Genomic DNA, 69,236 nt, shown 5'->3' on the forward strand with positions numbered 1-69,236 from the left:
AGTGTGCCAATAGTATCATTCTTTTTTAATAATCAAGGAGGAATGAGATTTTCATTATCGTAACTTTGTTTTTTTAACCAGTTTAATTTTTGATAAATTCTCAATACATCATATGGTTCCTATGTTAAAATAGTAATGGAGAAAACAGTTTGTTAAAGGGTAAATTTAGTCTTCTTACATATAAATTCATTGTCCAAGATCTCTATAAACTAAGAGTAACTAGTTAATTTATTAAAATGTCACATTTATTTTTAACAGTATTATTTTTAATGAAATAAGTTATTAAAATTTTAAAAATTTTCTAATAAGTGTTTTTGCACTTTATTAAAGTATGGAAACGACTTTTACAACATTGTGAATAGGTTTTATAACGTTGTAAAATCGTTAATAATGTTGTAAAACTCATTTACAATATTGTAAGAATTGTACCCTACATTTGAATCAGGCTCTGTTTGGTACAACTTATTAAATAGAGCTTATAACAGTAGAGCTTATAGCAGTAGAGCTTATACCAATAGAGTTTTTGGACAAAAAATCATTGGGTGTTTGGTTGTCAATAAAAAAAATATTTTTGAACAATTAAAATGTGATATTTTTTATATTATATATTTTTTAGAAAAGCTCTCTAACCTTTACTCCCAAAAGCTCAAATTTTGGGCTTTTGCTAGTAGAGGTAAATTAGCTTATTTAAGCTAAAAAACTCTACTAAAAAAATAACCAAACACCATAAAATTTTTTAAAAAGTACTTATACAATTAAATAAGCACTTATGGTTCTTAAATAAGCCATACCAAACAGGCACTAAGTCAGGAACTATCATTAAAAAAACACCCATCAAAATTTTATCAATAAACCTACGTGGTAAAAATAATGTCTCGGAGAGAAATCCAAAGTGCATTCTTCCTTTTTTAACTATTAAATTGAAGTCATTAACGTTAGGATTAGCTGTTCCTGGGTAGGTTTCAACTACAAGCCCTCTTGAGTCTTGAAAGAAAAATATTTTAGTTGCTAAAGACTTTGACTTCAATTAGAAAAATTTTAAACAGCCGATGGTGGCCGTTCTCTTTTCTATTTGTTGGGACGTGAGCCCGCTAACTATGGAATATGCTATCAAGTGTGAACAGTTTTATTTTTATTTTGCATTTCATTTTTGTTTGACGACTAATTTCGGACTTACTTCTATTTATACAATTGAAAGATACACTCATTAAATAAATCACTGTCCAAATAGGTTTTTATTTATACAATTGAAAGATACACTCATTAAATAAATCACTGTCCAAATAGGTTTCTATTTATACAATTGAAAGATACACTCATTAAATAAATCACTGTCCAAATAGGTTTTTATTATTTTACATGCCAAATTGTGTATTTAAAAATACTCAAGTCAGTTGTCCAAGAATCAATCAATAAGAGATAAGTTCCTCATACTTTTCAACTAATTTGTCCGTATTCACTCATCAACCTTGTTCTTTTTCTTTGATTTTTGACATGGTAATTTTTTTTTTTTTGGTAAATGTAAGACAGAGATGAAATCAATTTTTTAATCTCTACCTTTTTCAGCATTCGAACTAGGATAACTAACCAAATAAAACTGCTAGAAAATGACTCAGTAAAAGATCCTGAGACATTTTTAACATAGTGCTTACCAAGTAATTAGTTAACCTAACTTCTAAGTTAAAGTAAATAAGGTTTATTTTATTATTTTAATAAAAAAGGAATGTGACTTTCATATATCTTCCTTAATTTCTTTTACCACTTTAATTGCTGATAATTGTTTAATCATCATGCTGTTCCTATGATAAAATATTAGTAGAGAAAGCACTCTATTAAAGGATTAATGCAGTCTTTTTACATAAAAATTAGTTGTGCGATATCTCTATAAATTAAAATTAATTTATTTATTTATTAAAATGTCACATTTACTTTCAACTGTATTTATGAAGAAAAAATTATCATAAACCTAAATGGTAAAAAATAATTTGTCAGAAAGCAATCCACAGTGCATTCTTCCTTTAATTAACTGAAAAGTAGATGAAAAATTTCCACTTGGAAATTATTTAATTTTATTTTTTTAACTATGCACCCCACCCCTTATCCATTACAGATTAAATTTATATTTTTAAGCTTGAACTCCTGATTGCCCTCACGACAAAAGCCCCGTATTAAATTAATCAGTCAAGGTTTACTGAATATTAAACTGCAAATTACCATAATCAAAAGAAAATATGAGTTGACTAGAACTTTATTGTTCATAGGTTCATCCATTTACACCTGAACAGAAGTCTTTCTCGAACAGAAGATATATGTATGAATATACACTTGCGCATTTAATCAACTAAATTTTCCGGATCAAAGACAGAAATGGCCGCCGATCCAATCCCTAAGAAGTGGAAAGACGTATGGGATGACTGGAATATTAGGGGCATAATCTTGCTCAGTCTCTCACTTCAGACGTTTTTAATTCTGTTCGCTCCGTCCAGAAAGGGTTCGGGGAACAAATTGCTGGTGATGCTGATTTGGTCAGCTTACTTGCTTGCCGACTGGGCTGCTAATTACGCCGTTGGACTCATCTCCGACAGCCAAGGCGACAATCCTGGCCCTTCAGATCCAAAACACAACAATCAACTGTTAGCATTTTGGCCCACGTTTCTTTTGCTACATCTCGGTGGTCCGGACACCATAACTGCTCTGGCCCTGGAAGATAATGAGCTCTGGCTCAGGCACAGCCTTGGCCTTATAACCCAGGCTGCTTCCGCTGTGTATGTCTTCCTCCTATCGCTCCCCAAAAACAAGGTACTTGTCCCATCGATTCTCATGTTTGTAGCCGGTGTCATCAAGTATTTTGAGCGGAGTCGTGCTCTGTATCTTGGAAGCGTGGACAGATTCAGAGAGTCCATGCTTTCGGATGCCGACCCCGGCCCAAATTATGCGAAGCTCATGGAAGAATATGAGTCAAAGATAAAGGCCCAACTTCCTGCCAGAATAATTACGATCCCAGAGGCTGAGAAAAAGCTCAAGGTTGAACTAAAGAAGAGGGCGCTGACCAATCTAGATGTGGTACACTATGCTCATCATTACTTCAGTATTTTCAAAGGGCTACTCGTGGATATCATCTACAGCTTCCGGGAGCGTGATGACAGCCGAAATTTCTTCCGAACTTTACATGCCGAAGATTCCTTGAAAATAATTGAGGTGGAACTCAACTTCATTTATGAAGTCTTCTATACCAAAGTTAATGTCACGCATAGTTGGTGGGGAGTTATTTTCCGGTTAACAGCTTCTGGTTCGGTTGCCGCAGCTCTTTGTTATTTCTATTTCAGAGTGAAGAAGCACGAATATGAAGGTTTTGATGTGGGAATTACATACACTTTGTTCTGGGGTGCCATAGCCCTGGACGTCGTAGCTTTCTTCATGTTCATTTTCTCTGATTGGACGTTGGCTGCTCTCACCCGCGATCGGGATAGTAATTCAGGATTCAGAATCATAAAGATGGTCAAATCGTTCTTTGCGAAAATTCTCCAGCTTTTTCTCTACTTCAAGAGTCCATGGTGGCAGGACTATCATTGGGAAGAAAAGGTAACCGACAAAAGCAATGTCAAGCTCAAGCACCAGCTGTTGGCCACACCTACGCTCTTTCGCCGCTGGTCTGGATACGTCTCAGGACACAACTTGATAAGATTTTGCCTCAGGAGACGTCCAGAAAAGAGACACAGAGTCAAGAATTGGTTTCTATTTGCCTCTGAGAGAGTTCTAGATTGTTTAGGCATTGGTCCATTCCTTGAAAAAATGGCCTCTTCCATAAAGATATTTGTTCGATCCGGCATTGAGAAAACAATTCAGTGTTTAGCCTTTCCGTTCAAATGGCTCACTCAATTTAAATGCATAAGAAAATTCATTAAAGTTTCAGTATACATCTGGGACATAGTCATTTACTATCTCTGGATTAAATTCATTCTTGCTGTAGGCTGCTGGATACTTGATTTTGTTGGCATAAAGGAGCTTTTGGATGGGATAATTTATGTTTCACATGAGCCGTTCACTAAGGAGCTGTGGCAGTTCATATTCAGGGAAATTGAAACAAAAGCTCAGTATGCAGATGATCCTGAGGCTGCCGAGAGTATATCGTCGGCTAAGGGGGAATGGATAATGCAGGATTGGGATCCTGATGGGGTGCGTATCAAGGAATTATTGAGTTACGTTACTGATGTTGCATATGACGAAAGCATTCTATTATGGCACATTGCAACGGAACTCCTTTATTTCGAAGACAAAAAGGACGAGCATAGAACGTCAGGTACTACTTCTGACGATAATACCATTGATGAATCCACCAAGGAGGCTCTCCAGAAAGAGTATAACGATCTTGAATTCAGCAAGCTACTCTCGGATTACATGATGTATCTTTTGATCATGCAGCCCACCATGATGTCCGCTGTGGCGGGCATTGGCAAAATAAGGTTTCGAGATACCCTTGCCGAGGCCAAGAGGTTCTTTAAAAGAAAGGTACCGTCTGATGAAAAGGAAGCCTGTGAAAAAATTCTGAATGTGAAAACTTATGTAAAACCTTCTGCGGTGAAGGGAGATAGAAGCAAGTCTGTGTTGTTTGACGGAAGTATTCTGGCCAAAGAGCTGAAAAAGTTGGAGAAGAGGGACAGATGGGAGTTGATGAGCAAAGTGTGGTTAGAACTGTTGTCGTATGCAGCAACTCATTGCGATCCTAGGGCACATGCCCAGCTAGTTAGTTCAGGTGGAGAGCTTATTACTTTTGTTTGGCTGTTAATGGCTCACTTTGGTCTTGGAGAGCAGTTCAAGATTAACAAGGGCCAAGGAAGATCAAAACTGATTGTGGGCAAATAGCTTGGCCATCCATCACCCATCATGCATGTTTATTTAATTTCCCGTACTCCACCGGAGAGATCAATTTACATTTTTGTCAGCGTTTCATATTGCAAAATTGTTGTTGTGCCACTTTTACTAGTTTCTAAACTCTGTTCGACCAAACAATTATGTTGATGGGAGTTGGGACTACTTTCATTGACTAAATAATATTTTGCAATTGAAGTTCAAATTTGACCATCCATCATTAATTTGTGTCCTACTTAAGAGTTAAAACCTATGTACGAGTAAAACTATTAGTGATATAAAATTCTATGGATGTGCATGTTATTGTGTACAAACTATTGTGATATTATAAATTCTTTTGATCATCGATCTTTGTATCCCACCAACAATCAATAAGTTCCTCTCTTTTCCATTAGAAAGATCTCACGTTTATTTATTTCTTTTCCTTCTTTTCTAGTATCAAACAATGTTATAAAGAGAATGGTAGTTTGGGCATTTATGTTATAGAGAGAACGGTCGTTGGGGCATTTATTTTATAAAGAGAACGGTATTTGGGCATTTATGCAGGTAGGTATGAGTAAAATTTCAAAATAAAATTTTAATCATGGGTTTATTAAATAAATTGATTTAAATAAAATAATATCCTTTTAACGTAACTAATTGAGTTGATAAAATATCTTCCCTTACAAAATAGGAAATCACATCTAAACACCTTTACATCTTACATATGATTCCTATTCTTTCTTTTGTTAACTGTTATTATTATTATTTTTTTCATCTTATTTCCTCTTTATTTGACCCACTTGAACATTTCTTGTTGTGCCACAGATTATCAAGAACCGATGGACAAATGACTGTGGCCGATGGCAAAGGTGCCAAACTTCTATAAACAACGAGTTAGATTCGAAAACCAAGACAACGATTATTAAATTTGATGATTATTAAAAATTCCGGATAGGTAATTAACTATTAATCTAGCTAGGCAGCTTCCAAATTGCAACCTTAATATATTATTATTATCGTTGCCTAATACTAACTTAATTTTTTCCAGACCTTTTGTTTCCTCTCCGAAAAGTTAAACAACTGGACTAACTGGCATCCACTGCTGCCTTGCTAAGTTATTTTCTTTAGAATTATGGTAAATAAATTAATGAAAGTTAAAACACATAATTACCTTCTTAAATTTGTTTGTTAATAATGACTTAAGCATTAATTAAAAAAAAACATATTTAAACACTTTAAAACGACATCACATGATCCAGCCAATAAATTAGTATGGCCAGTTAATAAATTAATATCTCCAGCTGTACGTGAATGACACTTTTTATTATTATTTTAATTCTTTTTCGAGAAATTTTAGAATACATCAGAGATATTATGTCAGTCATGCAATAAGTAAATGATATTATTACATATGTGTATTTATTTTAAAAAATTATCATGCAAGTAGTATTTATATTAAATTTAACTATACATATCATGCATGTATTAATTGATTGTAATATATCTATACTTCTCTTAGATCTTGGGAAAGAACTTATTGAACCTATCTAGTATCTAAACACTAGTCTATAACTCTACATGTGTGTGTATATAAATGAGTGCATAGATCAAATGTAACTTTCCTGATTTAAATATATTTAAAAAATGGTCGTTTTTTAAAGCAACTAGCCGGTGGGCCTCATCATCGAGAAAGTAATTTTACATTCATATATGGAGTGGTGACTTAATAAAAAAAATTAAAAAAGAAAATCAATGGGGTTTAGCGGCATTCCGCATAACGCTGTGCCCCATTATCAAGTTGATTAATTTTTTCATAGCGAGTTTCAAAGCTTAGATTTTTTATTTCCGCTTGAATCAGCAAGTTCAACGCAGCGTAATAAATAAATTGAGATAAATAAATAAGTTGGCACAGCGCATTGGTTTTTAAATAATTTTCTTTCACTAATTAATCGAGTTTAAATCTCAAATGAGAGATTTAAATATTAAATTTAGACTCTATCCAAGCGCCTATCTTTTTAAAATAAATAAATAAATTTGGACAAGTATTTTTGACTTTGCTGTATTAGTTCCAGTGAATGTAAACCCACCAATTCTGCTTACATGAGAACAATCAAACATAATAATTCCAATCATGAGACAATATCTTATTTTACAAAGTTTTTATCTTGAATGATAAGACATTTAGCATGTCATTTATTTATTTATTGATGCTATAAAATTATGTCATCAGTAATAATATAATAAGTCGACAATTACCTAATGCAGAGAAGTCATTATTGATTAATAACACATCATTTGAATTGCATGTATATTTATATAATCTTTGAATAATGCTAAGGATTCCAATATTTAAGTCTCAACTTAAATTCCAATCGATGTGGCATTCATTTATTAGATGGTAAAATACAATAACAAATAATGTTATATTCATCATCCAATAGACAATTAGACCTCAAATAATGAGATCCCCAACATTTCATTAAAATCTATCTATAGTAATACTCTACATAGGAACAACTTCTATATAATCATAAAAAATTTGGTCATGATTTGGGCCTGTTATTAACAAGAATAAACTCCACATTGTAATTTTTTTTTCCTAAATCGCGTCTTAAGGAACTTCCATTCACATAGTAATAATTATTTGTGTATTCTAAAATAATACATACTATGTTACATTAAATGCTTAAGATAGAAAAAAAAAAATTTAAAGTTGTTTGGAACAGTAAGTTATAAAATATACAATATTTATGGAACTTGTATTGAGAGAAAAACATTAAAGACAATGCAAACTTTTAGACTTTTAAGATCACTTTGTATATTTCCAACACTACTTAGGTACATATACTACCTTTTTGAACTACGTATATCTCTTTTATCAACATCTATATGTTGGATTTGACATGCTTCTTTGATCAGTTATTAGTATAGCGCATACTTTACCTCTATATCACTTGCACTAAAGATAACTAAGTTAAAACACTAATTTTTATAATTACACTTCTATTAGGTTATAACATCCTCATAGCAATAAAATTAATTAATCCCAGTGACACGATTATTGATAGATTTTATTTATAATCTTTTCATTAATATCATGCACAAACAAGGAAGTTGTTAATGACTTCATAAAGAATTAAAAAAACAATGAATTCTATTGTAGACATTTTAAAACGACTTCAGATCAGGTCAATCCAATTATTTGCTAGCTGTATTTGAATTAATGGGCACAACATGTTTCTTTCTTTATCTTTATCTTTTTTTGATTTTTTTTCCTAAATTACGATTGTGATGGGGAGCTGAGGTAAGGAAGATGACAGAGCCTCCTATTAATTTATAGTTTGTTTCCAAGTTGTGTATAAATTTAGAGTAAATATACGTTAATCTATTGCAACAATAAAATATGTAATTTATTTATTTATTTATTTATTATGAATGAATGAAGTTTGTCGTATAATATAAAAGCTGGTAGAACTCTTAAAACGTCTTGTATCTCCAAAACGCTATTCTTCTATCTTTCTACTGTCTTTCAGTTTGCAGTATCTCTCTCCCTAAGGGTAATATATGAAACTCTTGCTTCATGTAAATTTACACAGATCGCAAAATGCTTTTTTTTCAAATAAAAAATTTTATACTGTTTAACGAATTCTTTCTCTCTGCAGTTTACGGCTCTCGTTTGCTTGATTGAGAAACCCAATTGTGATCTTGCTGGATTTATTGTATTCTATAGGTACTTATCTTCCCTTTCTTTCTTTCCTTTTTTAAAAAAAAATAATAATGGGGAAATTTATGGAAAACTATGTGATTAATACATTTGCTGCTGCTTTCTTTGACTTGATGGGGAAAAAAATGAAATTTATTACGATTGGTAGAGAAATATAAATATGACATATGTATATTATTCAAGGCTCTCGTTGCTTTGTTCTCATAAAATTTTGCTACAATTTTCTGTCTTTCAGAAGCTCTACTCTCTTTTTATTTATTTATTTCCGGATTACAGATCCATTCAATCGGAGCTCTCAATCGACTGAGGCTGTTTATTTTAGAAGACCTCTCACAGCAGACATCCCAGCTTTCCACCAATAAGGTATTTCATTTTTTAATTTCCTGTTGATATATTAGTCATATTTTGTTTAGATCGACAGCTAATCCTCTAAGGTCTATTTTTCTGTTATGATTTCCCTCAATTCGTTGTTTTCTATTATTGATTTATGGCCCCTTTGAACAAAAATGGTGATTCAGCCACTATCCGGATGAAATTTAAGATAAAAAATTTGGGATGTCTATCATTACTCATTCTAAATATTTCATTTTTTAATTATAATTATCTTTTTTCATGTGTACACCACAAAATTTTGACATGTACTTGCACTATATTTGTTTCTAAACTTGTATCAATCAACTACTTTGATATTGAAAATAATTATTTTATCCTTAAATGAATTAAAAGACTATTTTATTCTACAAAATTTTGAAAAATATAAAAATCATAATTATAAGAATAGCCCTAAATTCAATAAAACAAATAAAAAAAACCTGAAATCAACAATCATACAAGTTGTCATAATGACCTTACAAGGAATTAACAGGGTTACATTATTTCAACTTCAAATTTGAACATAAATTTTAATTCATTGATTTTATATTATCTAATGGTAGATATTGAAAGTCAAAGCAGCATTTAATAATGTTAATTTATTCACCATTTGATATGATCTTGAGTCGTTTTAAAATTTTAAAATGTTTAAAGTAGAATCTAGTACTTTAATTCAGGATAACTTATTTCAACTTAAATTTTTTCTTCAAATTTTAAGATAATTTTTAAGTCATTGATTTAATTAAACGGTGAATACATTAACATCATTATATGATGTTTTGATTTTCAATATCTACCATTAGATTATATGAATCAATGACTTAAAATTTATATTTAAATCTGAAGTAAAAAATTTAAGTTGAAATAAGTTGTCCTGAAGTAAAATTTAAATTCTACTTTAAACATTTTAACCTTTTAAAACGATTCGAGATCGTATCTGTGCAATTATTCGTAAGCTGTAAACGAATTAATGGGTAAAATTACTATTTTTCCAAACTACAATTACAACGACGCAAGGACAATAGAAATACGGGTGTTCAAAATATATTTTAAAATGCTGATAATAAAGTGACATTTCAATGTAGAATGTTTTACAATATTGTAGAAGGGAGAAGAGAATAGTGGGTAAGGGAAAGGATCAAATTGAACTACTTGCGATTATTATCTATCAGAATTAATACGTGGGAGCATGCTTTATTTTTCTACTTTTTGTTTCCGCAGTAGCAATGCCTTCGGAGATAACAGAACAACATGACTTGGGGACAGACACAATAGATGATCGGGAAAAACGTATATTAGACCTGCTGAAAAAAGATGACGCCTCAGCAGTTGATCCTGGAACTCGCAAAAACGTCTCAACAACTGCTCTTGATGGGGATCCTGGAAATGGCAAGAATGTGCCAACAACTGCTCTTGATGGAGATCCTGGAACTGCCAAAAATGTCTCAAAAATAGTTGCTCTTGTTGGGGCTTCTGGAACTGGGAAAACCTGGATGGCAAGGCATATATGTCAAATTGCAATCAGGGATGGCTTGTGCTATGAGACACTCTGGGTATCCGTGAGTGAACTGTACAAAACAGAAATCGTGCCGGAAGCCAAAAGCAAGCCGAAAGACAACAAAAACGGAGCCAACTCTTCAACCACGTCTGTACATGGAGAGTCCAAAACCAGCACCGCTGACGGGGGATCCGGGGCTGAAGTGTACAAAACCAAAACCGGCTTGCTAGAAGATGCCATTGATCATCAGATATTATGTCGGAGTTCAACTGCTGAAGAATGGGAAGCAGAGAACAATGTGAAGAAGGAGGAGGACAAGAAGACCTATGACGAGATGGTTCAAGGCAAACTTAAAGAAAAAAAGCAAGCTAATGAAAATGAAAAGCAAGCTAATAAAAAAGAACATGCTCAAAAAGATCCTCAAAGCAAAAATAAACAAGCAGCATCGCCTCGTAAGAATGGGGAAAAGGTAGAGAAATACGATCTTCTGCTAGTTCTGGATGAAAGCGGGATTCAGAAGAATGAAAATGAACTGTGGGAGAAAGTATGGTTCAATGTTAGAGCTTTGCTTCCTTCCATCAAGGATGATCAACTAGTGACCATAATCACAAGAAGAAAGTTGGATACGCGCCCTGCTACGGAGAAGATCCCCGGGCCTAGAATGGAGACTGCAGTTACACCTCTGATTCTTAAGGAGATCGAGCTTGGACTCTTATCTTTGGATGAGACGATTAAATTTTTTAAACCAGGTTCAAAATATCAACCATATCAAGACTTCTTGGAAAAAATAGCCAGAAAGAGCAGAGGTTTGCCTGCTGTCATCTCTATGATAGCAGAAGCCATTGCTCGACATGCTTCGGTAGGCTTGACGCTAGAAAGTGCTTTGGAAAAGGCAGCTCATTACGAGATTGCAGCCGAACGCGTGAATCCTCTAATTCACTGCGCCTATACAATGTTGCCAACCGATGTTCTTAAATTTTGCTTTTGCCATAGCAATCAATTCTGCAGCAAATATGGGGGCATTCATTACATTGAATTGATCACCCTGTGGATATTGGAAGGCTATTTTGATTCTTTTGAACATATTAAGCAAAAATATCAGGAGGGGCATGCTGTTCTAATGGAGCTTATAGATCGACGCATGTTGAAGATACAAGAGGACAACAATGTCGTTGCTGAAGGAGCGGCATTGGAAATGATGGATTCCCTTCCAGGATTTCTTGGGACATCCCGTTTGGGACTGGCTGGTGTTGAAGATCAGAGGATAACTCTTGGCAGAATCACACAGATTGACGGTATGATCAAAACAATTTGTGATCCTAAAAAATGGGATGGAGTCTCCACACTGCTGATTGATGGTAACCGTCTTCGCCTAGAAGTAGATGAAGGATTCTTAGCTCGCATGAAGCAACTCCATGCACTTGCTATTTTCAATTCCGGGTTGAAGTCACTAGACCTCTGTTCTAAAACGGAGAAGAAGTCTGAAGCGGAGAAGTTACCGATGAAGCTTCTTGTACTTAGGAACTGTGATTTGTTGAATGGCATCGCTGACATCGAGCTGCTTAAAACATTAACTGTTCTTGAGATTTCTGGTGCCAACTCCGTACAAAAGATTCCAGACAAACTGTTAGATGAAATGACTAAACTCCAAAGCCTTAACCTCTCCGGATGCCAGATGAAATTCCTGCAGTCACTTTCAAAACTAGTTAATCTCCGTTTCCTTATCCTGAGAGATTGTTCTTCCTTGCAGAAACTACCTAGAATAAATGATCTTGCGCGCCTTGAGATAATTGATCTTTCTGGGGCAACCTCTTTGACTTTTTTCCCAGAGCAAGATTTATCCAAGCATCAGCATCTTCAAATGATTGACCTTTCCCGTACCCAAATTAAACGGCTACCTAAATTTGGCTATCTTAAAAAGCTATCACGGATCTCAATAGAAGGCTGCAAAAGGGTATGCATATTTCCTAGTTTGCAGAACCTAGATGGCCTCAAAATTCTTTATCTCTCCGAAATTGAGTTCCATAACTTTCATGAAATAAAACCAAGAGATTCAAACACCAAACCAATGCCTCTTTTCCCTGTCTCTCTCTCTGAACTTCACTTGAGAGATTGTCCTACACTCAAACGCCTGCCCCCCATTGCTGGACTCAAAAACCTTGAAGTACTTGATGTTTCTGGTGCTTCTGACTCTGAGTTTGCTATTTCAGATGAATCTTTTCATGATCTAGGTTACCTTCGCGAACTCAACCTCTCAAACACCAAGCTTAAAAAGTTGCCTTCCCTTTCCAATCTTCATAGACTTCGCAAGCTCTTTCTAAAGAACTGTGAGTTGTTGAAAAAGCTACCTGAAATGAATGGACTTGAAAATCTAGAGGTGCTTGACTTATCAGGTTGCTCTAAATTGGTTGAGCTTCCGAAATTGAAGGACTTTCCAAAACTTGAGCTTCTTGATATATCAAATACTGGAATCAAAGTGGTTCCAAGTGAGATCTCAGTGACAAGCTCCAATTTTGTACTAGTTGAGAAGCATCGAGAAGCATCTGGTGTGTTCAATCTTGTTGGAAGTCTAGCAAAAGGAAGAAAGCCTTTAATACTGGCAAATGATGGCCAGATTTTCCAGTCAGATACTGGAATCAAAGCGGATCCCAGTGAGATCGCAGCGACAAGCTCAAATGTTGTACCAGATAAGAAACATCGACGAGTACATGGTGAGTTCAATCCTGCTGAAAGTAAAGCAAAAGGGAAAAAGCCTTCGGTGTTGGTGAACGATGGCGGGAATTCACAGTCAAATGCTGGAATGGAAGCGGATCCCAGCAAGATCTCAGCACCGAAAAGTGCCAATGAAGTGACAGATAAGAGACGTGGACAAGCCAATGGTGTGTTCACTCCAGTAGAAAGTCAAGCAAAAGGAAAGCCTTCAATACTGACGAATGATGGAGAGATTGTCCAGTCACTAGAGAAGAATCCTGAACTGAAGGAGGTACTCAAATTGAAAATATCAATCCCTTTATCTCCTTCAAATGAACAAGCAACAGAGGGGGTTATGTTCAGCGATCTCTACCGCTGGGCTGAACGTAAGGCTGCGGCTAAATTCTTAGAAATCCGTGGACTCAAAAGCATTTGTGATGGTCTCAAGGAAATCCTCAACAATACAGAATATATTTCTTGGGTGGAGCCTAAACCCATGAAATCCTTGTCTGATTTAGATGCTGGCAGTTTAGTGAAAATGGAAGGACTTTGGATAGCGAGGTGCATTGAAATGGAGAGCATTTTCGGTGAGGAAAAAGACATTGAATTGGCTCGAAATCTGGAGATTTTGTGGGTCTCAAACCTTCCTAAAGTAGAGAGTTTATTCAATCACAAACTTCAATCTGTTAAGAACTTGGAGAATCTCAAGCATTTGCATCTAGATTGTTGCCCCAGGCTCAAGTGTGTCTTCGCTTCACCTGATCAGATTCCAAAAAGGCTTGAAGTCCTCGAAATCAAGTTCTGTGATAGTCTGGAGACCGTGTACAAACACAGCGGTGGTGAACAAGACGAATGCGCTTTGTCGACTCTGAAAAAATTGTTTCTGTTTAAATTGCCAGCGTTGACAAGACTTGGTTTCAAAAATCCTGGCGCTCAAATAATTAAGGGATGTCCAAAGCTGCCCGGATCGAGTTCGAGCACTTGAAATTCTGGTTTGTTGGATTTTAACTTACATAACGTTCAGTTAAGAAATTTCTTATCTCTATCTTGTCTGATGCTATAGTACTTCTGAACAGTTCTGACAAACTTATTGACATATTTTCTTTTTCCATCTTATTTATTTTCTAAAATCTTGCTTAAAACTATAACGTACGTTAGATTCTGCTTATGTTTCTTGTTTATGATTAAGCTCCTCAATTTATTTGTACTATTTATTTTGGAGTTTATGTGTTTACTTATATTAATGTTGATGTAGGACGTGGCGTCCGAAGGGTATCTGGAGTAGTGCATAACCTGGGCTACTGGTTCGGATCAAGACATATGAGACACTGTTTCAAAGCTTTTGACGAGGCGGTCATTTGATTTATTTTGATTTCTAGTATTTTACTACCGAATAAATTTCAGAATACATGTCTGTGACGAATTCTGGAGTATTTTAAGAATTATGTCCCATTAGATTTTCTATTAATATGCAAGAGATGTAAGGCCTTACGGCTTCTCGATTTTTATCAATAACGTATTATTAATTTTCCAAAACTTTATTCACTTAATTATCGCTGGTCTTAAAAGAAATTCAAAAAGAAAAAAAAGTAAGGAAATATGCCTGATACAACTCTGCAACTCAGAGTTTATATCACAGAGCTACACTTTTTGGAGTAAGTGCTGACTCCCGCAAAAAGAAGCAAAAAGAATGAAAATTAATGGAGAAACAGAGATTGCAGGAGAAGACGGAGAGAAAAGAAGAAATATTTTCCATTTCCTGTCTTTTTTATGACGTGTTCCCCTCTACATATATCTTTTACCCCTCAACATTACACGTGTAACTAACCAGCAAATGAACGATTCAAAGTAAAAAACAGTCACAACAAAATAACAAAATCACAGCTGCCATCTTTTCCACTCTCTTTGTGCCTTCTCGAATATTCTTTAGGTGATGTAATCTTTGAGGTATGTTGGTGCCTTGCGCATACGAGCTGGACCTTTTGTGTGCTCCTTAACCAGCTGGGCTTCTTCCTCTGTAATCTCAGGCAAGGTTGTATCATTCCCCATCCCTTGAAAATTTACCTTGTTCTCAAGGTGAAGCTCGGGATATAACTTGTAAAACTCATCATAAGCCTCCCAAGTAGAATTTTCGGGGGCACAATCAGACCATTGCACCAAAACTTGACGAAGCTCCTTCCCTTGTTTAAGTATCGAGCGCTCAGCACAAATAGCTATAGGAGAAGACAGGGGCTTGTTGTTCACACTTATAGGAGGCAGTGAATGAATATTAACATGAGAATCCCCAACATAAGGTTTGAGTAAGGATATATGGAAAACAGGGTGAATTTTACTGCCAACGGGCAATTCTAATTTATACGCAACAGAACCAATCCGCTCCAATACCCGAAAAGGCCCATAGTAGCGCTTTGCCAACTTGTGAGAAGTGCGGTTGGCAATAGATGATTGCCTATAAGGTTGTAGGCGTACCAACACTTTGTCACCCACCTGCAGTTGCAATTCCCTTCGATGCTTGTTAGCTTTTTGTGCCATTCGGTGCTGAGCTTGATGTAAGTTTGCTCTCAGACAGCGCAATAATTCATCTCTTTCTAACAGCAGGTCTTCTAATGCTTGGATTGAAGTAGAGCCCTTGGAATAGCCAGGAATAGTAGGAGGTAATCGTCCATAGAGAGCCTGGAAAGGTGTCATTCGCAAGCTACTATGATAACTGGTGTTATAACAAAACTCGGCCCATCTCAAAAAGGTTGACCAAGACTGAGGTTTGTCTTGGCTGAAAGCTCGGAGATATTGCTCGAGGCCACGGTTTACCACCTCGGATTGCCCGTCGGTCTGTGGATGATAAGCGGTACTGTGGCGTAAGGTGGTGCCACTCAATTCAAATAATTTTTGCCAAAAATGGCTCATGAAAACCGGATCTCGGTCTGAAATGATTGAACTGGGAAAATCATGTAATTTGACTACTGATTCAGTGAATAACATAGCTGTCTTGTGGGCTGTGAATTGATATAGCAATGCTCCGAAATGGGCTGATTTCGTCAAACGATCGACCACAACCAAAATAACTTCAAAACCTTTAGAATTGGGTAGCCCCGTAATAAAATCCATAGTCAATTCATCCCAAACAAGTGAAGGAATGGGAAGAGACTGGAGTAATCCTGCAGGAGCTTGGGTGATATATTTAATTTGTTGACAAGTAAGACAAGCAGCAATATACTGTTCCACATCAGCTCACATTTTGGGCCAATAAAAATTAGAAGACAATCGAATCAAAGTTCTTTTAATGCCCGTGTGACCCGCCATTGGAGTGTCATGGAATTCTTTGAGCAATACTGGTTTCAAAGATGAATGTGGGCTGATGTAATAATGGTGGCGGAATAATAAGAACCCATTGTGAACTGAGAAATCTGGGGAAAGTGTTCCAGCCGCCAACTTCTTATGGAGAAGTAACATGTCATCGAAGGTTGCATTTTCCTTTAGCAAGGTTTGTAATAAATCAGTAGAGGGTTGACTAACCATTGCTAAACATAGTGCTGGAACCATTTGTGAGTCCGGAGGTGTATCTTCATGTACACGGGACAGTGCATCCGCAGCTTGATTCAAACTTCCAGCCTTATAGTCAATTCTGAAATGGAATCCTAATAACTTTTGGATGTAAGCCTGCTGATCAGGAGTTTGGATTACTTGTTGAAATAATTCTTTAATGCTTTTGTGATCTGTACGAATGATGAAAAATCTGCCGATGAGATATTGTCGCCATTTTAGCACGGCAGCAGTAAGGGCATATAGTTCTTTGATGTATGTCAACGATGCCCGCAACCGCGGTCCCAATTTTTTGCTGAAATATGCTATGGGGTGACCCGCTTGCATTAATACTGCTCCAATGCCCACATTTGATGCATCGGTTCAATGACAAATTCAGATTCAAAGTTAGGTAGAAGCAATACAGGGGCTTTTACCATGGCATCTTTCAATTGATGAAAAGCTTCAGTGGCTGCCGTATTCCAACGGAAGGCATCCTTGCATAATAATTCTGTAAGTGGAGCTGCAATAGTTGCATACCCCTGTATAAACCGACGATAATACCCAGTAAGCCCCAAAAATCCCCTCAGTTGCTTCACTGTTTTGGGCAAAGGCCAATCCACCATAGCTGTAATCTTTTGAGGGTCGGCTTGAACACCATGAGCAGAGACTATATGTCCCAAGTAAGCAATGGTCTGTTGACAAAATAAACATTTGGAGAGTTTGACAGAAAATTGATGTGATTGTAAATGCATCAAAACCTGCTCCAAGTGATACACATGATCAGCCAACGAAGAACTATATACCAAAATATCATCAAAAAAGACTATAACAAATTTGCGCAAAAAAGAAGCAAATAATTGGTTCATTGTCGCTTGAAAGGTGGATGGGGCGTTGGTCAATCCAAAGGGCATGACCAGAAATTCGTAATGCCCTTCGTGCGTCCGAAACGCTGTCTTGTATGTGTCACGTTTATGGACTCTGATTTGATGATATCCCGCTCTCAAATCCAGTTTGCTAAATACCCTTGCACCACCAAGTTCATCAAATAATTCATCAATGCTAGGGATTGGAAACTTGTCCTTTACTGTTACTGCATTCAAAGCACGGTAGTCAACACAGAAACGATATGTGCCATCTTTCTTCCTGACTAACAACACTGGTGAGGAGAAAGGGCTATGACTTGGTTTGATAATTCCCTGCTCCAGCATTTCATGAACTAATTTCTTCATCTCATTTTTTTGAAACTGAGGGTAACGGTATGGCCTGACATTGACGGGTTTGCAATTAGGAGTGAGGTGAATTTTGTGGTCTATATTTCGTTGGGGAGGGAGGCCAGTCGGTGGAGTAAAGATTGCCTTATATTTATGGAGGAGAAGATAAATAGATTCTGGCAAAGAAGAGGGTAAGTCGACTTCAAAGGTTGAGGATGTGGAGTTGGGACTATGGGACTGGGATGTGTTACTGGAGAGGGAATGTAGCTCGAATAAACTGTCAACTTCCTCGCTATGTATCAACGCGTGGAATTGATGAAACGAAATCATATTAAGGAGTCAAATAGGATCACCTCGTAATACGACTTGCTTACCCTCCCAAAAAAATTCCATAGTCATCTCTGAATAATCTGTGGAGACACGCCCAAGGCGTTGAAGCCACTGGATGCCCAAACTGCCTCCGGTCCCTCAATTGGTAAAACAAAGAAATCCAAGTGAAACTCATGGCCTTGAATAATAAGTGGCACTTCCGGGCAGTGAAAACTACAAACCAGGAAATCTCCGTTGCCGATATAAACTCTAAAAGTTGAGGTGGATTGAATCGAAAGACCAAGCTGTTCTGCTAGCTGCGGCTTGATGAAATTGTGAGTACTGCCGCTGTCTATGAGAACATGGAATTGATGTCCATTAATTTCACCCAAGACACGCAAAGATCGTAGATTGGACTGTCCAGCCAACGCATTCAAGCTTGAAATGTCAGCGGTAACCACTTCCTCTGTTTGCTCAATGGCATTCATATTCTCCCCCAGGTCACACTCCTCATCATCAGTACCCATCAACAACAAGAATTTGCTGCGGCAGCGATGGTTTGCACTATATTTCTGATCACAATTATAACATAACCCTTTTTCTCTTTTATCCCGTAACTCAGCTAGAGTAAGTCAACGGATTGGTAAATTTGGGGTTGGTAATAATGGAGGTTGAGATGGTGGTTTTGGTGTAGTAATAACAGAGGCAGCAAGAGTATTGGTATTTTTAAAAGTGGAAGAGTTTGATAAACCAGGGGAAAAATTTTGTGGAGCTTGCGGTGTAGTAGGAGACCACTAGCCTCATAAGCTCTAGCAAGAGCAAAGGCTTCCATGAGCGAAGTAGGTCGAGTAAACAACAACTCACGACGGATATCAGGTTTTAAACCCGTGATAAAGAAACTAATTAACAAAGGCTCAGATATACCAGTAACTTTGTTCATTAAGTCTTCAAAAGCATACTGAAATTCCGCAACTGTGGTGGTCTGTGTTAACTTTGAAAGATTTCCTTGATGGTCTTCATACATGGAAGCTCCAAAGCGACTCTTAAGACTGACCAAAAAACTTCGCCATGTGGTTAAGAGATTGTTAGCTTTCATCCATTGATACCAAGCAGCGGCTCTCCCTTCCATGTGAAACGATGCAATGCGAAGACGCAAATTATCTGGGGTCCCATGGAGGTCAAAAAACTCGTTGATGTGAAAATCCCACCCGGTCGGATCAGAGCCGTCAAACTTGGGGATGTCCATTTTCATGGAACGTAAAAGCGGGGAAAAATCTGTGCCCCCAGCAGAACCCTCTGTAAACGTTGACACCCGCTCCGATGGTCGTGAAGGGCCACTCAAAACGCCGACAGACCCACGGATTTGAGATTGTAAGTCCTCAAAACGGGAATCTATAGTGGACATGTATTGTTGTAAGGTCTGATGCATAGAGAGTGTTTGCTTCTCAAGGAGCTCCTTCATGGCGGAAAGAACTTCAGAATCAGTCGTCTTTGTTGTCTCGGTCATGGTGGATTTTTATTTTTTTTTAGAAGGAGAAGAAGGCAATGAAAGCACCAATTGATACAACTCTGCAACTCAGAGTTTATATCACAGAGCTACACTTTTTGGAGTAAGTGCTGACTCCCGCAAAAAGAAGCAAAAAGAATGAAAATTAATGGAGAAACAGAGATTGCAGGAGAAGACGGAGAGATAAGAAGAAATATTTTCTATTTCCTGTCTTTTTTATGACGTGTTCCCCTCTACATATATCTTTTACCCCTCAACATTACACGTGTAACTAACCAGCAAATGAACGATTCAAAGTAAAAAACAGTCACAACAAAATAACAAAATCACAGCTGCCATCTTTTCCACTCTCTTTGTGCCTTCTCGAATATTCTTTAGGTGATGTAATCTTTGAGGTATGTTGGTGCCCTGCGCATACGAGCTGGACCTTTTGTGTGCTCCTTAACCAGCTGGGCTTCTTCCTCTGTAATCTCAGGCAAGGTTGTATCAATGCCACCACAAATGACAAACCCCAATTTTCACTTTTCGTTCCACGGCTTCAAGTTCTAGAGTAAACGCATCCATCTTAGCTTTGATACTTGCAATCCTTTCATCTAATTCCGCAAGACTACAATGTTCTACATCACTTTCCTGCTCTTGATGATCACACTTTTACCACTAAACTATATCCGCTACAATCTGGTTTTGGTATAAAAAGGGCCCTTGTACATCGAACAAGAGAATCAGATGTAATGAAGATAAGACGGAAATTTAAAATAATAATCATGGATTGAAAATTCAAAATTAGAACGTTGACGTCTTTCCTTTGTATCAGCCTCTGCGTTCTCACTTTTGAAGATCATATCATTTTGCTGCTCTGTTCTTTTCCTCAGGTTTGGGATCCACGGATGACTTTATCTCCGGTAAAGTGTCACAGCCAATATGTATCACGTTGATTTTTACCGGAACAATAACTCAAAATTTTGCTATGTGTTGCTATTAATTAATAGTTCTCCGGTTAAGATGTTTGCACCCAATAAAATCGGGATCTAATGAAAGGTTCATATCACATCATCACTTGTTGAAACGGATTTTTGAAATTTTTATATGGGATGTAACACATTGAGATTGTCGGAACCAATTCGCTTTTGTTGTTTCTAAATGACTGCATAGCGAAAGAGCTCCATATCAACTATTTACTTTAGTATGTAATTCATCCTGAAATATTGTATGTCCATATGGATAACATGTACTTTTAACACTGAACGCGTAGGCCTACTTAGATTATTTAGAGTGCATTTGAAATTGAGGTTGGGCAGTTGTAACTTAAAAATTACAGCACTAAAGCGTTTGGTAAACACTAATTGCTGCACCTTAAAAGTTATGTTAATATGATTTTTTATTTGTATGATAAAAAATCTATTATATTTTTAATAATTTTGTCAAAATTATTATTTAAATTTTGTATTTACTATATATTATTAACTTTTATTTCATAATTACAGTTTTTTTTCTACAGCAGATGTAGTTTAAAATCTACAGTATCTCAATTTCAAACTGGATATTAAAATTCTATTTCAAAATTGATCTTGAAGTTCCTCATGGACGGTTCATTCTTTGTGGAATAACATAGGTATATGTAACCCATGGAGAAATTAACAAATAACAATTAAATGTTTAAAACAATTCACCAGCGCTCACGCTCGGTTACAATTTTTGTAACTTACGTCCCAACCTAATTAGGAGGTGGCTTCCATCCCGTGACTTATGTCAATTTCTGTGATGTTGTGATTGTGATGATGGGCCACGATGGGCTATGTAGGAGATGCGGGCCATGGCAGCATTGGTTGTTTTAGATTTAATTAGTTTGTTTTAAAAGGGGTTTTTAATTAAAGATGCCTTCTTAAAAATAGAGTATTTAGTTAAATATACCCCATATTTAAAAATTATTAAGATATACATTTTCATGTGGTACATTGTCTAAAATATCCCTAAAGAAAAATATAAAACATTCACAACTCACCTCCAACACTCTTTACTTCTCACTCTTTTTAACTCCACAAAATAAAAACTCACTCCACACTCAAAATCACTCATGAACATCCAATGCACTGAGATTTTAGTTTGCAGCTGGGTGCATTATTCATCTCATGAATAAGGTATTTGAAACTTTATTTTTATTTTGTGTTATTTATTCATTTTGTTGACATTATATTATTTTTAGGGTTTTGTTTGGTTTGTGATAAATAATAAAGCAACTCACATTTTCATTACATTTGCATCATATGACTGTTATTTGATGGATTTTATAAATACATTCGTTAAAACCTGAAGTTGTTGCCAAAATTTTGTTCTGCACCCGACATACACGACAACAGTCGTGTATGTATGGATTTACACAATTGTAGTCGTGAAAATGTGCAAAAGATTCCAATTATTATGACACCCTACCATTCTATTGGTGAAAAAATATTTTTTTTTCACTAGATATATCCTTTTTACTATTACTGGACTATAGTCGTGTGTTTTAATAAGTTATACGACTACTATCATGTATGTATGAACTTACATACTACAATTGTGCATATATGTAAAATGTTCCAACTGGTATGAGATCCCAGTATTTTATCAGTGCAAGAAAAATATTTTTTAAAGAAGAAATATGTCCTCTGACTATTTACTGAGTCATGTATTTTTGTAACTTACAAGACTTTTGTTGTGTATGTATGAATTTACACGACAGCAATCGTGCAAGTTTGAAAGATATAGTAGTTGTTATGACACCTGGCATTTTGTTAGTACAAAGTTTACAATTTTTTTTACTAAATATATCCTATGATTGTTTACTGGACTCTAATTGTGTATTTTAGCAAGTTACACAACTATTGTCGTGTAAACTAGCAATTACGCAACGTCAGTCGTGTAAATAGGCAGACAGTTCCACACTTCGTTATATAATTTGTTTGATTTTATTTTTGTATTTGTTGTATAATCAACTATTGTATTATTGCAGGAAATGACTTCAGTACATGTGTCTATTATGTTTTGTGGTGCACAGATTGAGCAAAACAATCATTATAGATTTAATGGTATGGAGGCAAGAGGGATAATGGTGCCCTGTTCTACAACTATGAACCTTATATACTTGTCATTTTTGTTGTTTTAATTTCTTTAAAATCTATAATATTTAGTTAATAAATTTCTACCTTTTTTGTTTCACAGATGTATAAACATGTTTATGTAGCTTATATTATTTTCAAGGGAGGCGACCAGATACTTATAATATATGGGCCGAGTGTTTGGGTTAAAGATGAAAAAAAAATTATGATGATTGTGCAACAAGTTTCATTGTATTACGATTTATTTACGATTCGAATAAGTATTGGATTTATGTTATTTGATGTACAACCACTTTTGTTGTTTATTAAATTGAAGTTTGATATGTTAAAGTCTATATTAATTGTGTCATCAATATAATAAATTTTTAGGTATTTTTTATTCTATGTCCACGTACCCGACTACAATCGTGTATTTTGGATGTTACCCGACTATTATTGTGCATATGTAATTTTACTCACCTATAGGTGTATCTACTCAATACTCGACTAAAGTCGTGTATACGTGAAAACACCCAACTACAGTCGAGTATCTATAAAAATACCCAGATGATCATATATATTTGTAAATACTCGACTGCAGTCAAGTACCAGTGCAAATACCCAACTTCAGTCGTGTATTTTCTTACAGACATGTTGGTCATGTATATTTGAAAATGCTCGACTTCAGTCGAGTATCAGTTTAAATACCATACTGCAGTCGTGTATTTTCTTACAGAGAGCTGGTCATGTATATTTGCAAATACACGACTGCAGTCGTGTATCTGTGCAAATACTCGACTGCAGTTGTGTATTTTCTTACAGCGAGCTGGTCATGTATATTTGTAAATACTCGACTGCAGTTGTGTATCTGTACAAATACCCAACTGCAGTCATGTATTTTCTTACAAAGCATTCCCTGAATATATATGACCATCTTGTTATATCACATACATTGTACAAACTATCTTCTCTATCATTAATATAATTAACAAAAAAATAAAATATATTAACAATGTCAATTTATCTTTAATGACATCAAATATCAACAGCATCCCCATTGTAACAATTACATCTCATGATCCAAAAAATGACTCATCAACGAAGTTTTTAAAGGTAGGACACTACGAAATTTTTTTCCATGACCTATGCCCAAAACCCAAATAATTTGATAGCCAATACTTTTCGAAATTGTGTAACATGATCTTGTTGGCAATATGAATTGACATCAAATCCATGGGTTAGGACCTCCAAGTACCGCAACAAAAATACTCCACAATCACCACTAAAAAAATTCATATAAATCAATTGTTAAAAATCATCATTCTTATTGTTAAGTTAAGTTCAAAATACAATATATACAGTATATACCTTGATTTTTGTTGCGAGATGTTACATACTCATACGATGGACCAAAGAATTTTCGATATAACCTCAGTATAGTCTGAATGTGTTTCGTGATATGCTATCTTCTGAAGTACCAGAGGTATCATATCTGCAACAGGCAGCAATTGTCTCACTAAAACTGAATCATTTGTTAAGTCTATCATGGAGTCATAAATGGAAATCTTACCTCCAAGTATATCAACCACACCGAGAACCCAATGCTCATTCATGAATATCGGCAAATACACCTATGAAATGCGGACAATATTCTTAATAACTAACAGTAAATATATAAACTAATTACAGCAAAGTCATATTTCAATTTTCTTATAAATTAAGAAACAATCAATTAATAAAGTCATTCACTTGCAAAAATGAAGTATAAATAATGATAAAACTACTAACCTGAAACAATACCCAACTGATGAACGTAGCTTCAACTATAGGATCATTCATATCTCTTGTCTCTCGTAGCTCCAAAATTTTCTTCCATTTTTGTTTCTTTTCCCAATTTCTCTTAAACCAAACAGTCCTCTTCCCTTGCCTGTCGCAAAACAAACCTGAACCCTCCAACATGTTGCTGATTATACTGCACAACAACTTCACTTCTATTTGTTTCGACTGAATTCAGTTTGTAGGAATAGAGGGAATTTGGGTGTTGTGTATGCTGGTCGTGAATGATGTTTGGGCATTGTGTATGTTGGTTTGTGAATAATGAATTTGTGGAATTTGGGCATTGTGTATGTTGGTCGTGAATGATGAATTTAGTGAATTTGGGAATTGTGTATGGTAGCTGTGAATGATGAATTGGGAGCTGTGTCGTGAATAGTTTTGAGAAATTAGGTTTTTAATTAGGGTAATTTAGTACTTGCATATAAAAAAAGGTATATATGAGGAAATTTGAAGTATGGGGATGTATCTGGATAAATAACATATTTTAAGAGTATAGCAGGGACAAATCTCTGGTTTTAAAGGTAATTTAGTCTAAACTCGATATACGTGGCCATTATAATAATAAATTATGTTATATGGTTAGTTTCGATAATAAATTTATGAGAGATAAGTTTTTCAAAAAAGATCCCTTAAAATATGTGTTAGATTCTCAAATCTACTGATGGTGGCAAGTTAAAATTAAAAAAAAAATCTATAAATGATTTGGTTCCTCGAGGAACACGTGGACACCTCGGTCAAGAGCGCACATGGGATGGATGCCTCGTTTTCTATTTCTCATATTTTTTCAATGGGGTCTACTTAACATTATTTTTGGGTGCATCAAAAAAATCCATTTTTTGAAATATTTCCCCAGGCCGCGCCGCCAAATCTAAATCCTCAAGCCCATAGCCAGGATTAAGCCTTTCGTGCCATCATTGATTCATTGGAACAGACAGATCAGAGTTGGACCAAATTCTCTTAAGGCCCCTTTTGTGCATGCACAATTTTAGCCTTCAACAACATTAAGAGACACAAATTTTAGCCTTTTATTCAAATTTTCTTTTGCTAAAATTTCTTTACACAGTGACCCTGATATATTCTTGCATAACTTTTAACACCCTTTATACACACTTTTCTTTTCTAAACCATTGATAAAATAAAGCTTTGTAAATTTGCCCCACTGATAATAAAATATTTTTTTTATAAATTTACGCTGACTCAAATGATTTTTTTTAAAAATTTAATATGAAAATAAAGGAATTCTTTTACTTAGCCATGTCAGATGCCCACACTAGTGTTCATTTATATCCACCCCAGAGGACACCAAATAAAAAATATTATATTGACTACTTTTTTGCTGAAAATAAAAGTTATAATAAATCTTCAGATCACATAGAGATTGAGTCTTGAGGGCGTCTACAATGCAAACTTTTTTTACTATCAATGAATTGACTTAATTGAGGAAAAAGGAAGCTAACAATAAGGATTTGTTTTAATAAAAAGTGAACGAGTAAGAAGAATATAGTTGTATAATTAGAGTTGAAAGATCAAAAAAGAAAAAAAAACAGAAGAAGAGGAAAAGAAAAACCAGTTGATAGGGGGTTTGTTTAATATCAAATAATAAAAAAATAGAATAAGAGATTGGGTCCTACGAGTAATGGCTCATTCTATCTTACATGCATGTAAGATACATTCCTCTCACATGAATAGTATATGGGTCCCACACATGCACTATTCATGTGAGAGGGATGTATCTTACATGCATGTAAGATAGGGATTGCATACGAGTAATAGTTTCAGTTAAGTTTTTTTTAATTATTATTATAGGAGGTGACAGAAGAAATTTATATTATTTAAATGTTTTAATGGACAAATAAAGAAAATGTGTTTTTAAAGATTTTTGAAAGGTTACCAATAGTCCAACTCAACATATTATTGCTACATGTTTACCACATTGGTTTTAAGGTCCATTTGGGATTGCTTCTAAGTCAAAAGCAATTTTGAGAAGATAAAAGTTAGTTTTAATATTTGATAATTTTTTTAAAAAAATCACTTTTAATAAAATCACATCATCTACAATAGTTTTTTTTTAATAAAAAAAGGAGCAGTTTTTTAAATTTAATTTTGAAAATCTATTTTATACTAAATATAATTTCATATATATCCTCACATATATTATAAAAATCTAGAATTATTCTTATTCAATTAGGATCTACGATCATTAGATTTAAAGAGATTATTATTGATACCATTATATTGAGATAAAAAATAAAATAAAAATATTTATTTTAGTTATCAATTATTGTGTATACACAATAAAAATATTATATATGCATGTTTATAAATGTGTAAATTAATTTTTATTTAACATTTTGTCTATTTCAGTTTTTTGTATATTCTTATAGCAGTTTTAACGGTTAGATTTACCAGAGACGTACAATTGTTATTAAAACCCACAAAAATTTTAAAAATAAATTTTACCAAACGTTTGATTGATTTTTATACAACTGATTATTTATATAGTATAGTTAACAGTACTTATTTTAAAAATTATAACATACTAAATTGACCATTAGAATGGACAAACATTACTTTTTTTTTCTTTAATTATTATACCCTCATACCTATGTAGCCTTTAACGATTTGACCTTTCTAGTCACTATTTCGTCATATGATATATTAGCTGCGATTGTCCAATTATAGAACCTCCCTCATCTCACAAGGATTTTCAAAATTGAAGTCTTATAATGTGTTCAATGTTCAACAGCTCAAAATCGTTGTTGCCCGCAACAAGCCACTAATGACGCTACTGGCGACATGCTATCATCTCGTTGCTCAACATATTTCAAGACTTTTTAGAAGCGATTCCTATCACGCTTTGTGTGCTACTTTTGCACAATTTCAAGTCATATTTATTTTGTATTATTGTTCAAGGATGTATTAATAATTGGGACAAGAAAAAATAAAGATTTTTTCGTTTAAATAAATGAAAAATAACAAGAGAGCAATTACTAACAAAATCACTAAAGTTACAGTAAATTACGTATTTTTCCTCTTTCAAAGTCCATGAAAACTCATGTTATTAAAAAGATTCCGTTAATTTTACTTTTCACTATTTTCCCTTTATGTGGTAAACTCAGCATTGATCCCCAAAAAAAAAAAAACTAGGATAGCAACAATAAATAAATAAAATTAATATTTTTTTATGTTTATAACACATCAAAGGTAATAATACAATAAACTAAGGAAGAATTAATATATGTAATTGAATTTTATATAACTACTATTTATACGACGATTTTTTAAAATAAATGCATATGTGGTACAATACCATTTGGTTATTGTGTAAATGACGTGATACTATTATTGAACTTTCTCAATACATGCCCCTATTACGGCATCAAGCGTGCACAATGAAATGGATTTCCCGATTTCCTTGTTCATCTGATTTGTCCCTATCTTTATTGGAGTTTATAGCTTACAAGGGTATATTTATTGACCATAATGGGAAAGAAGTATGCGTACGAGGCACAAATATTTGCCTTCATCTCTTGGACCAAGGGGCTGTAGCTGTTGTGCTGTTGGCCGCCCTTGAAGCAATGGCAACGAAAGATATCCAACCAACAATTTGATCAGCAGCTATCGAGTGGCGTTTAGGTTTTATTTGGTAATAAGATGTTGTGTTTGTAGTTGTGAAATAAATATCGTTAGTGCATATAAATATGATTTTTAATAAAATATTATGGATATTTTAAGTCTTTCATCATATAAATCTGTGATAAAATTAATTTAGCTTCTAAAGCATAACAATATTTATTTTTATTGATAACTATGTGAACATAATTTTACAATGCTATAAATTATTTGACAACATTATAAATATATGCTCATACTCTTGTCAACTTGTCTCGGACTTTAATCCCGACTTTAAAATCCAGATAAAATTTTTTTTCCTTATAAATATATCCTTTCTTCGACCACACAACACAATGGGATTTATATAAAAAAGTTTGTACAGAAAGAAAATCGGACAAAAAGATATTAACTCACAGCCACCATTTGATTTTTATTTTATAGTCAGTCTTCTTATCTTATTTAATTTTATACATTTTCATTTACGAATTTTTGTATATATACCATTGTTAGAAAACCTTTGGAGGTTACTCAATTCTGCTAAAGAAGACAGAAAATAGTATGGGTCCTGATTCATAAAATTGAGTAAACTTTATTGTGAGATATATTTATCCAGAACTAAACAAGAAAAATGCATGAAAGTAAATTATACAACTTCCTCTAAGTACGCTATATGTTTTCCTCTCTAATTTATTATTTATAAGAGACCTTCATGTGTAGTCTATATATTAAGTTTCTTCTCTATTAATATGAGCATGTTTCTTATATATGACACCCAAAATAATTTATACCTTTTAAACTTATAGATTTTATACAAACAGTTATTAAAAAGATAAAAAAAATCATCAATTTTGGAGATACTAATTATGTGGTAAACTTTTGAATTGCACCAACTCTTTGTACCAGAATTAACTGAGACATATCTTGTCCAAACAAAAATGGCTAAATGAGCTTGTCAAGATCAGCTTCCCTATGCCATATTAGAAGTAATTCAATCAACTAATGAAGGAATAAAATGTCTAGTTAAATTTAACATGATTACAACTTGTATGATAATTTTTTTAACAAGTATATACATGACATAATATCATTTATTTGTTATTTGACTACCACGATACTAATATAAAATTTCAAAATACACACAAAACATTTGTTATTGACAAGAAAAATTTCAATGAAGTGGAATTTCACGTTCTCCTTCTTCATCTCATTTGTCCCTCTTTTTATTGAGTTTAAAGCTTGCAAGGGTAATTTTACTAATGTTGGAAAGAGGTATGCGTACAAGGCACTAATAAGACCACCGAAATTCAACATCGGCTATTGGACCAGGGGGCTTTAGCTGTTGTGTTGCTGGCCCGTGAAGCATTGGCAACAAAAAGATGTCCAACAACTTGATCATCAGCTATCAAGTGTCATTTCATTTGCGTGTCAGTTACTTGCATGCAGAGGTAGCGACAAATTAACCCCAACAAATGGCAATCACCTGCCTCCTTCACACGCCAAGCCTGTCAGTCTGTCACTAGCGGTGCTATCAATTAACTGTTTGGTGGGCTCAAATTTCAGTGCCATCGGTTTTTTTTTTTTTTCCCCTTTAGATTTATGTGTGACAGAGAGTATTCTTACATGAGATTAGTTTCTCATTCTGTTGGTAATTTTGTAAGGGTCAGTGAATGTTGATTACCTCTAGGCTCTATTGTATACTTCTTCAAATTTTTTTTTTTTTGGTTGTACTTCACAACTTTTTTTTATAGTAATAATTATTTTTATTTTATTTTTACTTGTCTTTTCAAAAAAAGTATGTGGTAGGGTAATAAATAGATATATCATAATAAGAGAATAAAAATTTAAATTGTGTTATAATAAAATTGATGTGCGTTAGTCATAATAGATTTGAAAAAAGCATCAATATTGTGTGTGGTGGCCAGTTCTCGTTGCTATCGTTATAGTTATTAATATCTCCCTTCTTTGGCCAGCTTTTGCTGCTAATTAATTATTCATAAGAGACCTCCATGTATTGTTTTTATATTAAATTTCTTCTCAACTAATGTGAACATGGTTCTTATATACCACATACCTAAAATAATTTATACCTTCTTTTAAACTTACGGATTTTACACGAAGAGTCACCCACAGATTAAAAAAATCATCAGTTTTTGATATATTAATTATATAGTAAACTTTTGTATTTCACCAACTAATTTGTATAAGAATTAACTGGGACATACCATGTCCATACAAAAGTGGCTAGAGTAGCTTGTCAAGTTCAGCCTGCCGGACAAACAGACCGTGAAATCCGTAAGGCACGCGGCGGGGTAGTTTAACGGCGGCCACAATATCAAGACGAGGAGATTTGGCGTCCATAACCAGGAACTTGGACTCCCCTGTATTCTCATCATGGACATAAGACACAACATACCCATCATCCTCCTCTGTTTCAGGGTTCTCAGGGTCCCTTGCCACAAAGAAAGGCTCACCCCCATAGCACCCCGGTCCATAAATCCTGGTAGCCACGATGCAATCCCGACGCTCGTCGCCTTTTGATACGTCCAGTTTCACCACCCCAGATATCTTCGGCATTGGATCCCCTACAGCTGCGTACACGTATCTGCTCTTCTTCGCCATGTATGCCGGATTGATCACTCCGAAGTCTAGATTTCTAGCTGACATCGGACGCCTGGTTACTATGCCTGTCCTGAGGTCGATTCTTACTTTCTCCACCAAGGCGTGGACAAGGTCCGTCCTGTCCAAGGTGTGTTCGACTGATAATATGTTTGGTGCCACCATCACTACAGCATTGCCATCCTCCTCGTCCCAGGCGTTGATGGCGTGAATGATGTTGAAACCTGGAACTTCGAACCATCTCATTTGAGACTCATCCGTGGCGTAACGTGGGATGATTCCGATTCTACACACTTTAGCTGGATCAGCACCAACAGGGGACCCTCCTCCGAAGATCATTTCCATGGGATTCATTCCTATTTGTATGTCTACGAACACCGCATACTTTTTAGTGATTGCAAAGTCATGGAGGAAAGACGGGCGGGTCATCGAGAAAATGGGCACGTTCGGTTGTTTCTTTCCGTTGGCATCGAATCGGAAGTACGTTAAAAACGGAGGCACGGGACCGTATCTGAAAGCAAAGGCCTCCCCTGTGTCAGAATCCAGCTTCGGATGAGCAGTCATGCTCATAGCTAACTTACCATCAAAATCATGGCGCCCGATGGTCTCTATGTCCCCATTCGGTGTCAGGCGTATAGCATATGGGAGATCTGATTCACCAAGTGCATAAAGACGGTTGCCAAAGAATGCCAAGTTAGTATTAGCAAGGCCAATTCCATTAACAGGATTGAATTGACCAGCAAGCAACCTGGCAGCAGAGAGAGCACCGCGAGCTGCAGAGGCAGTTAGGCCATTAAAACCAGAGAAAACATTCGGAAGAATTGGAGAGCCAGCTTCATTTTCAATGGTGTACTTGTAAGTCCTGACATAGCGGCTGCAAAGGGTGGCTCGGCCTCGGGAGATTTTAATAGAGTGAAGCATGCCATCACCATCAAAGAGGTGGTAAGGACCGCGAGGGAGGTACTGTGGGTTAGGGCCATTGCGGATGTATGCACCATCTAAACATGAAGGGAGTGATCCTTGTACTACCTCACACTCCGTTGGGGGAAGCTCATCGACGGGGGCAAAGTTGTCGGAGAGCACGTGCCTTGGATCAACAGAGTATTTCAGAGGAGGGTCTATGAAGTTGTTGATGATGTCGTCGCATGCGTTTAATATGATTGTTGGAATTGTGGGTTCCGCCCGTTTCTTGGGCAAATATGATGATTGAGTTCGAGGCTGAGGCTTGGGTTGAGGCTGAGAGACCGTTCTTGTAGGTGTTGATGTGGTGGTGGTGGGGGTTTTTGGATCTTGATTTACAGCAGGTTTTTCTTCAATTCTGACAGAGGATACACTAAAAGAAGTTGGCTTGGTGGATTTATGGGGAATAATGACAAGTGACGTGAGGAGTTTTGGAGGTAATACACTAGAGAAAAAGGAAGAGGAGAAGGAATCCATCTCTCTTTCTCTCTCTTTTTTTTTTCTTCCTCAAACAACAAGTACTTGATTGGAAGAGAAATGAAGCAGCAAAAAGATATGAAAGGGGTGGGGTTATATGTGATGATGGAAATTGGATCGGTGGGGTTATTTATTAGCTGTGTGGGGTGAATACAAATAAAGGCAAAGTCAGACATCGACACATATTAGGACCAGGATGCAAATTCAAATAATCACCTTGGTGTAATGCAAGAAATTTCCTAAGGAAGAGAGGGACCGAACTTCTGAATAAAAGGAATCTGTGAGGCTTGTTACGGCTTAAGGCTGGCAAGTGACATCGACGTTGCTTTTGTCACACATCGGGCTTCATAATTTTACCAACTTTTAATTTAAATGGATAAATGTTACTTTCTCTCTCTCCCTTCATATCAAAAACCTCCTTCAACCATCCATCTTCGCCGGAAAAACAGATTATACCACCTTTTAAATTAAAAGTAATGATAATTGTTATGTTAAGAGCCTCCTTCAACAATCATATTAAACGTATTTTATGATGTGTGAATGTTAAAAAAAAAAAATTCACCCAAATATCAATTGAAACGACTAAATGCATGGACGGACCTAATTAAAGCTCTGGAAGAAAATTGGAAAGCAATCAATTTTCTGTCCACATCAAGCAAATAGGCCATCTGTGAGGCGCAAAATGAGTTAAAGAGATGGATCATTTTACAATCCATTAATGCACGGTGGGGACCACTGAATCATTCAGCAAAGCTTTCAATTAACGTGCCTTTCGGGTCCAAAAATGGAGAAAATTTTCGCTTCAATTATTAGCTTATTTAGTTAAAATAATGATAAAAATAACGTTAAATTCGATCAGGTTTACATATCTAATTACTAACACAGTAACCCCGATCGGATGCATACACTAATTTTTTGTCAGCACTAACCTCACTGTCATTTTTTAATAGCCTACAAGAGTCAGATTGACTAAACTTCCAATTTGCTATCAATTCCCTGGGATGGGTTCAAGAAATGCAACAGGCTGCGAAACAATAAGATTTATTCGACCCGCGAAGATATCTAACTAACTGAAATTAAATAAATGATGATGATAAGAAATTTGAAATCAACAATTCTCGGCACATCTATTCTGCAATTTGGCCGTACTTCAAATAATCTTGCGATAAAAATTTCATAAAAATCTCAGAAAGAGGACAGAACAACCAAAGAATCAGCGAAAGGGATCAGGGCAGGGCACGCTCAAGCCACAAATTAGAGGGATTTTAAATATCAACACCAGCTCAGAATAATAAGAAGTAAAATGAAACTATGAAGGGCTCAGATTTTGGATGAGTGAAGGGCAGACCAGCAGATGAAATGCAGAAAGTCAAAAAATGAATAAACCAATATTAATAATCGTGGACCCACAGCCGTAATTTGGATTAAGCATCCATCTACCTATGTGGATAACATTTTTGCTAATTTTTCAGCCATGCAGCAGGATCATGTTCTTCTTCCTGTTTTATTTGATTTAATGCACTGATGCCTACATCTACCATACCAATAAACTAGAGATATTTACAAATACCTTCTTGTGTTGTGGTGATGTGGTCCAAACTTCAAATTACCTGCAGCAACAGAAAATAAATGTAAGAGAGACCAGTGAGCTTATCAGATTAGATCTAACCTAGGAGATGTTATGCTCGGACCACAAACTGGATGCATTAGAAGTACAGAAAGTAAGTGGGTTAATCATCCACTCAGTCGAAACTTTTAGATAGGCTGTTGATTTACACCCTGCAAAAGTGCATTTCATGTTTTTACCTCAATGGCATTGTGCTGTCCTGTCAGTCACCTAATACACCTTTACCACACGCCAACACAAGCGTGCCAGCTCATCCACTTATCCAAATGATAATGCAAGTGGGAGAAAGAGTCGACGAGAGCACTTTCTTTAGTCAATTAACCAGTGCAGTTCACTAGCAAGGACACTGGAAACCTTAAGAGCAAGAAATTAGACACAAAAGGAAACCGTGTTGTTCTAAAGCACGGCGATCATCCTTAAAAGAAAACATATGTCTGACAAAAAGTTGCTCATATCCGAACTTGTAAACTAAACTCAGTATGCTTTGATCAGGAGTAACCAGAAACATTTGTTTTTTCATAACTAGAGCCATCCAATAAAAATACTGATTGTTGATTCACCATAAAACCATCCAACCTACTTAACCAAAGTGAGGAAGGGGTTTGGTTTCCATTCATGTCATGCTTACTATGACACAAACTTACACCTACAGAAAGGCCGAACCCACGCATGAACATGCCCTTGATCCTTCTTAATCAGCATGAATAGTTGTGCAAGCATTAGACTTTCAATCATTATATAATGAAAAGTACCAATCTGGCTTCTGCCACTGTTGTTTGAGTTTTGAACCAACCATTCTCAGCTCCATCGACTAGACTTGGGCTCCAATTAGTAATGTTGTCCAGGAGACCTAACTTTTAAGCCTCAGCTGTAAAATTTTTGGTTAACACTTGCAATTGCGGTTTGGAAGTAAGTGATTTTTATTTAACAGCTATAGCTTCTATTTTGCATCAGCTGTAACTTCTAATCCATAGCAACACATTAAAAAACGTAGCTTTAGCCTCCTGGTCAAAATCTATTTTTATGACCCAAGTTATGAATTTTGCCACTTTGCTTAATAAAAATAATGATTCCCAATAGCCACTTTGGTTTTAAATCAAACAATATATTGCCATTTACTTTGCTTAAAAATAATGATTCCCGCTTGCATTACCCATGAACATGAAGGATTGCCCGAATGGCTTGAACAATAGTTTGCTATCATGTGCTTTGGGGTTGTAGCCCATATGTGGCTCATCTCCCTGAATGGAAGTAAATATCAGCCAGATTTGGCCAAATATTCAAGTTGGGTGGATTTCTGACTAAACGTTATTAATTCAACGCTGGTAGTTAGACATATGACTAAATGTTAATAATTCAAAATAAACAAATAAATAATGATGACTAGAAATTTTAAAACAATAAATTTCAGCAATTTGGTCATTCCTCAACTAATCTCAGACAAGGAAAAAACAACCAAACTATTTGTGAAAGCAATCAGGGTACATTCAGCAAACTTACAAGAACTATTAATATTAATTCACCTTAGACTACAACAAGTAAAATGAATCCCCAGAGGCTCAGATTTTGAATAATAGAAAAGAAGGAGAAGTGAAAAATGAAAAATTGAAAAAGAATGAGTGAATAATTATCATCCCAGTTAAATTTGGACCCATAGCACCCATGCAGATTAGCAAATATCTAACTACATGGATAATATTTTTCCAGCTGTTGCATAGGCCACAAGATAATACTTTTACTTTTAATTGATTTTAGATGCACCGATGCCTAGATCTACCAGTAAATTCAAGATATTTAGGATCTGTGTGTGGTCGAAATTTCCAGCAGCAACACATAAATGCAAGAGGGGCCTGATTTTGACACAAGGGAAACATGCTCTAGAGTTCCCGTAATCTACCAAATGTAGAAATATTTAAATTCTAATCAACAATTATCAGAAAGCTCAAGCCTGCAAGTACAAGAAGTGCCATAGAAATCACATGGGCCAGCTTCACTGATCCCATACCAGAACATCCAACATCCAACACTTAGACAAACAGCCATTTTAGGATTCTACAGGGGTATGATTTTGGATGAATTTCTATGATCAGAGTTGTTCAAGGGTACCTTAATCAATAACAAGCTCAGTTGAGTGATACCTTTCCCCAGTGCAGAGTAGACGGCAGTAAAACATCTTAAACCTTCTTGAAATTGAAATTCGTATTTACAGGGATGTTCAACAACTATCTAGCTCCTTGATGATATCCTCTAGAACATAAATCTCCAAAACTTCGGCCGGTAAAACAAAACTTGGCAAGATTTCTCTCATGAAAGAACTAGATCTCATATTAAACGCAACTCTATCATCACCACAAAGTTGATGCAGTCTCAGACGATGAAGTTCAATTACTAAACCAGTATTGCTGAAGCTCTATTGGATTTCCAAAACAAAGACTTACAATGAATGTTTTATGCTTCAAATACTGCAGTGGCATACCACTTTTAATGTTCTATAGCAACATACAAAAGCACCCTTGCACAAGCAGGGATGAAAAGTTTTCCGGGTATGGTCTACTTTGCCATCCACGTAAAGCAACCCAATGCAAGTAGAAGGACCAGATGTTATGACTAGAAAAGTGCCTAATTGCGGCAAAACATCATTATATAAACTAAAGAGTAGTTATGCTATGGAAACATAGTAACAGTCTGCTCCATCCTATTTTGCAGAGTATCGCTACTACTACTACAAGCGATCCTCAAATCATTGATTAGTGACTCTTGGATCTGGATTCCAGATGCTTTCATTAGATACAAAAATTTAGTGGCCTCAACATAAAGCCCATTACGTATATAACCCATAAGCATGGCATTCCAAGACGCTATGTTTTTCTTATCAACTATCAATTCAAACACCCTCTTGGCATCTCTGAGCAACCTACATTTTCCATACATGTCAACCAACCCACACTGCACGTATTCATCTGATTCCAGCCCAATCTTGACAATGTTGGCATGCACCTGTCGACCACAATTGCCATCATCATCCACCCCACCACATGCCTTAAGAACACTAGAAAAAGTATAACTATTCTTCTTAATTCGTTCCCTCCCCATCTCTTTAAAATCATTGAAAACTTGATGGAAATGTCCTTCTCTACAGTTGTTAACGATCTTAGCCGTCCAAACAACAGTGTTATGACGTTTAAGTTGGCTAAAGACAAAATCAGCGTCCTCTAAACATCTGAATTTGCCATAGAAGTTAATCAAAGAACCCGTTAACGAAATATTCCTACTACTCCCTAACTTAAACAACAAGCCATGTACCTGCTTTCCTAATTCCATGTTCATCGTGCAAACACACGCCTTGAGAACGCAAACAATGATCCAGGCAGGGAATACCAAGAGCATATGACCTTTTTTACGCTTCATCATTTCTGCAAAGAGAGTTATACACTCTTGATAGTCGGCAACGTCGACGTAGCCGACGATCATGACGGCCCATGAGTTAAAGTCTCTCAGAGGCATTTCATCGAACAGTTGACGAGCAGTATCAAGCTGACCGCAGGACACGTGCATCAGAAGGAGCCGATTGAGGAACAGTAACGTGGGTTTAATGTTTACTCTCTTTCGAATATGATTTAGTAATTCGAAAGCTCCTGCTGAATCTTTTTGGAAAGTGCATTCTTTAATGAGACACGTGTACATGTCAGTGGTGATGGGCAAGCAGAGGTTGTCCATTAAGTGTAAAATGTTTGCACTCGAAGTGTTTGCGGGAATGCTTTGGGTTGTCTCTCTCCAATTGCTGCTAGTTTTAAGAGGTTTAGTTGGCTTGGGGCTACGTAGAGGTAGCTGATGATTTTCAACCGCAGAGTTGATAAGGTTATTGCTGCCACAAGGATGGCATACGAATCTGCTAGTGCTGGAAGGTGAATGAACAGCAACACGTAATGCTTTTGCGTCCATCATTTCCCGACAGAACAGAACCTTGCTCCCGTTTCTCATTATTTATAAAGAATATTTGATGGGCCTCCGGCCAAAAGTGGGCTTCCTGTTTAGGCCTAGATTATGAGCAACAAGAGATGTAAACGTATTTATTGCTCAATCAAATTCAAAGCGAAAAATAAGCCAAAAAAATCAAAGCGAAAAAATAATTCGTGGTTTTTCTGAAGAATCAATTAACATGCTCTAAAGTATCAATTAAAATGCCCTAGCAAGAGTAAGGGGCAGTTGCACGTCCAACCTCTCTCAGGAATGAAATAAAAATGGGTACTGCTAATATAACTTGTAATTCACACAATACAAAATCTTTTCTTCGCCAACAAATTTATCCCCAGATACACCAGTTTTGTGACATTACTGAAATATTTAGTAAACCTAGAGTTGGTTAGGATGATCTTAATAGACACCTTTCAAGCTAAATGGGGATCCATCAGCACTGTTACTGCAATCTCCCAGCTGCGGTTCTTTCTTTCTATTACACTGCCGCTGACTAACTTTTTCTGTATCTTGTCTTGTCAGTTAAATGTTCCATGAATTTCATCACCCAGGCTAACAAATCAGTGCTCATGCATCTTCACTGTCTTTTGTAGTCTCTAGTTCATTCAATGAGGATGCATCCGCAAATAATTTCTCTCTTGAGTTGCAGATAGATGCATTAGGTCTGGAATCCTCATAGTCAATCTCTAGCAATGTTGGATCACAGGGTGCTTTGAAATGAAGTGATTGCAAGAAGTTGAAGTATGCATACTTGATATCAAATTGCATGTCATACCCTGCCAATGCCATAAATGCAATAGTTTATGTCTTACATAAGATGTGATTTAAATCTTAAAATAAGGACACAAAAATGATGCTTTAGCCTTACAATAGTTTAAGGCAATAGTGTATCCGTTGTCATCTGGGCTCTGTCTAACGTGATGAAACCACATGCTTGGCCTGCATTAACTCCACCACATTGACCTCAGAGTTACGAGCTGCTTTTCGAAACCAAATTAATCTGACCATTCAAAAAGTCAAGTTCAAACATTATAATATTTTTCTTTGTCCACCATTTTGCACCATCCTAAACCAAAGCTTGATTCTTTATTAACATTTCTGGAACCAGAGAAACTTTGTTTTCCTTGTAGGTAATGAAAGAGGGATGTACTTAAGAAGTTACCCCACAGGCCTATTGCTTATAAATGAATCTTACATGCGGTTTATGCCCACAACCCTGCATGCTATATTTATGTACAGGACAGACTAACTCAACACTTTATCTAACTAAACAATAAAAAGCATCATCCAATAAAATTCGTGTCTTTGTATACAACTGATATATGAAATGGATGCTTGAATGCAACTATTTTTATTTTCATCACTTATCGTCAAAACATGCCACTCCAACCAGAAACAGATACTAAACTTGATTTTCCCTTGTTCCATTGCAAGATATATATCCAAGTAGACCATTCCCGTATACTCATTTCATTCAAAACGCTTTTCAGAACAATCACAGCCTAACTGCAAACCTGAAGATATTATAACTGGAGTCGAAATGCATTCATTTATAAAGAAAAAAAGAATATAAATCTTACAAGTAGAGAATCTCTCCCGCGTTGACAGTACATTCAAATGGCTTAGGCCCATTAAAATACAATGGAAATTTAGCCATTTCGCTTTCTCTAGTCTCCGGAGATGGATAAGGATTCACACTACACCAAGGCACATATCTCACAGGCTCCTCCAGCTCCAACGTAAACCGTTCCACATCCTACATACCAACATTCAAGTTTCCACATTATTCAGAAATCAGAATCAATGGGCTGAAATAAAAATAAGAAAGAAATGAATCAGTCATTTTACATTTACTCGGGAATAGGAGTAATGAGCAGCAGGATACTGACGAATGTACATACGATGAACATCGGTAGGAGGAAGCAAAAGAAAATGCTTTTGTCCCGAAACGACAGTGTAGAGATTCTCATAATGATCCTTATGAAACGAAGTCTCCGAAAGTTGATTCCCAATCCAAAGATTCACAGCCTCGGGGTAACACCCAAGAGCTTCAGTAGCCCAAGCAATATGCTCATCACAATCAGAACCCAAAACCGAATACTCATCCCGAAAGCAATCGTTCTGCTGCTGCAAGTACGCGACCACGTCACCATTCTTTGAATTCGAAACCAGTTGAAGCGCTTCATCAAACGGCAAGCGCTCCACGTGGGCAGAGGCGAAACACTGGGAGATTTCTCCAGACCGCGGGTGGGTGAGTGTGACGAGCGAGTCGGCGCGGCCGTTGGGCGAGAGGTGGACGGAGACGGGAGGAGATGAGCTGAGGGTTTTGGAAAGATAAGAGGGGTGGGGCCAAAGCGAAAAAGCTGGCCATTGGTGATGTAGGCTGACGTTTTTGATGATGCATGGTTTGTTTTGAGAAACGTAGTCTCTGAGGAACTGGAGTGGCGTCGGTGGTGACTCGAGGCGTTCGATGGTTGAGTTGCTGCCTAAACTCAGCTCCCTCACTTCATCCCACAGTTTCTTTACTTCTTGCATAATTTTACTGCCACTCCGCCCGAGGCCGCCGCTGCTGTTTCGTTGATTTGAATTTTGGGGATTTAATACACTTTCATTCCGCTTTCGGGTAAACCGGGATCACGATTTTGAGTGAACCGGAAATCCTTTTTAGTAAATGTTAATTGACAAACTCAATCTTTTGATATTATGTAAACTATTGCAACGACATTTATATAATTTCACAATAAACTCACAATAAACCTCAGATTGTAGGATTAGCTTGTGAAATATGCAACGTATAGGAGACTCGTATGTCAATTAAAAATAATAATATTGATGGAGCCATATATATAGTTACTATAGTCTATATATAACTACATCTCTCACCTTATAAAGCTAATGAAAGGGAGTTTCAACTCCTCTATCTTAATATTCTCATAAAAAATCAATAATAAAATTATTATATTAGAAAAAACTAGTGAAATATAATGTATAAGACTGATATGTTAATTAATTATACTAATAGATGAATATCTCCCGTCTTATAAAGTTAAAACAAACAAAACCAACATTCTATAACAAAACCAACATTCTATCCTAAATTTAAGAAGAGAAGGTGTCCACCGGCCAATTGAGATTTCTTAACACTAATACTTTGTCAATAATAAAATTATGATTGTTGTGATATTATGTTGTTAATGGCTATCCATAATAACTATTAATTCTTTATTGGGTTATCATTTATCAACTCACAATTGATTTGCATTTACCATTGAATTTTATAAGAGATGTATATATTTTATTTTAATCCCAAGTTAATAGCGTTTTAAGTTAAAATTTGGTAGAGGTTCTATAATTTATTTTGGTCTATTTCTCCATGACTTCACCTCAATATCCTATTTAAGATTTTTTTTTGAATTCATCATGTTTAAGAAAACATATATATACATATACATACATATGCATATACATACATATATATATACACACGCGCGCGCGCACACACACACATATATATGTATATAGCCCCCAAGATTATGGTCGGGTTAATAACAATATCAAGCTTATTGACAAAACATATATATACATATATACAGTCCTAAGGGCGTTTTTGGATTGGGAACAGCATCAAACTTATAGCAGCAAGCGTTCGTGCTCGAGTTTTGGGGTAAGGGAGAAAAAAAAAAATATATTTGAGTTTTGTCCACCCTCATACTTAAAATAAAAATATACACACACATATGTGAGGGTAATGTAGTAACTTCAAGTGGTTGTTTGGAGACTAATTTGGTCATTTCGGTGGTCATCATACATCCGTAAAATTTTTGCACAATTGAGAGATTGGAGTTATATTGCGTGCTATTCCCTTCCCTCCACTCGCTAATTCATCAGGCGGAGTCTCCATTCATTCGGTCTGGTTAGTATTTTTCTTGACTGCATTCCTGTTTGTTTCCCGAGAGAAAAATGAAAAAGAGTGACCTGTTTGTTTACTTCTCTATTCGCTCGTATTCCTCTCCACTCTAAAAGTTATTGTTAGGTTTTTCGTTTTTCCTTTTGAAATACAAATTACATGGCTAATGTCGCTAGGGTTTCTTTCTTTCTCTAGTTATGATTTGTAGTTTGTTTTTTTAATTTGTACTGAAGCATGATACAAATGTTTCCTAAGTTGAAAACATACATAAAAATTCTTAAAGAAGAAGAAGAAGGCATTGGCTCTCTGTTTAGAACAGCTCTGGCATGACATTAAGAATTGCCATTGAAATTTTTCCTTCTAAGCCTATAATCATTCAAGAAATGTTACCTTTTGATTTTGAATGAATCTAACTGTTTAGAATCATCTTTAGTATGCGCACAGTGGCTTAGCCAGGAATTTATTATTATTATTATTATTTTCAATCTTGAGTGCTAATTATGTATTTTGGACCTTATGTTAATATTATCTTGTGGCAGATCAAATAATGACATCACCAGCTTGGTTACCTCCAGAAGTACAGCAATTGACAGCCAATGCTCCTATTTCAGGTAAACCTGTGGGAGGATCATTGGTGGCTTCTTCGACTCCAACTCCTACATCAAATGGTTCTGATACTGCTACAAATGATTCAATAAGTGGGCCTTCTCAAGCAAAATCTGTGACTGCCACTGGCGGTGTTATTCCCCAATCATCTTTCTCTTTCCAGAACTCGGAAGGCTCTGGGCATTCAGCATCTTCTGTCAGTGCCGGTTTATCTCATTTTTCGCATGTATGGATGGTTACATATCTAATTCTTATTCAGTTAATACTTATGTTATTTTAATTTTGCTGAAATGCAGGTTATTAACTCAAATCCATCTGTTCCACCTGGTGTTTCCTCTTTTACTTACAGCGCTTCACAAACCGTTGTTGGTTACTCTCCTAACCAGCAGTTCCAACCTAATATGGTGCGAGTTGATTCCTCTTAAAACCTTTTTTGTTTCTCTAGTAAATGTTTACACGAGGAGATGACAATTACAATCTGAAATTATACTGGTACTGTACGATCTTTAAAGGACATTTTGTTGGAAAGACTTTATTATCACGACTAACAAAACCACAATTTTAATTCATCTTGATGTCTGGATGTCCTAGATGGCACCCACTAACAGATAAGTTATATTCCTCAGTTTATTTTGACGATCCTTGTATATATAACTAAATTATTACATGGCACCTTATGCTGTGTTTTCAAACTCTGTCTTCATATTAAATCTATTCTGGTGCTTTTTTCTTCCGTTTCACCATCTTTTAAAGAACTTAAGTTATTTGTCTGGGACTCATTTTTAAGAAGGGTCAGAAGCTTTTGTTATTTATGGTTGTGTAGTGTGTGGACAACTGGACCTCAGGAAATTATTTAATTATGCATGATTTTGTCTTTTTCATGACGCAAATTGCTTGTATGAGTTTTGAGATTCAGTTTATGAAGGAGTGGTTGCTCTAGATTATATATTGTGATATCTAGTTACCGCTTACAAACATGTTGACTGTATTTGACATTGGATAATGAGCAATTAAAGCTTATGAATAAATGGAGTAAAATTGAGATCATTTTTTATTTTTGATTTGCTTTGCTTATTTTAGAATAAACTTGAAGCTGTTGAAGATGCTGGTCTTGGCTCATCTACATCAACTAATTCTCAGCCTGTTCAAGCGTCGGTAAGAACTTTTTCAGACTCTACAGTGGCTACATCTTCTGCCACTGCACTTAGCACAACAACTTCGTGGATGCCTACCATCCCGTCATTTTCCACACCTCCTGGATTGTTTGTAACTCCTCAAACACAAGCTCCCCCTGGATTATTAACCTTGAGAACAAAGGATACTTCATCTGCATTTGGGGATTTTTACTCTTCTGCAGGGTTGAGACCCAGTGTGCCAACCCCTTCTGCTCCATCAAATTCAGGTTCAGCCATTCAGCATCAGATATACCCTACCCATCCATCATTACCTCCTGTAGGTGTTTCTCCCCAAAGACCACTGCTGCAGCCACCTCAGATGGGTGTCAGGCCTTGGTTACCGTTTCTGCCATATCCTGCTGCTTATCCTTCTCCCTTTCCTTTGCCAGCGCATGGCATGCCTAATCCTTCTGTTTCACAAATTGATGCTCAACCTCCTGGTTTATCTTCGATGAGAACTGCTGCTGCAACTTCACATTCTGCTATTCCAGGACATCAGTTGGTTGGCACTTCTGGAAATACAGAAGCACCTCCTTCAGGAACTGGTACGCTTAGGGTTTATGGTAGATTACTGATCAACTAAAGATGTAAGATCTTTTTCTTTCATCAATTTAACCTGGAGTTTTTTCTTGCTTTATCAATTGTGGCATCTCTCACAGATAAAAAGGAACATGTACATGATGTGAGCTCAAGGATCGGAGCTTCGGTCAATGAACAATTAGATGCCTGGACAGCCCACAAGACTGACACAGGGATTGTCTACTATTATAATGCTGTAACAGGAGAATCGACTTATGAAAAACCTGCTGGCTTTAAGGGGGAGGTATAAATAGTTATGACCTTTCGTCATTTGTTTACGAGTAATTAGTTAATTTATTTATTTGTTTTGCAATCTTCTGAATTATTGGTGGAACAGCATAGTATTAGATGAAGAAGAAGTGTTTGTAACCCATGGCATGATAGGGTATTCCATTGTTGAAATGTCTACATGTGATATTGAATATGGATTTATGGCACTTATCATTTGCCTAGTTTCATTTTTAACATGTTCTCTTAGAGAGATGTTAGCATTTTTGTGAAAGGCTTGTATTATTTGAAATTATCTGCTGTCACTTCTTTTTATCATACCTGGGCTATATATATATATACTTCTCTTTACAAGCTACCATCTGTTGTTCATATGATTGAATTGACCATCACTTATTGCTTTATATTAGCTAATTTTAGTGTTGTTGACCGTGTGCCTGATTGTATTTGTATTTTGATGTTGTGCAGCCAGACAAAGTTCCTGTGCAGCCAACTCCGATTTCAATGTAAGTTTCAACTTTAAGAGATCTTCATATGTTACCTATTATATAAATTGTGGGTTTTCTACTGGAATGTTCTGATAGTGGTTATAATGTGAACATTTGTTCTTCCCTACTAGATTGGATGAATCAAAGGATAAGAATGATTTTTTGCCCATTTGTTGAATAAATTTAAATATGCAGCTGTCTGGGCAGTCTTTGAAATAATTGCTCAACAACTTTCACATGGGTGTTGGTTCTCATGGCATCACTTTTCATCTCGTAAAGGAGCATTTTAAAGTAAATATTAAATATTTTATTTGTATTTTTAAAGCCATTTTACCCTTGTTTCTTCCTTTTCTTCACATATCTTGTAGATGCAGATTATTGTCAATGTTTTTAGTCGATTTTCTCAACAATTCATGCTTGTTTACTGATGGTCATTTATTTCAACTGTTATATGCAAAAACAGATCGACATGCTTGTTTTGATTTTTAGTTATACATTCTTAGGAAATTGATGGTTTGAAGCTTGTTTTGTGAGTAAAGATCAAAAGGATACTTGTTTGAGTTGAGAACAAAATGTTCGTGAATCTTGACTTAATTTATCGTGCTTGGATTTTCCTATTTATTCTGCATTTTGATAATCCTTATTAGATATGTTAAGACGATAGCCACTTGTATGGACAATAATTTATCACGGTCATGTTTCTCAACAAACCCAAAACCTGTTTTACTGACAACTTTGAAAAAGTGAATAAACTGTATTTGGATCCTTTTGGCTGATGTTTCATCCTCATCCTCTCCCAACCCAAACACCACCCCCCCCCCCCCCGGCGGATAGTTACCTTTGCCATTAATTCTTGATACGCAATCCTCTCATTTAACAGAAGTCTAAACACCTAACAAGAAAAGAAGTATGCCTAAGTCACTCACTGGAAATAGAGTTGTCTATTTATATATTTCCTTGAATTTCTGGCTTAAAATAACTTTTGAGTGTGCTTTTGCTATACTGGAGCATTGTTACAACCTTTCCATTAAATTTAGTGTAGGATTTGATTGTTCTTGGTGATTAGAGTTTTTGCAGGAGTTTCCATGTTGAAGGAACGCATGTAAACTTGCTTTGCAAATTATGTCATGTTTTCTTGTGTATAGGGAGCATTTGACTGGCACTGATTGGGCATTGGTTACCACAAATGATGGCAAAAAGTATTACTACAACAGCAAAATGAAGGTATGATATTGAATTTGAATTTTGGTCAGTTATGTGGGAAAATTGTTCATTCCGGTATCATCTGGACTGGATGTTTTGTTCCAGTACAACTTGGCTCTTTGATATAAATAATCAATGTTCGTATTGAAAAGAATTTTATTAGTAATGTTTCATGAAGTATGTTAACTTCTATTGTCATACTGATATGCTGGCTCGTCTTTGTAAAGACGTATTTAAGTCAACAGCTTTGACAGGTAAAAGTAGATGATAACACTTGAGATTGTCACATGTTATAGATTTAGCTGTTCATATGTATCATAACACCATATGTACTTGCTTTTTTATTTGCCAATCAGGTAAGCAGCTGGCAGATTCCCAGTGAGGTGACAGAATTGAAAAAGAAAGAGGATGATGACACATTGAAAGAACAGTCAGTGCCAAATACCAACATTGTGATTGAGAAAGGATCTAATGCAATAAGTTTGAGTTCTCCTGCTGTAAACACAGGTGGCCGTGATGCCACAGCTCTCAGAACCTCAAGTATGCCTGGATCATCATCTGCTCTGGATTTGATAAAGAAGAAGTTGCAGGACTCTGGAACTCCTACTGCTTCACCTGCCCCAGTTTCATCAGCAGCAGCAACATCTGAATCAAATGGCTCTAAAGCAGTTGAGGTCACTGTTAAGGGCTTGCAAAATGAGAACACTAAAGATAAGTTAAAAGATATTAACGGAGATGGTACTATGTCCGATTCATCTTCAGATTCAGAAGATGGAGAGACTGGACCAACAAAGGAGGAGTGTATAATTAAATTTAAGGTACCTTTAAAATTTTATTTTTGCTTTTTTAAATATTCTTTTTTTTTCTTTTATGTTGAGTTGATTTGGTTTTTGTAGTTGTCCACTTGTCCTTCCCCATGAGAGTTCCGGTGTCTTTCCTAGGATTTCATTTATGTATTTTGTTAATATTTTTTTTATTACTGTTGTCTTCAAATGCTTTACTATTTCTCTTTGATGCAACTTTAAAAGTAGCCAGTGAAAAATGCTAGTTGCCTAAACTTATTTTTTATCTTGCCCATGATACTTGCAGGAAATGCTCAAGGAGCGAGGAGTGGCACCATTCTCAAAATGGGAGAAGGAACTGCCGAAGATAGTGTTTGATCCCCGTTTTAAGGTTTGTTCAGTCCAATGAATATGAATTATTTTTTCTGAAAGATCTCTTTTAAGGAAACATCTAAATTGCTGAGGGAAACATTCATTAAACGAGAACTCTCCATGTCAGTTGTCTGCCCAAAGTTGAACATCCTTGTTCCACAAATAATTAATGTGAGGGGAAAAAGAAGGATATTCCTTTGGTATTGCTTTCAAAGTGTTTCTGACTGTTCCCCATTTACCACATTGGCGTCTCTAGTGTTTGAATGGGACTCATATGCTTTGCTAATCAATGCATGTACTCTAAAACCTAAAGTAAACCTTTTTCCATAGGGTAACTTGATAATGTATGCGTACCTGTGCAAGTTTATTTTTCAAAAACGCAATATAACCTTTTATTTTATTGTTATAGTTTATTGATCTTAACAACTTAAAATACAGGACGGTAAATGTCCCTAAATGTCTCACTATTTGTTATATTTTATTTGACTTCTTAATGCATGAGTTGGTAATTATCTGTCAAATCATTGTGTTCATTTATCTATTCTTGCTGTATCAGATCTTATATATTATTTTGTTCTCTGATAACTACTTTAACATATCCATATAATATTTTATTTGCATCCTGTCTGGACCCTTGCTTCAAGAGTTGTTGGCTTAAGTGCACTGTTCAGTTCACTACAACGTTCTTTTGTGTAATTGGCAATCACTCTTTAGTGTAATTCAGGGCAATGGTCTCTGAGACTTTGAAACTAATTTTACAGCGTTAAAATTTTTGCCTTGTATTTTTTATTTTTTGCCTTTTATTTTTTCCCCTATGGTGTTTGTATTTATACGAGGACAATTCATTTATGCTGTGTATACATGCAGTAGCCTTTTGCTGACTCTCCTGCTGCAACAGTGCGAACAATCTTCCCTATTACATAAATAAGTTCATGCTGCTTATCTTATTGGGAGGCTATCTTCTGTTGCAGGCTATTCAAAGTCAATCTGCAAGGAGGGCCTTGTTTGAACGTTATGTTAAAACACGAGCTGAGGAGGAACGAAAGGAAAAACGAGCAGCTCAAAAGGCTGCGATAGAGGGATTCAAGCAGTTGCTAGAGGAAGTGTCAGAGGTACAAAACCTCTTTGGAACTGAAGTATCTTCTTATTTTAATATTTTTTTTTTTTTGTACCAACACTTATTAGACAATCCTTGACTTTGAAACTTGGGGCAGCAAATTGCTTATAGACGATATTTTAATTTTCAGGATATTGACCACAGCACTGATTATCAGACTTTCAAAAAGAAATGGGGCAGTGATCCACGTTTTGAGGCCTTAGACCGCAAGGATCGGGAGTTGTTATTGAACGAAAGGTATTGTCTTTTTTCAGAAAGAAAATTAGCTTCAGCTCTTTTTCTGCCTTGTATATGTGATCATTTTGCAATACCTCAGCATCTGCTTTTTGGAGTGCTATTTTAGAGAACTGTTTGAGGCCTGATGCACCCCCCACAAAGTCACCTGTCAAGTACCTAGGACCATTTAACATGTGATACTGTGGATTAAAAATAATTGAGGCCCGATGCGCCCCCATAAAGTTGCCTGTCAAGTACCTACAAACAATCTCATTTAACTTTGATACTGTGGATTAAAAATAAGTTACATCTGTATAATCTTCTTTTCTCTGATCCTTTTGGGAATTGACATCTAACATGATTGTGGACACAGCTATTGATTTCTGTTGTTTACTCTGGGGATCAATGATGTTTCAGCTGGTAGTAGGCCAGAAACTAGCTTCTTAGATACAATTTTTCCCTTTTAGCTGATGAATTGATTTTTGATTTGTACGGTGGTAACTGTTTCTGATTTAAAATGCGTCACTCGTATCATATTATTTAGACAAGGTTTTACTTCTGTGTCAGGGTCCTTCCTTTGAAGAGGGCTGCTGAAGAAAAAGCTCAAGCAATACGTGCCGCCGCAGCCTCTAGCTTCAAATCTATGCTCCGAGAAAAAGGGGATATAACTCTTAGTTCCCGTTGGTCGAAGGTTGGCGTAATTACCCATCATATTTTGCCAATTTCCTGCATATAATGTTCTTAAAATTTGGCATCTAGAATGTTGAAGAGTTATACATTGTTGAAGTGTAACTCGGTTTCAAGGCATATATTTATGGTTAGAGCTAGAAATCATTCCTGGAAAGAGTAAATTTTAAGTGATTCAGCCGAATAGTTCCCTCTTCTCACATAACATACTAAGAATAGGAGAAATTTTCTCTTATTATCAAGACGCAAATCAAAGGAGAACAAATTTATCAATGCTTTAGGGGCTGTGTGCTCTTGAATTTCTATATTATTCAAATTACTCAGTTAAATTCCATCTCCACTCTGAGGCAGCATCCCTGACCATTTTAGATTTGATAGGCTCATTCTTGGAAAGAATTAATCTCTAGAAATGAGGAAATTTCCTACAAGACAGGTCTCCTGCCCAAATCTCTTCCCAAAACTGCATTTTCTCATCGTTTCCCACTGCCCACCTGATTTGAAGGAAAAAATTATTCATATGAGATGGCTTTGCAAGGACATCTATTAGATCCAGGTTGAGCCAATAGAGTCCCATCCATTGGTATGGAGTCCATATTTACTTCTTATAACCCTCTGCGAAAAAAGAATCTTTTTCTAATGGAAACCTCCACAACCACTTGGCTAATAAAGCTCAATTTTCTGTTAAAATTGTTGAAAATAAGGATTCGTTATCATGTTTTAGATTGAAAAGTATACTAACCTTGTCATATGCAAAATATAATGCTGAATTTTAAGGCAGTGGATGTATTCAAGAACAATGGTGGTTACATTTTCAGAAGAGTGGTTTAGTTGTAATGTCATTAATGATCACTTTTACACAATTGTTTCAATCAATGGAATTGTTTGCATAATTTTGTAGAACACTATGCTACTCTATTAAAAATTTATATTCCAATTTTGATGAGGAAGTTCTTTGATTGGAATAAACAGTACTATTCATTGATCATCTGTTTATTAATTTATTTTTTGGATGTAGGTGAAGGATATTCTACGGGATGACCCAAGATATAAATCTGTTAGGCATGAGGATAGGGAAGTTATATTTAATGAATATGTACGTGAATTAAAGGCTGCTGAAGAGGAAGCAGAAAGAGAGGCAAAAGCCAGAAGGGAAGAGCAGGTATACATTTAAAATTTTTTGTAAAGAATATCTCTCTTATTTTTTCTGTTTCCTCAATTCCTATCGTTGCTTTAAGAAAAATATGATTGGCTCTGCATTATTAATGCCTTAGTGGATTTTGTTGAACTACTTGTTTTTTAAAACATCAGTGAAAATTCTAGACAATTGGCTTATAAAATTTTAGTGCTGCAAGTACATTAACTACAAGGCAACTTGGATGTTTTCCATAGTGATTTAATTGTGTGAGGGCGCCTGCTTCCTTGTGGGTCTTCTATTTTCAATTTATATCTTTTGTTGTCTGTTAATAATAATTCTGCACCCAGGTCTTATTACTTGATATTGTTGCCTTCATGAAAACAATATTTAATATAATTCATACATTCATGATTATTACTAATTTCAAGACACAATAAAATGCGAAATCTGATCATTTACAACAGTTAGCTTTCGCTACTAAATGTGCCACTTTTGTGGTCGTGCTGAACCAAAGGTTCTTGTAACATACCCCTTAGTTTTGACGTTTTTGGGTGGGATTTTTCTTGAGTTACTGGGAAACATAATGGTGCAAGCAGAGTAAGGATACATCTAGTGTACATTGTTTCTTTGTTTTTTCATATATTTGTTTGTGAAGTTATCTTTCTCTTTTATGTTCATGGCATGCATTGAACCTGCGCAAGGGTGGCAATTTGGGTCAGGATTCATATATTTGATTTGGTTCGATGCGAATTAAATGGGTTTGGGTATGAAAAAGTTGATTCATTTAATAAATGGGTGAATTCGATTCGATTCGCTAATTAAACGAATTGAATCCGGGTTTGAGGATATTGATTCCTTTGTTTGTTTAGTAATTATAAATGATAATAAGTTATAAACGAAACGAATACTATACATTCGTTTATTATTCGTTTAATTAAATTTATTTATCCTTAAATATGTATGAAAAACTTTTAAAGTTTGAAGGCTATAATGTAGTAATTATAAATGATAATAAGTTTGTATTTTGTAGGCCGTTAAATTTGTGTTCTTTTTATATTTTATTTTGCTTCATTTTATTATATTTTTGTAAACAAATTCATATTCAATTTGATTCATTATGGATTCGTTATAGGATAAACGAATAGTAAACTAATCTAGATTTGATTTGGTTCATTTATTAGTTCTACTAAACGAATTAAATGAATTAAAAATATTCGTTTAATAAACGAATCGATTCCAAATCTTGAGATTATAAGTCGTTTAATAAATGAATCGAATCCGAGTCAACACAGTTTTGATCCAATTTGTTACCGATTCAATTCAAATTCGATTCGTTTAATCATTTTGCTGCCCAAATGAACTGTAAAAGTAAGCCAGAAAGTTGCAAGTGACCAGTGGACTTGTTCAATGAGTAAAGTTTCTGACACGTATTTGCTTTAATGATCATAAAAGGTTGGTTGTATGATTTATACCTATGAAGACATCTTTTATCCCTGTGATTAATCTCCTAGAGCTATTGTGCATTGTGGAACTAACTTTTCTGAAATTACTAGTAGAGTTGTTTATGGTAATTGCAAATTGCAAGTATTTTATGTTGATTTATGTGAAACTTTTGTTGATTTTTAGGAGAAACTGAAGGAAAGGGAACGAGAAATGCGGAAACGGAAGGAAAGGGAAGAACAAGAAATGGAAAGGGTGCGATTAAAAGTACGCAGAAAGGAAGCAGTTACATCATTTCAAGCTTTACTTGTGGAAACAATTAAAGACCCTCAGGTATTATAATTGTTAAAGAATCTTTCTATTTGTTAAATTATGTATCTACTATGCTTTTGTGGTCTGTTGCAGTTTCAATGATTGCTAAAGTCATTAAAGTATAAAGAGTCAATTCTGTGATTGACTATTTGTCTTGAATGTTTAAAATGCATGTGATTCATGTGGCTCAGATAAACAGTTCACTTTCCCACAGAATGCTTTTTAATTTTGAACCTTAAAATATTTAATTGTGGACTTGTCTATATAGTTTGATATTCTCTTTAAATTAGAATAATTCAATGAACGTTCTCTAAAAGGTCGCCCTCCATGGTTCTGCCATGTATACTTTGGTGCAAGTCATCCTTGAATGCTCTGCAAACAATGGTCATAATTGAAAAATGAACTTGTTTTGACAAAGTTGTCAGAAATAAAATATTGTTGATTTAAATTGCAGTGATGTGTGAGATTAAGAAAGGAGAAGAGCTAACTGTGCTGATAAACCTTCTGTGTCATACCTGTTAGTATTAGTTAGAATTCTGTCCCACCTATTGTGCTGATAAATCACTTAATCTTTTTCTTTTGTTGATGTATTTAGGCATCTTGGACAGAATCAAGGCCTAAACTGGAAAAGGATCCTCAAGGACGTGCAACCAATGCTGACCTAGATTCATCTGATAGAGAGAAACTCTTTCGAGAGCATATAAAGACGCTTTATGAGGTAATTCTGCAACCATCTTGTGCCTCTTGCTCACTGCTGAATGGTTAGGTACTATGTGATGTCCTCCTTGTACTTATAATCGGGTGCTGATTCATTGAGTATTTGTATTGGTTGGCTTGGTGGGATTGTTTTTGATTCAGACTCTAAGCTTGCTACGGACATGTAAGTGATCAGCGATACTGGACTGTTTTTTTAACTATGACCGGTTTACTTGAACCATAGCATTTTAATCTTTCCTACATGGGCTTAGCATGAGTTCTGAAGAAGCAAAATGAATAATTCTTTACCTCTTCTGCTTGTTTGGGTTCGACTGTCAAATACATTGAATGAATTTGATCTGGTAGTGTTCTTAGAAAAAAGATTGTCAATTGAATCAAAGCATGTAGCAAATGTGGCTTGATGTGTTTGGATCCTTACTTCATGACATGTTTTGAATCCTAAATGCTTACGTCTTTTGACCAAAGAGAAATCACGTCACACTAATTTATTGGGTATTAATTTCTTTTCCGGTCATATTCCATACAGATTCAAATTGAGTTGTACTAGACTCCCTAAGATATAGATAGTCAATTTGGAAATTGTAACTTGCTCTTAAGTTTTGGGTTTGCTCAAAATAGTTAACTAAACAAGATATCCAAATCAATACTTGTTATTTTGTGATATGACAAGTGAATATTCCTGATATACTTATGCGTAGATCTGAAAATGACCAGTTCAGACCATTATTTTTATCTTTTTACATCCATTTGATATTTTATACCTTGGTTGTGGTGGTTATCTTGGGAAATGGAAGTTTCTGGAATGCTCTATTTTAGTTAAACGTTGCCTATGATATATTGTTTATGATATCTTAAATCCTGCCTACTGTTTAAAAGTGATAGGTATGAAATTGTGTTATTAAAGTGCGAGCAAAGTGCAAACCCAAATATGTTTTCGCTTTATGAAAATGAATATAATGCTGAAGAATAATGTATTGTAGTTGAAATTCTAATGTCTCGTTTGCTTAAAAGAAAAGGAATGGGAGCTTGGAATACGTACTAAAAGTTTTTTAAAAAGCATGATTTCGTTGGTAGTTTTACTATGTATAAACTATATGAATCTCTCTTTGATACATATTTTTGGTTTGGCTTTTTCTTCAGCGATGTGCCCATGACTTCAGAGGTCTGTTAGCTGAAGTCATCACTGCAGAAGCAGCTGCCCAAGAAACAGAAGATGGAAAAACAGTCCTTAATTCATGGTCAACAGCTAAACGTGTTTTGAAGCCTGATCCCCGGTATAGCAAGATGCCCAGAAAAGAAAGGGAGGCTCTATGGCGTCGACATGCTGAAGAGATACAGCGGAAGCATAAGTCATCACTTGATCAAAATGAAGATAATCATAAGGATTCAAAAAGTAGAAGCTCGACTGATGGTGGGAGGCCCCCATCCAGTTCAAGGAGAAACCAGGAGCGGAGATAGCTTTCCTTTTTGCACGAGGAACTAGGTTCTTGTAGAGTTTACTGATTTTTAGGTTATTCATTTTTGTCTAGTGGTGCAGCATCTCATTTACATTTTGATTGTTGTATTATAGTAAATTTCCCCTTGTCATGTATTCTTAGGATTCGGATGATACGGTTCATCGTGCCCTTTACAATAGCCATATATCATCAGTTAGTCGTTGACAAGGAGCATTAATAATATTTTACTTATGTCCCCCCTTTTTTTTCCCCCCTAATCATGGAAGATTGACATTGTCTCCACCCAGTATTAAACTTATAGCTTTTATCTAGTGTCTGCAATAGTATACCGATTAGTATAATTACGCTGGACTAACCAAGCATGGCATTGTGTATTAGTGGCACAGACGCTCAGTGATTGCTTGTTAGGGCAGCGAAGCAATGAACAAGAAGATAAAGAAAGGTGAATTTGTTTTCTTCTACGGTAATTTGCTAGTCCATTTTTTGACCAAATAAATTTTAATAAAATAAGGAGTTCAGAGTTATTTCTGAGTAGATAGCATTTTTTTTTTAACGAGTGTGGTGTAAGATAAAGATAATTAATTTAAAAGGTTTGAATGAGGATTTTTTTTTTAATTTTTTAAGTACGTATAGAATAGAAGTCAATCTATTTATTTTGTTTTCATAGATGAGTGTATGATTTTGAGTATTCTTTAGGGTACAAATAATTCCCCCTGAAATGTGATTGCAATGATGAAAATGGAACTTTTGCTTATCAATTAGTCAACAGGATAATACTAGAAGTCAACGGAGGTTAATATTTGTGGATATCATTATTTGAAACTCTTCACGAATTAGGGCCATCTAAATGCAGTTGTAGTTATTTACAAAAGTGGTTTAGTTAGGAATTTATTTTGTTTATTTGTTTTTAGTTCAGGTTTGTTCGTGAACTAGCGAAAAAAAAACAAGTGTTGGAGATCCAGAAAAGCAATTCAACAATATTTCAGTTCCGTTCAAAAGTGATCATGAAGTTTTAAGGTCGGGATTGTCATAAACAATTAATTGACATCATATTTGCAAACTGTTTCCAACTCCGAACTATCTGCCAAAGAAAATGACAATGGTTTGAAGAACTCTCCAATACTTTGAAAAAATGGAACATGGAGCGGCTTGCAGAGTTATTTACATTATGGTTCATTCTCGGTACAAACAAAAAAAGAATTACCCACCTTCGTACCAAACAATATGGAGAAAGAAACTAGGGCAAAATGTCTGCAGTGGCAATATCAGAAGCTGATGAGGATGATGAAAAATAAAAGACTCATCTTTCTGTGCACAAAGTAATTATAAAAAGAATAAACTCCTATGCAAAAAATAATGCTTCCAAATAATCGTCAACATATGCTAAGCAAGGCCAGTGATCAGTTCTAATTCGAACTAAAGTTGAAATGTCGCATACTTCCATCCGGAAAAGGAGATGATACCTTGGTGGAAGAAATATCAATACAAGAAAGCAACCCATATTTCTTTTACTGATTTTGACTGGAATTTCTCCCTCGTCCTCATTGCCAATATATGTGAGATGCAGAGGACCCTGCTCAACATCAGTAACTGACGTACTGCCATCAAGAAAAGAATCCGAACCTACATCTTTCCAAATGACGTCCCTAATTATTCCACCATCCTTTACAATGTCAACAAGTTGTTCACCAATCACACTTACAACAAAGTGCGCTAGGTAGCGTTCTGTTGCCCTGATAACAGAGGTTGCTGGAACTTCAAGCAACTTGACTGACTGAATTCCTTTGATTGCCGCTACTCCTTTGCCTCCTTTCAAGGAAAATATTTCCCGTCCTGTATTCGAAGAGGTGCCACATGCCTCCCAAAGAGCACTGAAAAGATCTGAGTAATAACCAGGTATTTCATCTTCTGTAATATCGGGTGGTGCAATAGCCTTGAGAAACATGTCTTCTATGCCTACTGTGATACTATGAAGTTGACCATATATGATTTGACCATTTTCTGCATTTGTTTCAATGAAAACATCAACAAGACCTGGTGTTGGTTCCCGAGGTTCCAAATCAATTGTTACAAGAGCTCGAAAGCTTTCCTTATCTCTAGAACCATTTTCTACAGGAATTACACTTACTGCAAGTGTTTGATCGGAAAAGGAACCCTTTCTTGCAGGTTCACCTAGAAGAAAAGGTATGCGACATGAAGGAATAGATCCATATGGCGCTGAGGATGAAAATTTGAGCACAGTCGCATATATGGCTGGAAGGGCATCTACACCATCTATTCCGCTCATAGTGGAATCACCTCCCCATAAGCGGTTGAAAGGCTCAGATTCAAACCTCAAACTACACAATATACTAACTTTAAGCCCTGCCATATGTCTGAAGTCAGGAATACAAGAAAAATGCCTCCTTAATAATCCTAATATCTCTGAAATCTTTGAATCCATTACCTGTAAAGGTTCAAGTGGTTGATCAATTGTTTCTCTTTGAGACATTATTTGATGGTCAATACTGCCATCATGTTCCCTCTCATCAACTGGTGGTTCAGTGTCCCTGATGCTGTCTAGAAAACCAGATTTATTATCTGTGGTTGATAAAGACAAGGACCAAAATTGTTTGACAAGTAGCGGTACCGCCCGCTCAAGGCGGACATAGGATGAAATGTTCTTGAACTTCTTGATATCTTGATAGTGTCGAGGAGACTGAACATTAAAAAATGAAGTGGAATGCTGAGATGGTGGAACACCAAGCAGTTGCTCCCCAAGATTCAGTATGTCTCTGAGCTTCCCTCCTGGTACACAAATTAGCAGTCGCAAGTAGATCCTGCAGGATTTCATAATCAATGACAAGAAGCCAATTTTGTGAGATATGGTTAAAATACTCTCTGTTTACATATCCATATTCAGTGTGCCAATTTTATTATTTTAAAATAAGAGAGTGCTACTGAACGGCAACCACTGGCAAATGTCAATGAGATTACATTAAAATGATATGGAAAAAAAGGGATAAACATTCTCTTTACCATACCTTGCACGGTCACGGATCTCTAAATCAGGGAAATAAAGGCAGGTGAATGCAAGCAGCCGAGACAGTCCAATGAATAATCTAGAACTGCGGTGGTACTTCAGCATAGTTCGGCAATTACCAAGCACTCTGCTTCCCTGAGACCAAGATTTGAGACCAGTATTGGGGCCATGTTTCTGAACAAGAAAAGCCATAAACTTGGTAAGCAGCTCTAGCAATCCATGGGGAGGTATTGTATCATTTTCAGCAATTCTGTCAAAGATTGCGAAGTACGAAACTAATCTATAATCTATGGTGACTCTTGGAAGCAAATGCTCATCAATCTTTTGAAGCAAACGCTCTCCCAACCAACGATGCTTTTGACAACTTAACAACCGATCAATAAAGACAACAATGACTGGGACTAATCTCTGAAACTCCAATGTCAGGTCCACTAGCATCTCCTGAACAATTAAAGTTATATACATAAAAAAAAATTAGTGAACAGCAGCTAATAGCTCTTAAAATTAGTTTTTTAAGAGCTACAGACCAAGCAAAGACTTGAACTTTGGCTCTCAAAACCATTCTAAATTGTTTGAAATCTCTAGTAGAGCTATCTTTACATGTGCTAGAAGGGAATTATACAATCAAATCTCTCTTCAAAATTGAAATTCCAACTCCAATTTGAGGAAGATGGACCCACGACCATTTATAGAATTTATAATCATTATTTAATGAAAATGGTTTAGAAAACGTGAAAACAAGAATTTCTTCAGTATTATTCCACAAGACAGCGAACATATATACAGTCTGATGCTCTAAAAATATCTATATCTCTATCCAAAATACAAATGGAAAATATATACATACCTGTAAAGCATGGAAGATCACAGTCTCCATGAGAATTCGTGTGGTGGAAGGATCAGCGTCAAAATGAGATGATGCACCAATCAAAAACTTATGAAATGTACGAAAAGCCACTGCAGTTTCAGTGCTTGAGGGAGGCAACCACTTAAAAGCTGAAACAGATACAAGACTGTCTTCAAAAAGCTTAACCACAGACTTTCCATCCCCAACTTCCCCAATTGAATCGCCCCCTTTTTTCAACATATCAAGAAAAATGGTGCAAAATGCAAGCAAATCAAGCTTCAAGGCTTTCAAAGCAAGTGGGTCAAAGACACTAAGATAAAACCTCAAACCCAACTCAAGAATAGAATTCTTCTTTGCAACTTCTTTACTCGACATTAATTTATTCAATAAGCCTAACACCCAATGCACAGCAAGCAAACGAAAAACCAAATGATGTTGTGTTTCCTTTGAAATCAACATAAGTCTTTGAACAATCTCACACTCTTGCCCGTCAAATGAATCAAAAAGGTGCAAATACATCATCAAAACAGCATGACACAACACAGGATCATATGAATAAATCATCCCAAAAAACTGAACCTTCAACATAGATGGTTGCAACTCCAAAGCCACAGCCACCGGCAATACCAATCTCAAAAACTCCAACATACCACAAGGAGTCAAGACTTGCGTCCACTCCAACAAAAAAGCCATAGCTCGCCTCAACTCCTTAAAATTCAACCCCACCAAATTCGAACCCAAAGCCAACTGGGGCACATTAAACGGAACCAAAGGCACAGAAGTATTCAAAACAGAAACATTCAACTTCCTATCAACAATATTATAAATAACATTCGTAAGCAACAGTATATAAGACTGAGAAGCATGAGTCCTCTCGCTTTGACACAAAGTCCACAAGTGACCAGCAATATCAGAAAGCAAGCCGGGGCAATAAACTTCAAACTGTCGCAAGCACTCACAAGCTACAGCCCTAGTGTGTCTATCTAATCCGTGATTCGGCCGATTAATAATAGTTAATAACAATTCAACGACATTTTCCAAATACCTAACTTCAAATTCTTTTAACACATCAACTGATATCAAAATCGAAGTTGTTGAGATCAAGAACTGGTCTTTTAAGGCGTAAGTAATGTGGAAATTATCGACGGGAGATTGGACCACGAAACGCAGCGTTTCGATGAGGCGATCGAGGGATTTTGGATTGGTGAAAAGAGTGAGGGAGAATTCTTCGAGGAAAATGATGAGAGCGAGCCTCAAAGGGAAGTCCTTTTTCAGAAGGGAGGTGAGGGCAAGGTCTACGAGGGAAGGGATTGGGTACTCGGAGGCCCATCTTTGGAGCCGCGCACCGCCGTGCTGGAAATCGTCAATCAGACTCTCCCAGTCTTGCCATGTGAGTGGCTTTGACGCTGCCGATGATGATGAAGATGATGATGTTGATGAAGCTCTGTCCGTCATCGTGACCGGTTTAAAAAAGGAAACTAGATTCTGAAATTCGACATGGATTTTGATTTGATTGAATTGTGTGGGAAATGAAACTGTCACTAGCGCTACTGCTGCCTCCTCCACTAATTACCGCTTCTTGCAGATTTATCGATATTTACAATTAACTACACAATAATTAAATATAAATTCAAATGAACTAGAATATTTTTCAAATCGATCAACTAAACCCCTCAATACTTTGACAGTTTATGGTTCATGATCTCAAAATATCTCACATTGGACCCTTGATTAATGTTGACTTAATTGAAGGGATAATAATCTTAAATAAGATTTCAAACCTCTTTCATTAGTCAATTCTATCATTTTTCATATTTTTTTTGTTGTTTATATGATGTGTTAATCTTTCAAACTAGAACTTAAAATTAGCTTTGTAGTTTATTTTGTTATTGATGGGAAATTAAGAATGATTAAAAAATGAACTAATTTATTTAATTGATTAGGTTTCCTTGAATTTTAAATAACATTAGGAACTTAGTTGTAAATCACATTTATCAAATTTTGAACTATTATGAATTTATGTATGAAGTATCCCTTTAATATATAACATTATTATAAATAAAGAGAATTTTAAAGATACATAAAAGGGTTAAATTAAGAGAATAAATAAATAATATGTTTTGATCACATAAAATAGTAGTCTATTTATAATAAAGCATCCACCGTGTATTTGATTTGTACTAGTAATTTGTGCTGTAAATTACGCAATACACTGCCGAAGAGAAGACACACTCAATGCATCACAAAAGAAGAATATAACACAAAATAAATAAACAACTGAAAATTTTTCTTGTCTTGGTACAAGTTTGTCTCGTCTTGTCTGTATGACAAGTTTCTTCTCTGCAGAATTTAAATTTTCTAGTTAATTTACTTGCCTTTCTCTTTATTCGTCAGTGGCGATGTCTGAAGGAAACCCGAAGATCGAGATTAATAATGGTTATGCTCATATCAGTTTGGCTGAGGAGGAGGACGGGGGGCTCATTGTTGAAGGAGACGCTGGCAACGGGGGTGGTCCAGCGAGCATGATTTTCGGTTCTGTCTGGTGGGGCAGATTTCTTACGGATAAAGTTATTAAATTCCCTGCCATGAAGAATACAATGGCTTCGGTATGGAGGCCAGGGAAGGGAGTCTGCATTAAGGATTTATCCCCCTCGCTTTTTCTATTTCAATTCTTCCATGAAGTGGATGTGAAAAGGGTTATCGACTCAGGACCTTGGACATTTGATCAATATATTCTGCTTGTTAAGCGGCTGGAGGAGAACGAACAGCCTAGGAATGTTCCACTGTACTTTACCTCGTTTTGGACCCAGGTTTATAACCTTCCAATAGGATTCATGTCTGCAAAAATTTTAAAAGACATTGGCAACTACGTAAGCACTTTTCTGGAATCCGATGAGCATAACTTAATGGGGGTTTGGCGAAACTATATGCGCATCCGAGTGACTATCGATGTTAGAAAACCTTTGAAGCGAAGGATGAAGCTAAAGAAGGCTGGCGGAGACGGGATTTGGGTGGATTTTAAATACGAACACCTCAACATCTTTTGCTTTATTTGTGGATTACTTGGCCATACTGAAAAACAGTGTCCACAATTGTATGAATGCACTTCTGGGGAGATTGTGAAAGCCTATAGTCACTGGATGAAGGCACCAAATAGAAGAAATGCAATGAACTCCGGCGATCGGTGGCTGAGATTTATCCCACCGGAGGAAGCTGCTGAGGAAAAAAGAAGGTACGGAGACTTTGCAGTTACCATGGCAATTGACCCAATTCTTGCTGCAAATCCCAGGTATGCCATCCCTAAGAACCTCGAGGGGAACGAGGACGTGGGAAGCATGGTAGTTAATAAGAAAGGTGACAGCTTAATATCTACTAAGACTCTATCACGTGTGAAAGGAAAGCAAGTTGCGGGGCCAATAAATGCAATTGATATCAATCCGGATTTTGGGGAAGATATGGATGAAGGAATAATTGTTAATTATTGCAAAAGGAGAAGGTCACAGGCTGGATTGTGCAGCAAAACGGGCTCTGAAGGAGAGGCATCTTCCCAAGTGTTGCTTTTACCTCTTGAATAAAAAAATGGACCAGCAGTGGGCCCTATAAATCAGGCCCACCGAGATCAATGAGTGTCTTAAGCTGGAACTGCCGTAGGTTGGACCAACCACAGACAATTCAAATGCTGGAGAATGGGCCAAATGTGAGAAACTAGTTTTTATTTTCCTTATTGAAACTCTTTGTAATAGAAATACTTTAGAAAGATTAAAATCGAAGTTGGGCTATGAGGGGCTGTTTGTCGTTGAGCCTTTAGGCCGTAGTGGAGGGATTGCCCTCTTTTGGAAAGCAAGCAGCAAAGTGAGATTAATAAAGTTCTCTAGGAACTTCATAGATGTGGAGGTTGAGTATCAAGAGCTTGGTAAGTGGAGGATGACGGGCTTCTATGGTTTCCCGGAATCCAGTCGTCGGCGTGATTCTTGGAACCTCCTTCGCACTTTATCTGCTGTGTCATCTCTTCCTTGGGTGTGCATTGAGGACTTTAATGACCTTTTAACTGCAAACGAGAAGCGAGGAAAGCATAAGCATCCCAATTGGAAGTTGTAGGGTTTTAAACAAGCTGTGTCGGATAGCGGATTACTTGACATCGGCATGGAAGGTTATCAATTTACATGGGAGCGGTCTCGGGGGACGGATAATTGGGTAGAGGAAAGGTTGGACAGAGTTCTAGCCACTGATCTGTGGATAAGCCGGTTCAAGGAAGCTCGGGTCTGGAGTTTGGAGTCTTCTACCTCAGATCATTTACCTATTTTTATGGACCCAAAGCCTTTAGCTCATTCCCGTAGGCTTAAAAGATTCCGATTTGAGAATATGTGGCTAAGAGAGGCAAACTATGCAGAGGTGGTTCGGTCCAGCTAGTCTTCCTCGCGTGGGTATCCAATTCAGCAAAAAATTTCAGAGTATGAGACTGCTTTACTTCAATGGGGAGGCCACTTAGCTCAGGATTTCAGAAACCATATTTCCGAGTGTAGGAGGCAGATGACTCTCTTGAGGGGGCGTCGTGATTCAGCTGGTCTTGAGGAGTTTCCAGAGGTCAGGAAGCGATTTAATGAGCTCCTCCACAGCCAGGAGGTTTTCTGGAAGTAGAGATCAAGATTGCTTTGGCTCAAGGAAGGGGATATGAATTCTCGATTCTTTCATGCTACGGCAACTGCAAGAAAGCAAAGGAATTTTATTACGATGCTCTGCAATGCTCAAGGACACTGGTGTACCACCTCGGCTAACATCGATGGTTTGATCTCTGACTACTTCTCCAATTTATTTACTTCTGATGGTTGTCTAAACGTAGAGTCTTTAGATTGTGTTGAGATAAAAGTTTCTGCTGAGCAGAACAATTTGCTTCTCGAACCTTTTTCAACCGCTGAGGTTAAAGAGGCCCTTTTCGAAATGCACCCGGACAAATCACCAGGTCCCGACGGTATGAACCCGGCCTTTTATCAGCAATTTTGGCTTCATGTTGGTGAGGATGTGATGGAGGCATGTTTTAATTTCATTGCTACTTACTCATTTCCTGAGGGCTTAAATGACACATCTACTGTGCTGATCCCTAAGAAATCAAAACCAGAGTCTCTTTCGGACATGAGGCCTATTGCGTTATGCAATGTCCTATATAAAATTGTCGCAAAAATGCTCTCAAATCGTATGAAAACTGTTCTGGGCTCTGTAGTGTCTGAATCTCAGAGTGCTTTTATACCGGGTCGAGCCATCACCGATAATATCCTTATATCCTCTGAAATCATGCATTTTTTAAAGAGGAAACGTCAAGGAAAGGTTGGGGCAACTGCTCTTAAAATCGACATGTCGAAAGCTTATGACCGTATTGAATGAGATTTCTTGGAAGCTATGTTGCTTAGGCTGGGTTTTGATGGTAAATAGGTGACCTTGATTATGCTATGTGTTTCTACGGTTTGGTATCATGTTATTCGGGATGGGAAGGAGATTGGTCCTATTGTTCCTAGTAGAAGGCTTCGTCAAGGGGACCCTTTGTCGCTGTACTTATTCATCCTTTGTGCGGAGGGTTTATGTGCTTTAATCCGCAAGAATGAGCGTGCTGGTTTGCTCCATGGGGTTAAGGTAGCTAGAGGAGCTCCTGTTGTATCTCATTTATTTTTTGCGGATGATTGTTTTTTGTTCTTCAAGGCTACCAACAGTGAAGCTCATGTGATTAAGCGCATTCTTGAGGTGTATGGTCAGGGGTCAGGCCAGATGGTGAACTTCAGTAAATCCTCAATTTCCTTTAGTTCGAATGTTAAAGAAGATGTTAATGAGCAGCTTTGTCATATTTTAGAGGTTAACACTACTGCTAACCATGGCACTTATCTTAGCTTACCCTCTTTTATTGGCAGGAATAAAAAGGAAGTCTTCAGTTATATTCGATATAGGGTGTGGCAGAAGCTTCACAGCTAGAGTATGAATTTTTTGTCGGGAGCTGGAAAGGAAATTCTGTTAAAAACAATGGCTCAAGCTATTCCCAATTATGCTATGTAGGTTTATCTTTTGCCTCTAGACCTTTGCAAAGAATTAGAAACCATGATGAACTCTTTCTGGTGGGGAAGCAGACGTGAGGGGCGATGTGGTATTCGCTGGATGAAATGGAATTTACTGTGTAAACCAAAGACCACTGGAGGATTTAGCTTCAAAAACCTTCACGATTTCAATGTGGCAATGTTGGGGAAACAAGTTTGGAAGCTGTTAACGAATCCAGAATCTCTTATTGGCCAAATTTTCAAAACTCGGTATTTCCCTCGCACATCTATTGTAGAGGTTGTCTTAGGTCATAATCCAAGTTTTGTGTGGAGATCTTTGTTGGCAGCCAAGCATATTATTGTTCGCAGTAGTAGGATCCAGGTTGGCAGTGGTCAGAACACTCTCATCGGGTCGGATCCTTGGCTTCCTGATGTAGATAATGGGTTTATTTCCACTAGCTTAAATGAAAGTTAGCTTCAACTCCAGTCAGCAGTTTGATGGTCCCTGGGCAGCGTAGATGGGACTATGATGTAGTGGCAGATCTCTTTGATACTCGAGACCGAAACCTCATTTTGAAAATCCCACTGAGTTCTCAAAGAGATAAGGATGTTTGGTACTGGATGGCTGACCCCCATGGGTTGTATACTGTTCGGAGTTGTTATAGATTGCTTAATAACTATGTCAACGCCCCATCTTCTGGTATTTAGAGAAAATTTTGGAGCTTGGAGGTGCCTAGTAAGGTGAAGGTTTTTCTTTGGCGAGCTGCGCAGAATGTGCTTCCCACCACCGATAATCTTATTTGGAAGAGAGTCGAGGTAATGCCTATATGTTCCCTTTGCAATCAGTAAAAAGAAACTGTTGTGCATGCTTTGGTGAACTGTGTTTTTGCTCAGACTTGTTGGCTAACTTCTTCTCTTCGTTTAATTGGACCTCAACATTCTTTTTTTAATTGGTTGGAGCTTGTTTTTTCTTGCTGTAATAAAGAGATGTGTAACCTTGTTGCCATGATATGTTGGAGGATCTAGTACCGGAGGAATGAGAAAGTTTGGAATAACAAAGTCTGTAATGTGCGTCATGTCCTCAATTCTGCTGGAAATTATTTGTTTCAATGGCAAACTGCGAGGCAGAAATCTGATGTCGATAATTGATGCAGCGGAAGTTTAATGTTCAAAATATTCCGTTGATTCTAGAGAATACCGGAACAAAAGAACAATTAAATTCACGTTGATTCAAAAGAATACCGCGAATTTAGAGGTTAAGACTCGTTGATTCCGTAGAATACCAAGAATTAACTGTTCAAATACTCACAAAGAGATTTGAAAATTGAAATATTATTAAACTCAAAATTCTCTCCTTCAAATGTTATAAGAGGGAGCTATTTATAGTAGTAGTAATTATCCTAATTCATGAAGGAAAAACAAAATCCTAAATTGAAAGGGAAACAAAATTCTAAATTAGAAAGGAATTTAAAAGTCTTAAACTTTAGTTAATAAGGAAACTAATCCTAGTATAATATGGATTCCTACTCTTCATCATTCCCCCCAGGGTGGAGAGAATTCGCCCGCGAATTCGGATTGTCAGCAACATCTTCATCATGATCACCTCTGTAAGGAATAAGATGCTTAACATTAAATACATCTGCAGTGCGGATATGACTAGGAAGCTTTAATCTGTAGGCATTAGGATTTATCTTCTCTATAATCTCCAAAGGGCCGATTTTCCTGGCAGAAAGTTTGTTGTACTCACCAACTGAGAATCTATCTTTAGTTAGGATAACCCAAACAAAATCTCCCACTTGAAATTCCAAAGCTCGACGTTTTTTGTCTGCCATAATTTTATAACCTTCGGTCGTCTGCTTCAAAGACTCTTGCGTAGTTTCATGAATCTTCTGAAGCTGCTCAATAAAGTCTTCTGCTTTACCGCTTTTGCGAACTAAATTTGGAACTGGAGCCAAGTCAATGGGAGCTCGTGGATTATATCCGTAATTTACCTGAAAAGGGCTTAAACCAGTACTACGCTTAACTGCACGGTTATAAGTAAACTCGACTTGATATAACTTTTGATCCCACATCTTCAAGTTATCGCCAACTAGACTACGTAGATGGTTTCCTAAAGAGCGGTTGACAACTTCAGTTTGACCATCTGTTTGTGGGTGGTAAGCACTACTAAAATTCAGGCGAGTGTTAGTCAATTTCCATAATGTCTTCCAAAAATGGCTAAGAAATCGTGTATCCCGGTCAGATACTATAGAACTTGGTAAACCATGCAATCTATAGACTTCCTTGAAGAATAGGCGAGCAACAGTCAAAGCGTCTGTAGTCTTCTTGCAAGCAATGAAGTGAGCCATTTTCGAGAATCGATCAACAACAACAAATATTGAATCCATACCCCTCTGAGTGCGGGGTAATCCTAAAACAAAATCCATGCTAATGTCAGCCCAAGGTTGTGTTGGAATCGGTAGCGGCATATATAACCCAGCATTAGTTGCTGCGCCCTTGGAAACTTGACAAATGCGACAAGTCTCGACATAGTGATAGATTTCACGCCTCATAGTAGGCCAAAAATAAGTGTTGGCTATTAGAGCCAGAGTTTTGTCACGACCCATGTGCCCTTCATTATGTAACTCTGCAATGATTTTCAATCTCAAACTTGAGTCAGGAACACACAACTGATTACTCTTGAAAAGGAATTTGTCATGTAAATGATAATCTGAGCGAAACCCTACAACAACGTCTTCTAGTATAGGAGCAAAGTAAGGATCAGAAGCATATAACTCTCGAAATGTGTCAAATCCGAGAACTTGATTATGCATCTGTGTCAATAAAGAAGTTCGTCGACTAAGTGCATCTGCTACCCGGTTGGATTCACCAGAGGTATGCTTCACCACAAAAGTAAATTGTTGAAGGAATGATGTCCACGTGGCATGTCTGTGAGAGAGTTTGTCTTGACTATTGAGGTATTTTAACGCGGCATGGTCAGTGTATAAAACAAAGTCTTTATGAATTAGATAATGTCGCCAATGTTTTAACGCTTGGACTACTGCGTAAAATTCCACGTCGTAAGTGCTATAGTGTGCCTTTGCTCCATTCAACTTCTCACTAAAATAAGCTATAGGCTTACCTTGTTGGCTAAGAACAGCTCCAATGCCGACCTTAGAAGCATCACAATGTACCTCAAAAGTGAGCGAAAAATCTGGTAGAGCAAGTACTGGGGCAGTAATCAACTTTTCTTTGATAATCTCGAATGCCTTAGTAGCTGCCTCTGTCCAAGAGAATTTTCCTCCTTTCATGCAATCCGTGATTGGTGCCATAATAGTACTGAAATGAGGAATGAATCGCCTGTAAAAAGAGGCCAATCCATGGAAACTTCTGGTGGCGGATAAAGTAGTTGGCGGAGGCCAATCTCGAATAGCATCCACTTTTGATTGGTCAACAGATATACCATCTTTCGACACCACATATCCCAAAAATAATACTTTCTCTGTTAAGAAAATACACTTGTTTACTGCTGTGTATAAACTTGCTGCTCTTAAGGCTGAAAGCACTTCTCTCAAATGTTGTAGATGTAACTCGTGGCTGGTGCTATATATAAGTATATCATCGAAGTAAACAACCACAAACTTTCCAATGAAAAGGCGAAGAACTTGATTCATGACTCGCATAAAAGTACTCGGAGCATTGGATAAGCCAAACGGCATTACCAACCACTCGTATAACCCTTCGCGAATTTTAAAAGCTGTTTTCCATTCATCTCCAGGTCGTATTCGAATTTGATGGTAGCCACTTTTCAAATCAAGTTTGGTAAAAATTATTGCTCCACTGAGTTGATCTAACAAGTCATCTAATCGAGGGATTGGAAAACGATATCGAACTGTAATTTTATTGATAGCTCGACTGTCCACGCACATCCTCCAAGAACCATCTTTCTTTGGAGTCAATAAAGCAGGGACTGCACAGGGACTAAGACTTTCACGGATAAATCCCTTTTCTAGTAACTCTTCTACTTGGCGCCTTAATTCCTCATGTTCTGTAGGACTCATACGATAATGAGGTCGATTTGGTAGTGTAGAACCTGGTACCAAATCAATTTGGTGTTGTATATCCCGAAGAGGTGGTAAACCCTGTGGTAGCTCCTTGGGGAACAAATCTTGAAATTCCGCCAGAATAGGTGTCACAGCTTCAGGAATCTTTGAATTACCGTTACTCTCTTTTCCCAATAAAATGTAGATTCTCTTTGTCTCTGCTACAACATCTATAAATTGCTTCTTGCTTAACAAATAATTACCCAAGTCTTGCTGGAGAGTAAACTCCTTGTTAGGTAGGAGAACGATCTTGGTGTTGTTAAACATAAAGCTGTAGGTGTTTCTCTTCCCATCATGCACTACGTTTCGATCATATTGCCAAGGTCTACCCAGTAATAGATGACAAGCATCCATAGCCACAACATCACACCAAATTTTGTCTTTATAAATTGAACCAATGGATAAGGAAACTAAACAACATTTCGATACTGTCACTTGATTCCCCTTCTTCAGCCATGTGAGCTTGTATGGAGTTTGATGAGGTTCTGTCTTTAAATTTAGCTTTGTTATGGCTTCTTCTGAAATGACATTCTCGCAACTGCCGGAGTCTATGACCATACGACATACTTTACCCCCAATTGTGCAAGTAGTCTGAAAGATATTTTGTCGTAGCCATTTGTCTTTGTCTTGACCTTTAGGAGTGAAGAATGCACGGTTCACGATCAACATTGGTCCGCTATCACCATGTTCTTCAACAGATTGAGCGCTACCACTACTATCAAAAGTTGGTTCTACAGCAAACTCTTCAGTTTCTTCCTCCTGATAGTCTTCGCTTTCCTCTGTGCCTACGAATAAGCCTTTACCATATTTTCCTCCCTGTTTACATTCTGTCATTCGGTGCCCATTTTCTCCGCAATTAAAACAGCGTAATCCCGAACCCGAGGATTGGGTTTTGCTGCTTTGACCGATTTCACTAGGCTTACTAGTTTTATTTGGAGGATTTGGAGGAGTGAAAGTACGAAATTGGGAAGTCGGGTTT

The 69,236-nt window shown here is 36.5% G+C and overlaps 9 protein-coding genes across 14 annotated transcripts; 5 read left to right on the top strand and 4 right to left on the bottom strand.

Moving 5' to 3' along the window:
- Positions 1 to 2,367: 2,367 nt before the first annotated feature.
- On the top strand, positions 2,368 to 4,863 carry LOC18043463. The gene has a single exon (XM_006437417.2). The coding sequence runs from the start codon at positions 2,368 to 2,370 to the stop codon at positions 4,861 to 4,863; it is 2,496 nt and encodes an 831-aa protein (XP_006437480.1).
- A 3,495-nt stretch (positions 4,864 to 8,358) lies between these two features.
- Positions 8,359 to 14,606, top strand: LOC18043464 (putative disease resistance protein At4g19050). 3 transcript variants are annotated; one of them, XM_024185941.1, is made up of 5 exons: positions 8,359 to 8,408; positions 8,514 to 8,581; positions 8,811 to 8,938; positions 10,169 to 14,128; positions 14,392 to 14,606. In XM_024185941.1, exon 4 carries the CDS (start codon positions 10,174 to 10,176, stop codon positions 14,119 to 14,121), a length of 3,948 nt encoding a protein of 1,315 aa, XP_024041709.1. In that variant the 5' UTR covers positions 8,359 to 8,408; positions 8,514 to 8,581; positions 8,811 to 8,938; positions 10,169 to 10,173; the 3' UTR covers positions 14,122 to 14,128; positions 14,392 to 14,606. The 3 variants fall into 3 exon arrangements, with proteins under 3 accessions (XP_024041709.1, XP_024041710.1, XP_006437481.1); XM_024185942.1 differs by having other exon boundaries at positions 8,852 to 8,938; positions 10,169 to 14,159; XM_006437418.2 differs by having other exon boundaries at positions 8,852 to 8,938.
- Positions 14,607 to 30,409: 15,803 nt separating this feature from the next.
- LOC18043465 (probable carotenoid cleavage dioxygenase 4, chloroplastic) lies at positions 30,410 to 32,620 on the bottom strand. Its single transcript, XM_006437419.2, has one exon. The coding sequence runs from the start codon at positions 32,264 to 32,266 to the stop codon at positions 30,455 to 30,457; it is 1,812 nt and encodes a 603-aa protein (XP_006437482.1). The 5' UTR covers positions 32,267 to 32,620; the 3' UTR covers positions 30,410 to 30,454.
- A 3,119-nt stretch (positions 32,621 to 35,739) lies between these two features.
- On the bottom strand, positions 35,740 to 37,838 carry LOC18043466 (pentatricopeptide repeat-containing protein At1g31790). Its single transcript, XM_006437420.2, has one exon. It carries the CDS (start codon positions 37,836 to 37,838, stop codon positions 36,558 to 36,560), a length of 1,281 nt encoding a protein of 426 aa, XP_006437483.2. The 3' UTR covers positions 35,740 to 36,557.
- Positions 37,839 to 38,178: 340 nt separating this feature from the next.
- LOC18043467 (jmjC domain-containing protein 7) lies at positions 38,179 to 40,684 on the bottom strand. Of its 2 annotated transcripts, none has more exons than XM_006437424.2 (4): positions 39,717 to 40,684; positions 39,449 to 39,624; positions 38,737 to 38,807; positions 38,179 to 38,644 (listed from the first exon to the last, which is right to left on the bottom strand). In XM_006437424.2, exons 1-4 carry the CDS (start codon positions 40,401 to 40,403, stop codon positions 38,436 to 38,438), a joined length of 1,143 nt encoding a protein of 380 aa, XP_006437487.1. In that variant the 5' UTR covers positions 40,404 to 40,684; the 3' UTR covers positions 38,179 to 38,435. The 2 variants fall into 2 exon arrangements, with proteins under 2 accessions (XP_006437487.1, XP_006437485.1); XM_006437422.2 differs by having other exon boundaries at positions 38,513 to 38,644; positions 38,737 to 38,868.
- A 1,000-nt stretch (positions 40,685 to 41,684) lies between these two features.
- On the top strand, positions 41,685 to 54,525 carry LOC18043468 (pre-mRNA-processing protein 40C). The gene is made up of 16 exons (XM_024185714.1): positions 41,685 to 41,781; positions 42,315 to 42,577; positions 42,678 to 42,785; positions 43,462 to 44,101; positions 44,216 to 44,379; positions 44,832 to 44,869; positions 45,997 to 46,075; positions 46,411 to 46,872; positions 47,144 to 47,227; positions 48,180 to 48,320; positions 48,456 to 48,562; positions 49,109 to 49,232; positions 50,244 to 50,387; positions 51,990 to 52,136; positions 52,711 to 52,833; positions 53,973 to 54,525. The coding sequence occupies exons 2-16, from the start codon at positions 42,323 to 42,325 to the stop codon at positions 54,288 to 54,290; spliced, it is 2,934 nt and encodes a 977-aa protein (XP_024041482.1). The 5' UTR covers positions 41,685 to 41,781; positions 42,315 to 42,322; the 3' UTR covers positions 54,291 to 54,525.
- An 899-nt stretch (positions 54,526 to 55,424) lies between these two features.
- On the bottom strand, positions 55,425 to 59,709 carry LOC18043469. 3 transcript variants are annotated; one of them, XM_024186531.1, is made up of 4 exons: positions 58,159 to 59,709; positions 57,588 to 57,752; positions 57,313 to 57,485; positions 55,425 to 57,108 (listed from the first exon to the last, which is right to left on the bottom strand). In XM_024186531.1, exons 1-4 carry the CDS (start codon positions 59,611 to 59,613, stop codon positions 55,632 to 55,634), a joined length of 3,270 nt encoding a protein of 1,089 aa, XP_024042299.1. In that variant the 5' UTR covers positions 59,614 to 59,709; the 3' UTR covers positions 55,425 to 55,631. The 3 variants fall into 3 exon arrangements, with proteins under 3 accessions (XP_024042299.1, XP_024042300.1, XP_006437489.1); XM_024186532.1 differs by lacking the exon at positions 57,588 to 57,752; XM_006437426.2 differs by having other exon boundaries at positions 57,313 to 57,752.
- Positions 59,710 to 62,301: 2,592 nt separating this feature from the next.
- On the top strand, positions 62,302 to 62,796 carry LOC112099164. The gene is made up of 2 exons (XM_024186273.1): positions 62,302 to 62,550; positions 62,653 to 62,796. The coding sequence occupies exons 1-2, from the start codon at positions 62,302 to 62,304 to the stop codon at positions 62,794 to 62,796; spliced, it is 393 nt and encodes a 130-aa protein (XP_024042041.1).
- Positions 62,797 to 63,597: 801 nt separating this feature from the next.
- Positions 63,598 to 64,650, top strand: LOC112099165. The gene is made up of 2 exons (XM_024186275.1): positions 63,598 to 64,092; positions 64,198 to 64,650. Exons 1-2 carry the CDS (start codon positions 63,598 to 63,600, stop codon positions 64,648 to 64,650), a joined length of 948 nt encoding a protein of 315 aa, XP_024042043.1.
- Positions 64,651 to 69,236: the final 4,586 nt, after the last annotated feature.

Source organism: Citrus clementina, unplaced genomic scaffold (assembly GCF_000493195.1).
Source record: "Citrus clementina cultivar Clemenules unplaced genomic scaffold, Citrus_clementina_v1.0 scaffold_4, whole genome shotgun sequence".
Lineage (NCBI taxonomy): Eukaryota > Viridiplantae > Streptophyta > Magnoliopsida > Sapindales > Rutaceae > Citrus > Citrus x clementina.

Excerpts from the sequence above, each read along its gene's own strand:
- LOC112099164 (XM_024186273.1), top strand. The coding sequence starts at position 62,302 with ATGGAAGGTTATCAATTTACATGGGAGCGGTCTCGGGGGACGGATAAT. Across the intron at positions 62,551-62,652 it reads GAGAGGCAAACTATGCAGAG|GATTTCAGAAACCATATTTC; the intron begins GTGGTTCGGTCC and ends CACTTAGCTCAG.
- LOC18043468 (XM_024185714.1), top strand. The coding sequence starts at position 42,323 with ATGACATCACCAGCTTGGTTACCTCCAGAAGTACAGCAATTGACAGCC. Across the intron at positions 46,076-46,410 it reads ACTACAACAGCAAAATGAAG|GTAAGCAGCTGGCAGATTCC; the intron begins GTATGATATTGA and ends TTTGCCAATCAG. Across the intron at positions 52,834-53,972 it reads ATATAAAGACGCTTTATGAG|CGATGTGCCCATGACTTCAG; the intron begins GTAATTCTGCAA and ends CTTTTTCTTCAG.
- LOC18043464 (XM_024185941.1), top strand. The coding sequence starts at position 10,174 with ATGCCTTCGGAGATAACAGAACAACATGACTTGGGGACAGACACAATA.
- LOC18043467 (XM_006437424.2), bottom strand. The coding sequence starts at position 40,403 with ATGCAAGAAGTAAAGAAACTGTGGGATGAAGTGAGGGAGCTGAGTTTA. Across the intron at positions 39,625-39,716 it reads ACTCCTATTCCCGAGTAAAT|GATGTGGAACGGTTTACGTT; the intron begins GTAAAATGACTG and ends GTTGGTATGTAG. Across the intron at positions 38,808-39,448 it reads GCGGGAGAGATTCTCTACTT|GCCAAGCATGTGGTTTCATC; the intron begins GTAAGATTTATA and ends GAGTTAATGCAG.
- LOC18043469 (XM_006437426.2), bottom strand. The coding sequence starts at position 59,613 with ATGACGGACAGAGCTTCATCAACATCATCATCTTCATCATCATCGGCA. Across the intron at positions 57,753-58,158 it reads TGATCTTCCATGCTTTACAG|GAGATGCTAGTGGACCTGAC; the intron begins GTATGTATATAT and ends TTAATTGTTCAG. Across the intron at positions 57,109-57,312 it reads GAGATCCGTGACCGTGCAAG|GATCTACTTGCGACTGCTAA; the intron begins GTATGGTAAAGA and ends GAAATCCTGCAG.
- LOC112099165 (XM_024186275.1), top strand. The coding sequence starts at position 63,598 with ATGCTATGTGTTTCTACGGTTTGGTATCATGTTATTCGGGATGGGAAG. Across the intron at positions 64,093-64,197 it reads TCAGTTATATTCGATATAGG|GTTTATCTTTTGCCTCTAGA; the intron begins GTGTGGCAGAAG and ends TATGCTATGTAG.
- LOC18043466 (XM_006437420.2), bottom strand. The coding sequence starts at position 37,838 with ATGATGGACGCAAAAGCATTACGTGTTGCTGTTCATTCACCTTCCAGC.
- LOC18043463 (XM_006437417.2), top strand. The coding sequence starts at position 2,368 with ATGGCCGCCGATCCAATCCCTAAGAAGTGGAAAGACGTATGGGATGAC.
- LOC18043465 (XM_006437419.2), bottom strand. The coding sequence starts at position 32,266 with ATGGATTCCTTCTCCTCTTCCTTTTTCTCTAGTGTATTACCTCCAAAA.